We start from the raw sequence: 70037 nt of genomic DNA on the forward strand, positions 1-70037 counted from the left end.
CCCAACTTCAAGCTCCGGTTTCAGGTCCCCACCTGGGCATCCCGAGGGCCCAGCGCGTGGTGAGCCCCCCGGGGGAATGTTTGCCAAATTGTTAGGAAGCCAGGTCCTGAGGGAAAAGCAGAAGTCAGCCTTGTGAAGGGGGAAGGAGCAGCCTTCATGGAGGCCTGGAGGTGAGACGGAGTGGTGTGCCATCTTTCGGGGTCTGGAGGGCAGAGGGGAGGGACTCGAGCTTGACTGAGAGGGCACTGGGGAGCCACGGAGGGCTTGAAGCAGGGCCTCAGTCAGGGCCCAGGACCCGGGCAGCTGCGGCTCCTACAAACCCACACCCCCATCCCCCATTGCCCCACCATCATCTCCCCACCCCCACCCCAGGCAAGGACGTGGCTTTGCCTTGTGGTCCAGGGCTCTTGCTCTTCAGACAGCCGACGTCCAGACGGACTGACAGGCAGCCTCAGGGCCGGCTGGACCCCCACGCCCGCCCACTCCCAGGACAGGGCAGGACCAGCCACACTCACACCACCTGCTTTCCCAGGCCCCGGACACACACTCGGCAGCTCCGAGGCTGAAGGCCGCCCAGCGTGGGCCGTGAAGGGCGTGCTGGTTCTGCCCCAGCCAAGTCATGCTGCTAGATTCCAACAGGGAGGAGGAATAATAATAAGGACAACGAAGATAATAATCCCCAAGGCCTGGCTGCCGCCCCTGCTCTCAGTCCCTCAGAGGCCCCGGAGCCCCCGCGGCTGGGGAGCGGGCAGTGGAGGGCGGCCTGGAGCTGACGGGAGCTGGGATTCTGGCCGTGACGTGTGGTTCTCTCTCCACACAGGGCTCCTTCCTGCCCTCAACGACGGGGACGGGCCCCTCCTTGCTGTGCGCTGGGCACGGCCCCTCATCTGTAAAGGGAGCACCCCACTAGCGCCCAGGCGGGGTTGTCACCAAGACTAAACGGGGTGCCCGTGTTGGAAGGCCAAGGCAGGTCCAGACCCACACCGTCCACCACGGCCCCACTCCCACACTGGCCGCGGAGCACCTGCGACCTCGCAGGCCGAACCCAGACCCCGCGAGTGTGAAACACGCTCCTGATCACGAAGACTGAGCGGGAGAGAAATAAATGCATGAATCACTGTTTATAGTCATTGTGTGTTGAGATGATCGTATATGAGGTACGTAGGTTACAGAAAAAATATTATTGAAACTAATCTCAGTTTCTTTTCACTTTTTTTTTTATGTGGCTACTAGGAAATTTAAAACTGCGTTTGCGGCCCACACACATTCTGGGTCTCGAGGTGCCTCCGCTGCAGGGGACGGGGAGCTCAGAGGCGCAGGGCAGCTCAGGGCCTGAGCAGGTTTGTGCCGGCAGAGGACCAGGCCGGGAAGGAGAGGACCTGCGCATGCGACACCCTCGAAGGGCCTCAGGCGCGGGGTCACCTTCACAGCAAAGGGGCTTGACTGTGTGAAGCAGCCTCCTGGGCCCTGGGCCCTGACCCCCACTGTCCGCAGGGGGCCATGTCCCTGGACCGGACCCTGGCTTCCAGCCTCCCTGCTTTGGGCTCTGGCCCTCCTGGCCTCCGATTGTCGGGCCGAGCTTGGCAAGGCCTTCAGGTCCTGCGTCCCCCAGGGGCCCAGCCTGGGGAGCTGGCTCCCTCGGGCCTCGCTGTGCAGCGGGTGGAAGGAGGGTGCGCAGAGGGGAGCCCGGCGCCAGGGTCAGGCCACCCCTCCAGCTGCTGCTACAAGCCCGGCAGTGCCCACCCTCCGCTCTGGCGCTTGCACAGACTGCCGGAAAATAAACGACCAATTAGTACTTCCCTCCCCGGGACCCTGTGACCCCATCGCCCACCTCCATCTCTCTGGTGCTCTCCTCTCCCCTGGCCTCTGTCTGCCTGTGAGTCTGTCTGTCTTTCTGCCTCCCTCCCTCCTTCCCTCCCTCCTTTCCTCCTGCCCTCTCGTGTCTCCCCCGCCCCCTCCCCCCAACAGCACTAGAGGAGAGGGAAGCGAGCAGCAGCGTACACAGTAACAAATCTTCCACATTATTCCCGCTCCTTTATTTACACCGGGCGCACAGTAGCAATTCAATCTGAAAAAGTGCCGTGTTTTCAGAGGCGTGCAGCCCGAGAAATTGATGTTTGTGTTAATCAATCTTGTAGGAGCCCGCGGGGCTTGGAGAGGTGTGACACGAGAGATTCTTCTATTGATTAATTGGATTCCAGTGGGAGGGACGGGGAGAGAACCAAACACTCCACGTGCCTGAGGCTTTGGAGACAAGCGGGGGTTCTGTCTGCCCGAGGGGTGTTTGGGGGCCCCCTGGGCTCTGGACCCTCACAATGCTGTCCTGGCTCAGCGTCAAGCAACCCCCGCCTGGGGGTCAGGACTCCTGGCTCCAGGGCCAGCTCTGCCTGACTCCCTGTGGGACTTCGGGGTCACCTCTCTCCTGTTGGGGAAGGCTGGACCAGGGGACACCACTGCCTCCCACTACCCCCCTCCCACAGCCCACTCGGGTGGGTGTAACCCCTCCAGAAGCTCTGGACCCTCTCTCCTGAGAGGACCCCATGTGGCCCCATGGCCAGTGCAGACAGGAGAGGGCTCTGGACGGGTGTGGCAGCGTGTGCCAGTGAGGGGAGCAGAGCCCCACGCTGGGCTTCCTGTGGCCTCCACCCAGCACCCTCCGATGGAAAGTCTCTGGGCGCTGGCCCGGAGCTGCCCGTCTGCTGGCCGGGCTGGTGGAAGTGAGGCAGGCCCTGGGCGTTGGAGCCAGCCCGCAGTACCCGGGACGGGCTGGCAGTAAGCGCAGCGGGTGTGCCTTGTCATCTCCGCGACCCGGGGCTGGGACTCGGAAGATGATTTCAGGAGCACCAGTTGACCTCTGACCCAGGGCCCCAGAGAACCAGGAAGCGGCAGGGGAGAAGTACGGAAAAAGTATCGAAATACTCCGCATTTGTGTAACGCTTCCAGGGAAACAGACCTGCCCCACGGTTCTCACTAACGGATGGGACGGGCAGACCCATTGCACAGACGAGAGCACCAAGGCTCCAGCTGGAGAAAGACAGAGCCAGGGTTTGAAACCAGGCCTTAGGACCCCAGGGCAACGCTCTGTGCCAAGGTGCCTGGTCCCCAGGTGTCCACGGACCTGGTGACTGGATGTCGTCCTTGTCTCCCAGCGGGGTGGTGGGGACGAGCAAGGTGGGCCCATTCCAGGGCACCCCTAGGAGGTCGGACATCCAACCACTTCCCGGTTGGCTAAAGTCTTACACATTTGGGGGGGCAGGTACTTGCCCCCACAGGCTCGTCATGAGAGCCATTAAATTATTCCTTCCTCCCCAGGCCAAGAGTCTCAGGGATTGTTAAAGTAAAAACAATCACACTGTGATGTGAATCGACGCTTCTCTGTTCCATCATCAGCATTGACTGAGCCCCTACTGTGTGCCGGCGACTGCCGGCGACTGTATTCTCATTATTTAGTGTGATCCTTGCAGTCCTGACCCTATGCTGGAGGCCTCTTCCCCATCCCATGGAAGCGGACGTAACTAGAGATGAGACAGTGACCACAGCTGAGCAGCGAGAGGCGTCTCTGTTTCCCCGGCAGTCCGGGGGGCGGGGGCAGGGACCACCCCAGGGAGGAGCAGAAGGATTCCAGTCCCGCCGAGGCCTCTCACTCGCTCTGTGGCTCCGGGCACCTGGGCCGCATCACCGGGCCTCAGCTGCGCCTCTGTAAACAGGCCTGAGGACGGGCAGCAGCAGTGGTCGCCACCCAGGGCACACTGCCGGAAAGCGTGTCAGCCACAGAGGGCTTGTCCGGAGCAAACGTGGCCTCCATCCAACTTGACGGAATGCGCTAGAAATGGGCCAAGGACCCCCATCCTCGCCTGCCTTTGGGAACCCCCCGGTGCAGGGTGGGCCTGGGCGCCCTAGGGACCCGTCTGCCTTGGACACTCATGTGCCGCCCTCCGCCAACACTCCTCAAGCCTGTGGCGTCCCCTCTGGAAGGACTTTCTCTCCCATGACACCCGGAGAGCTGAGCACTCAGGAACCCAGGCCCCGCGCTGCTCTGGAAAGGAAGTGGATTTTTAAGGAGAATCAAAAGGCTTTTTTTAAAACTGCTAATTGGATGAGTCCTGCCCCCTTTCCCTACACACACTCGCTCGCGTATCTTTCGTTCCCAGCAAACAAACAAATGTAATCTCTGTTACTGCTCAGAATGTCCTGTTTAGGTTGACAAGAGGCACCAGGGCTGACCCCAAACCATCCCCCCACGAAATGCACTTCCAGGAAGGGGTCAACAGCACGGCGCATCACCCGGCAGGAAAGCCCCCCGGAGCTCGGAGTCCAATCTCAGCGAGCAGCCCCCTACCCGGCCTCACCAACCAATGCCCCCACCTGGCCCACACCGGGACCCCCACCATTGAGGACAGAGCAAGGGGACTGCATGGAGAAAATAATGTTGAAATGCGAAAAACAGTTACAGACAAAGCTGAGGGACAAAAGGCAAACTTGGAAAAATATTTGCAACATATACTGCTGAAAAATATCTTATATTATTCGTATATAAAGGATTCTTGCAAATGCGTAAAGAAGATGGTTATCCCATTAGGGGAAAAATGGGCAAAGACAGGCACACCAATCTGCAATATAATCAATAAGCATTTCAAAATGTTTACCTTCACAAAATTCAAAATTAATAGTCAAAAGAACAAAGACATCTCTTTACCCCTACCAAATTGGCAGTGGTTTTTTTGTCAATACCTAAAATTAATGAGACGGAGGGAAAAGACACTCAGTTTCCCTATTGTTCTAGAAGGAAACGTGGCTTCTGCACACCTGCAGAGTCACACTTGGGCACATCAGGGACTTCCCTCCTGGCTCTCTCCATCAGAGACGTGGGCGAGGGTGTCCGATTGTTGGTTTGTTCCTTACGACAAAAACAGTCAAAACAGTTCATGGGGGTGGTGAATAAATTACGGAATTCGATACAATGTGATACCTCCTGGTTGTTTCAAGTTGTATATGACTCTCATGATCAATTATGTGAAAAAGTGAGGTAGAGGCGGGGGTAAGGTACAGTCCTAGTGACGTGTAAATACAGATTTACGCTGTACACATGTGCGCACACACACGGAAAATGGCACTAAGATATACGTCAGAATGTCGACAGGGTGGTCTCTGGGTGGTTAAACTGATTTTCTCTATTTCACTTTTCTGTCCTCTCTATCTCTTGTATACTGAATCTGTTTGGGTTTTTTTTTCACAATAACTAAACACTAACACTTACTGCTTTTCCAAAGCTCTCCACGGAGCCCGGAGAGGTGATAGAATGGCGCCGGCCGTGTCTGTAACCAGCTGCGGGATCCTGGGCAGGTCCCTCCACCTCGGGCCCCTCACCTGTGAACACATGTCACCTGTGAAGGGCAGTGATACCTGACCCGCCCGCCCCGGGGTCTCTGAGGGTGAAACTGGAGCCCAGCTGCAACCTGGCCCTCCAGGGCTGGTGCCGCGACACCGGCTCAGTTACGGGCAGTGGCCTCTGAGCCGCCAGGTGACGGCCCTCTCAGCGGATGAACTGATACTCAGCTCGGCCACCACCCTGACACACGAGCTGGACCCCGGCGGAGCTGCTCCACATGGCAGCGGGGAAGGGAAGCCAGACCCTGCCCTGGCCCGCCCCTCTTGGGGAGACCCCTGAGCGTGAGAGGAGGTCAACCCCCAGCGCTGACCACCAGGCCGTGAGACCCTCCAGTGACCCCAAAGCGATGTGAGTCCTGGGGGGACGTCACAGAGAAGAGGTGCTCGCTGGGGTCTAACCAAGCCCCCCTGGCTGCTGGGGACACTTGCTGTCCCTCACGTCCTCAGTCCAGAGCGGGTGTGGAGACCAGCTGTCTCTCCCTCTCTGTTCCCTCACATCCATCTGAGACGGGGAAGAGGGGAGCTGGCCGGGGGGCGGCAGGCCAGGGGGCATCAAGACTTCCATGCTGGCCACGCCGAGCTGGAGGCGCCCGCAGACGCTCAGGCGCAGTGTGGAGGAGGCCGGGGCTGGAGAGAGAGGTGTGGGGTCGTCGGCTCCTGGAAGGAACTAGAAGTGTGGCCTGAAGGAAGCCTCTGAGAGTGAGGACAGCTGGAGAAGAGCCCAGTCCGTGGGCACTCAGAGGCCAAGGAGAAAATGGGCAGCCCAGAGGAGGGGCAGGGGCCCTGGCAGGGAGGGGTCCCGGAGGCCCCTCAGAGGAAGGGGAGAGGAGGGGGGTGACTATGCAGCACTTCGAGGTTCCGTCAGAGGACCGGGGCCTGCACCACCAGCCGTGGCCACACAGAGGTCACAGGTGACCTTTGGAGAAGGGGCAGCCGAGCTCTAGTGGAGGGGTTCCTGGGCAAACGGGGACAGGAGAGAGGGTGGGCTACGAGGGGAACACGCCTCTCAAGGGGTCTCTCTGTAAAGGGAGCAGAGAAGTGGGGTGATGACCAGAGGGGCACACAACCCAGGGGTTCCAGGTGTGGATGGGAGCTACAACAGCAGAAGGACACCATGAGAGGGAGGCGCAGCATGGTGGGGGGACAGCACAGAGGTGACAGGGCAGAGTCCAGGGCCCCAGGGGGGGATCGCAGTGTCACAAGAGGGAACCAGGCCTGTGGGTGCATCTCTCCTTCACCCTGGGCGTTGATTGAAGCTGGGCGGGGGGACAGAAGGCGTGAGGTGCAGGGAAAGACGAGCAGTCAGGGGCTGATAGATTTGGGGCCACATTGCAGACATCAGGAGCCTGGGGGCCAGGAAGGTCCGCGGTGGCCTGCTTGGTGTCAGGATGAGAGAGGGTCTGTGACCCGAAGACGCCTGCGGCAGGAGGGCCAATGCCCTCCCTGACCCTCACCTCTCTGGCTTCGTCCTGTTCCTGGATTCACTACCAAGCTCATTCCACCGCAGGGCCTTTGCTCATGCTGGCCCCGGGGTCTGGAATTCCCTTTCTCCAGATCATTGCGTGGCCGCCTCCTTCTGGGCCTTCAGACGGAAGCCGAATGGTCACCTCTTGGGAGAAGGCTTCCCTGACCGCCCAACCGAAATCAGCCCCAGCCTCTCAGTCCAAGTATTTTCCTCATCTGTCCACGTGTTATCGCCAGTCTCCTCCTTCTAGAAGGTGACACCCATCAATGCCAGACATGCACTCACCTCTCCTGCCGTGAGTGCCCCCACCTGAGGGCTCGCTCGCGTACCTGGAACCCCGAGATGCGCCCTTCACTCAGACAAAACCCCTTCAGCCCAGGCAGGGGCACGTCTCCCGTCTCCTCGAGTGCCTACTGTGCGCCGGGCACCAGTCTGACTGTGCGCATCTTGTCTCATTGACGCCTGCTGGGCCCCTCGAGGCCGGCGCGGTCACCCCCGTCTTAAAGAGGAGGAGACGGCAGGGAGGGGGGTCTGGCCCCAGTCGGCAGCACCGGCCGCGCTCAGTCCACTCTTGCAGCCTGATGCGGTCAGCACAGGGCCGCGTGGACAGGTCCCTCGGGCCCACCCTGGACACCAGCCTGGAAGGGAAGAGGAGCTCGCGAACCAGAACCCAAGGTCGCAGGGCCAAGTGCGGAGGACGTTGGCTCCCAGCTGAGCCGAGGCAAGACCAGGGGTTACTCCAGGCTAAATAAATAAGAGAGAGAACCGGGCAGGAAGAGACGAGAGGACGCAGCTGTCCGTGAGCGAGCCCGTGAGCCAGCCCTGCAGGGAGCCTGGGGCAGCACCACGGGGCTGGCTGCTGGCCACGGGCGGGGGCGCTGCTGGCCGGGAGCAGGGAGATGAGGGGGCTGGCCGGCGGGGGCTGCTGGCCAGAGGGAGCTGCCGGCCTATTTGGCAGAGAGAAGAACCACAGCAACACCTTGGGCCCAGGCGCCCTGGGGGGAGCTATAGCCTGGCCCCCAGCCCCTCCCTTTCTCCCTCAGACTCGAGGATGTACGCCTGGGCAGTGTCTGTCCCCATCTCAAGGTGCGACCCTCGGCTGGGTCTGGCGGGCCGTTTCTGCCTCCCAGCAGGCCCGGCACACAGTGGGCCTGGGGGTCCCTGGTGCAGGAAGGTTGCTTGTCCCGCTTGTGCGGCGTTGGGGGGTCCTCTGCACTCTCAGCCAGGGCCCAGGTGGGCGCAGAGCCCATGTAAGCAACACCCGTGGCGCGCGGATGCCCCTCCACCAGCCCGCCACATCAGGGTCCGGCCTCCCTCTTCTGACTCTGCCCTCGCCACCCGGAGACCCCCTCCTCCTCCCTGCCTGCAGTCCCAGCCGGGAGACTGTGACTGTGCACTTGGCACGAGGCCCCTGGTTGTGCCCCCGGGGCTAGGAGCAGGGGCTCAACAGGGAGCACTGCCTCAGGGCGCAGGGAGGGGAGACTGCAAACTCGAAGGCACAGTGTGGCCGCCTGGAAGGGAATGGAGCAGGGGTGAGGGCGTCCTGGAAGGAGAGAAGGCACCGGCAGGGTGGGGGGCGCGTGCAGGCAGGGGGAGCAGCGTGCGCAGGTGGACGCAGTCCCTGAGGGGAAGGGTCGGGGTGTTGGAGGGACAGAGCTGCTTGGATGTAGTCAGGAGAGTCGGCCGCCTGCAGAGCCTTGCTGGCCTCAGCATTTCGTTCTGGGCCCGATGGAGAGGTTGATGGTGCATTTTAAGCCTGAAATGAACCCAGATTCTTGGGTCTGTGAATTGCCCCTTGAATCGCGCGAGTATGTGCACACAGTTGCATTTTCCTAGAGAGGGAACAGGCCTCTATCAGAGTCTGAAAGGCCCATGGCCCCTCCCCAGCAAGATCCTTCCCATTTCACAGATGCAGGAGCAACTTCTCCAAGGTCACAAAATGACTGGTGACAGAGCAGGGGCCCAAAGCCAGTCCTGATCCCCAGGGAGGAGCATCATCACCTGGGAGGGACCGAGCCCCCTGTGGGTCGAGGAGGAGGAGGTCCGGGCCTGGGCACAGGAAAAAGCAACCGCTTGCTTGCTCCGCCCAGCCCATCCAGTCTTCGCGACATCCGCATTTCACGGATGCGGAAACCGAGGTTTGGAGAGGGCAGCGGGGTGAGTGGTGGCCCCCAAAAGACATGTCCCCTGGACCCCAAGAATGTGATCTTATTGGGATAAAAGGTCTTTGCAGATGTAATTAAGTTAAGAATCTCACGATGAGATCATCCTGGATTAGGGTGGGCCTTAAATCCATTGACAAGTGTCCTTGTAAGAGACACGGGGAGAAGAAGAGAGGCCGTGTGGAGACAGACACAGAGACTGGAGGGACGCAGCCACAAGCCCAGGACACCTGGGGCCACCAGGAGCTGGGAGAGGCAGAAGGACCCTCCCTTGGAGCCTCCAGAAGGAGCTGGGCCTGACGCCTTGGTCTTGGACTTCTGGCCTCCAGCACCGGGAGAGGAGAGATTCCTGTGGTTTTCAGCCACCCAGTCTGTGGCCCTTCGTTACAGCGGCTGCGGGTTCCTCGCGCAGAGGTTCACCTGCCCCCAGGTTCAAAGCAGAGACTCAGCCGGATGGAGGGACCCTGGAGTCTGAGCTGCAGGGGCCTCTGCACCGCCCTGGACGGAGGGCTCCACGAGAGCAGAGCCGGCCCCTTCCCACCTTCGAGTTCCAGCCGCACCCCACCCCGAGTCTGGCCTGCGGCGGGCTAGCAGGAGGTGCCCAGGGGTCCAGCGTGGCTCTCCCCTCTGCGGGCAGTGGGCTGAGCGTAGAGCTGCGGGGAGCTGGGACACCGTCAGGCCCAGGCTCAGCAGGGCCGGAAATAGCAGAGGCTGCCGGGGCCCCCGGCAACACCAGGGCCAGGGGTCAGGGGCAGGACGCTGGGCGGGGGGGGGGGGGCCAAGAATGGGCTGGCAGCAGCATCCAGGCCTCCTCCTGCATCCACACCCCCCCCCTGCCCCCGGGGGACTTTCTCAGTCACGCCTGCCTCTGGGGCAGTGCCCTCACTGTCCACAGAGAGTCCAGGTTGGGGCCCGGGCTGGTAACCTAAAAGATGACACCCACCCCCCTGCTGTGATCCCACCCTGTGCTTACTTCCTCATCCAAAACAGGAGAACACCCCCTGCCTTGTGGCTCTGGGGAGGCCCGAGCTGGCACAGAGCTGGCCTTGGGGTGGACACTGCTGCCCCTCACCACCATCAAGGTTGGAGGGAGACAACTGAAGCGAGGCCGAAGGACACAGCAGTGACCCCCAGCCTCCTTCACCTAGGGTGGCCCTGGGGGGTGCCTCCTGCTCGGTCGCCCCCAGGCTCCCCCAGGGCCCCCTCCAGGCCTGGCACAGGATGGTCCATGTCTGGGCAACAGGCGTCCAGCATGTGTGTCCACAGCCGCATCCCCAAATCTCCTACACACCCAGCCCATCCCGCCTCTCTCCAGAGCATTGCCCGCGTCCAGGGGTCGAGAGGGTCGGCTGGGGAGGAGCAGGCTGCCTGGAGAGGGCTCTGGGCTGGGTGCCTCCCTGAGGAGACACATGGCAGAGGACGCTCCAGCCTCCTTAACTGCAGCACCTGGGGCCCTGGACAGGATGGACAGGCAGGGCAGGAGCTGCTGGACACCTGGAAGGGCGCCAGGGTGGTGAGTCCACGGCTCCCAGCACAGGCCAGCCCCACATCCCACCTGGACAACCACAGCAACTCCCTGGGCCACCGCCTCCATGCTGCCCACCTTTGCCCCGTGGAATCTGATCCCATTGCCTGCCCCCTCCTCCTGCCCCCCACCCCACACTGCTCGCCTCTGCAGCCTCTCAGACCCCCACCAGTATCCCAGCCTCCAGCCCTTCCTGTGCTTCTCTCCTTCCTTGCAGTCCTGGGAGGGTGCTGCTCTTTCCTGCCCCAGGGCCTTTGCACAGTCTGTGTCTTCTTTCCAGAGCCCTCTCCTTCCCCTCTTTCCCTGGCAAACTCAGCCTCCAGGCTTTCTCCTTTTCTGCCCACCCAAGGCAAGATCCCTCAGGCCCCGGAACTCCCAGAATCTAAGCCAGGAATCATGCGTTCACTGCCAGCTTTCTTCCGGGCTGAAGCTCCAAGAGGGCCATGTGCCATTTGGGGATGCCCAGATGCCAGGAGCAGAAACACTATGTGTAAGCACCTGGTTCCAGCCTGTGCATAGTAGGCACTCAGAGGTGGGGGCGGCTTTGATTGGTCCACCTGGAGAAGAGCAGAGCGCTGGTCCCTCCACCTCCTCCTGGTCAGCCACGCTCTGGCTGGCAGCATTTTTTAAACTAAATTCTCTCCAGTCTCATTTGTAAGGGTGAGTTTTGGCGCCCCATGCAAAGGATTTGTCAACGCTTCATCATTTTGAGTTCTCTGCCAGCCCTGCCTAACTGGGCCCAAAGGGCTAAGGGGGCTGTATTGCCTCCCAGGCCCCAGGCTCCGCGGCCCCAACACCCCCTCTGGGGGGCCGAGTGGGCGTCATGCTGGGAGATGGAGGGCAATCACCACTGTGACGATGATTCACAGCAGGCTATTCGGGTCCTTTTAACAGGGCTGCGAACACCCGGTTCTTCCTCCAGCAGGAGGCCCCCCCAGTCCAGACGGAAGGACCAGAGCCCACGGCCCTGGGTCCCAGCACTGCAGCCTTCTGGGAATGGCCCGAATGCCCAGCCAGGGACCGTGGGGGGGATTTATCCCAGCGCCACTCCTCGCTGGCTGTGTGGCCCGTCGTGGGCTGTGTGTGCCCCTGTGTCCCTCTGTGGGTCGTGGGCCGCAGGGCCACGTGTGGACAAACGAGGCAGAGCACCCAGCGCGGGACCCGGACACAGCACAGGAGGTGCCCGGGCGTCCTCCTGTTGGCCGGTCTGTCCCTGCGATGACTTGTTCAATCATCTGTCTCCCCCACCCCGGTACCCCAAGGACCTAGGCCAAGAGGACCGCACACCGATGAGGGTAACACTAGACTACAAACGCTGGTCATCGCCCTTGTCACGTCCCCGCTGTCTCTCCAGCCACGGGCACGGCTCCTGGAAGGTGGAGAGACATTGTCCCCTCTTCTGTCCCAGCCCACATCACAAATATCTGAATGAGAAGAGAAGGACCCCTCTGCCAGGCTGCCTCTGGGGTCTATAAACACAGCCAGACATCAGGGCAGCCGGAAGGTTCTGGAACAGCCATGGATGACCTGTGTCTGAGTCCTGCCCAGTCCCTCAGGCCCGGGCCTCTCGCCCTCCCTCGGGCCCTCGGGACTCTTGCAGGGAGCCCATCCTGGGATATTTATATCCTGGAGGAAGGGTAGCCCCCACGATGGATCCACGCAGAGTTTCCGGTCCAGCGGGGCCACGGGGGCCAGGGCAGGACCAGAGTGCTCTGGAAGCCGGCCTGCTCACGCAAGAAAGGCTCCGGTCAAACGCCAACCCTGGGAACACTCCGTCCCCCCCCTCCCGCCGCACGTCCGGGGGTCAACGGTCACTTTATAAATAGCGGCCCCTGAGGAGAGGCCTCGCCCCCTGCAGTCTTGGCTGAGTGACCTGGGGCCATCCCTCGGAGGGGTGCACGGAGCCCCCAGGAGTGACAGCCAGCGACATCACCACCATGCCAGAGGCTCCACGGACGCTGTGGAGGAAAAGAAGGCAGATTTCAAAGATCTCATCTCCCTCCCACCATCGACTGCAAGCAGCATCAACCTCATAATAGCTCTTCAGGGCAAAAAGAAAGCGCACTAACTTTGTACTCGGACCGAGCACCGTGTCCCGTCCTCAGACATCTGAAAGGAGACGGAAAGGTGTCTGCATCACAAGGAATCACCTGTCTTAAACCATCAGGGCCCATTAATACACAGAGAAAAATCTAGAAAGCTACTCATCAAAAGGCCTTCTCTGGACCCGCCCTCCCTCCCCTGTACCCCAAACCTCTTGACGGAGTCGTCTGCTGCCAGGAAACATTGTGAGGGACTTTGAAACAGGCAAAAAAGATCGCTGGGCGTCCTGTCTAGGCCCCTCCAGGCCGCCTCAGAGCCATCTCGCAACTGCGTAAATTACAGGAAGCAGGAAACTGATGACAGCGCAGACGACTCTGGTCTGTAGAAACGCAAAAACTGTGCCCATCGAAAGTGCTGGCTGCTGAGATTAGGGGGACATTGCTCCTGTGTGGTTTTAAATGCATGTGCAGTGAGCAGGTATCCTGCGTACAAGAGACGCAAAATTGACTTTTGAAAGAACTAACGCCAGGAGAAGCGTGCAGCCTCCACGGGATGGCGATTTTGCACGTCGGGCACACAGCAGGAACCCCACACCACACACTAGGAGCCCCACACATCTGACGCCTCCCTGCACGGCCAGCAGCCCGTGGCACCGCCCAGCATCTCCCGCTGCCTCTGGGGGCCCAAGAGCCGGGGTTCCAAACCCCACTGCCTGCCGCACCTGGGATGTCACCTTCAGGTATCTTGTGATGCCCTGAGGCTCAGTTTCTCCAACTGGAAAATGGGACGGTAATAGCCGACCTCGGGCCGGCTCCGTGGCTTAGCGGTTGAGTGCGCGCGCTCTGATGCTGGCGGCCCGGGTTCGGATCCCGGGAGCGCCCCGAGGCACCACTTCTCCGTCCAACGTGAGGCCGAGTCCCACGTACAGCAACTAGAAGGATGTGAACCTATGACATGCAACTATCTACTGGGGCTTTGGGGGGAAAAAACTGAATAAATAAAATCTTTAAAAAAAAAAAAAAATAGCCGACCTCTACTGAGCCCTCCCTGTGAGCCAAGCCCTGAGCTTCAGTCCCATTGGGGAAGGAAACTGAGGCACAGGGAGGTTAAGCGACTTGCCCAGGGCCACAGAGAAGCCAGACACTGAGCGTGCTCCAGGGTCTGAGGCTTAGACAAGGTGAGAGGCGTAGCGCCCCTCGCTCAGGGCCTGGTGCCGGGCTGGTTCCTCCAGGGCCACCGCTTGGACCCTGAGAAGTGCAACCCCGCCCCCTGGTGGGGCCTCCTGGAATTGCCCAGCACGGCTCCCCAGGAGAAGGCCTCAGTTTCCCACCTACGGAGCATTGCACCCCCAGAGGAGTGACTGGCTGGGGTGGATGCCCAAGCCTTAGGGCGCCCCTTCCCACAGACAGCAAAGTGCAGGTGAGGGGCAGGAAACCCGGGGGCACTCGCAGGCCAGCAGGACAGGGGCTGGAGGACAGGGACCCCCACAGGCCGGGGCCTGCTGATCCCAAAGGCCCCTGGTCCGCACGGTAGCCATTAGAAGTGGCCTTGAAGCTGACCTTCTGGGCCCCAGCAGTCACTCCGAAAGGCTCGTGACGGCCCCAGAAGGGTCCTGGGTCACCGAGGCCTTCCGTTCCAAAAGGCAATGAGTCCTCGGGGCCTGTCGCTTCCTGGGAATGTCACTGCTCTCCCCTCCCAGCTGAGAACCTGGAAAGGCCCTTGGGGCCAGCTGGCCAGCAGGCAGAGGTCTGTGAGCTGGAGGTGAGCTGGGCAGGGGGCCAGCCGCCGCACCCCCACACCACGCAGCCCAGTAAGACGTGTCTCCAAGACAAATTCCCCAAAGCAAGATTTAGCTCCAAGCCCACCACCAAACCCCTAATTCTGCGGAACTGTGCTAGGGCAGGAGGATGTTTTCACTTGGCTCCCATCTCTGGCCCTGCCCTCCCCGTGGGGGCAGAGAACTCTGGCTTGTGAAAGAGCCGGCAGACTGGGGCCATCAGCACGGCTGGGTTTCTGGGGAGGGAAAATGGCCCTATTTGGAGGCCCAAAGAGCCCCAGGCTTCCCTCCAGCTGCCTGAGTCCTGAATCTCACATTTCTCCAGATCTAGGGCAGAGACGTCACCAGAGGTCCGGAAAATTCAAGCTCTCCAAAGCCACTTGTGCCCAGAGATGAGCACTGGATTCAGGGCTGAAGCAGGCCTTCTGCTCTGAATAATCTGGATCTCTGCCTGAAGTCACGCATTCAATGCACGGGCACACATGTTGAGTGCATTCCGGGGCCAGACACCAACGTGGACTGAGGGGCTGGAACGGTGCCAGGTCTGCAGCGCTGGCTTCCCAAAGCTGTGCCTGCAAATCCAGTGGTTGCCACCAGGGGCGCCCCAGTGAGCGCTGGCTGGTCTGGATTAGCCCAATCCTGCCATGCCATTCTGCCTTCCTCCCCTCTGTCTCTCTCTGGCCTTCCTCCTCCTCTTCCTCTGTCTTCTTCCCTCCCTGAGCCCTCCTTTCTCTCTCCTGCACACACCTCCATCCCACCAGCCCATTAGCCAAGACAGATGACTAAAGGGCCCTCGCCCCCCAGGGTCAACTTCACAGGCTCCATGGCCCACAAATAGGCTCTTCTGTCTAAAAGGGGGTGGGGGAGGATTCTGCAATTTTGTTTAACACAGAATTTCCCAAACAAGGGTCTTCTCTTTTTTCCATAGGGCATCTCCAGGGACGACTTGAGTCGTCAAGGGGAGCACACCTTTGGGGAAACACTGCCTCGTGGGCAAATGACAAAAGTCCCCCTCCCGTTACCAAGGTTGCCAAATTTAGCAAATAAAAATTCAGGACACTCAGCTAAATTCGAATTCCACGTAAACAATGAATAAGGAGGTGAGAAGGTGCCAGAACCAGGCTGAAGGCGTGGGGCTCACAGCAATAATACCAGTACTGACCACCCATTTATTCAACAGACACTTCGGACGCCCTTCATGCAGGCACCAGGCTCGGCCCTGGGTGTGACGGTGGGCGGGGGGCGGAAGGCGTCTGTGGCACCCGCATCTGGAGGCCCCAGCAGACACCCAGACCAGCAGCCTCAGTAAATGCAGCCGCTGAGCCCAGGTCAGCGCTGCTCACCAGTTCTGCACAATCCTGGGGAGGGAGCTGCAGCCTCCCGGGTCCTTCCTGCCTGGTCCTCCTGACCCTGCAAGGCTGCCCTGGCCTTATCCTACAGACAGACCCCTCCCACACCTTGTGTCATTGTTGAGAAGTCCATTCCCCTAGAAGAGAAGGAGTCAGCCACTCTGCACCCAGAGCAAAGACAGGCTGCCAAGATGGGGGCCAAAAGGGTCCATGAATGCAGATTGCTGGGCCTGGCTAGACCCCAGATTCAGACTCTGGGGGTGGCCGAGGAATCTGCATTTTAACCCCAGGTGGTTCGCATTCACCTTGAGCTTGAGAGTCCTGGTCTGGGGTTCCTGAGGAGACAGCTGCCCTTCTTCCTAAGCCCACAGGGACCAGGAGCTTGCAGCCCCAAGGGAAAGGTGAGGCCCCACGTGGCCTGGCCATGGGCAGGAAGAGATACTACTGAGACCTGGGCCACCTTGAATGGAGCCTGCCGTGTGCCCCAGACCCGAGGGGCCCAGTAGGCCCGAGGCAGGGGGCTTGTGCACGGAAGCCCCGGCTGTGGAGTAGGAGAGTCAGGCACAAGCGGACCGCAGAGAGCGCAGACTCCCGGCCCGCAGCCTGGCTCAGATCCATCTGTGGCCCCATCGGAGGTGTGACCTTTACTCAACCTCTTTGGCCTCTGTGTCTTCAGCTATAAAATGGGGATGCTGGTGGCACCTTCCTCATGGGAACTGGGGAAATGAAAGGATGCTTGTGCAGGGCTACCAGGCCTTGGCACACAGTAGGTGCTCAGTAAGACAGCAGCCCCCGTCCAGCACGCTCTGGCTGCACAAGCGCCCTGCCTGGGTCCCGTCACAGCCTCGCCCCTGCCCTGCAACACCTCCCCTCAGGCAGGTGGCCCCCAGGCCAGGCAGGGGGCGAGGGCGGGACCAGAGAAGCTGAGAGTGCTGAAGGGATTTCTGGATGTCGGGGGCACTGCGACCCCAAAAGTGAGGGCAGGGTTTGGAGATTCCGCCCACGGCCCTTCAGGTAAAAGATGGCAGACCTGGGTCTGGAATGGGAAATGCTGAGGCCAGGGAGTCTGCCAAGCAGAGCTGAGGAAGGTCGCTGAGCACAGCCCCCCAAGCAGCCTGCCCTTAGTGAGGAAGCACAGCCCCCGGATGTCCGGGACCAAGGAGGCCCGGGCCTGCTGTGACCGCGCCGGCAGGTGGGCAGTGCAGTGACTGCCGACAGGGCCGATGCCCCTTGGAGCTCGCTCAGCAACAAAGCCTACAGTACTCCGCTGCCCAGCTCCACTGTGACACCCAGGCCTCACGCCGCGCCCGGAGTGCGGACACAGGCAGGAAAGGGACCTGCTCGGGCCAGCTGCTGCTGCCTCTCCCAGGCGCCTCGACGGAGCCCCTCCTCGATGCCTGCCCGTCCGCTGGCCACGCCTGGCCCTTCTCTCCCACACCTGCTCTGCAAAGGTCCTCATTAGCTCTCAGCGTGGAACTCAAGGGCTCATCCCCAAACTTCTCAGAGGAGGACGGGATGCCGGCCAAGCTGGCCTCCTGCGGGCAGTGTCCTCCTCTGCCCTCCCCCTCGTGGCTGGACCCACCGGCCACCTCTTCTGTGCACTGCCCTTCTGTGCTGTCTACACACATACACGTGCGCGGACACCTGTGTGGACACGCGGGCGTGTCTGCACGCGTACTCACGAGCACGTGCACATACATGCGCACACACATACACACGTGCACGCACGCACTGCACACATGCACACGTCTTCGCAGCACCGGCGCCCCAGCTGTGGCCCGTGTGGTTGAGCAGAGGGGCGCCCACCCCCCGCACACGTGGGTCTCGCCAGGGACACCTGCGCCCGCAGCCATGGGGAGGCGCCGCGTCACCGCCGGGCTGGGGCCGGGCTGGGCTCGGGGCCGCGGCGCGTGCGGGGCAGGCGGGCGGGAGCCGCCTCGACCCAGTGTCTACACTGCGGGCACGGCCAGGACCCGAAGCATCGTGTTTAAATCTTAAAGCCCTTAAGAAAGGGCAGATGGGAGAAGCGGAGCCCGGCTGCGCGCAGACTCGGGCCCACGCGGGGCTCGAACCCGAGGCAGAGGAGGCGAGGCGCGAGATCGGAGCAGACGCGAAGGCCAAGCAGAGCATGCGTAGAACACGCGGGGAGCGTGCTCGGCGCATGTGCAGGCCGCGCCCCGCGCGCCCCAGGGCCCCAGCGCCCACAGTTCCAAGCGCAGGGCCGCGTCCGGAAGTCCGTGGAGCGGGTTTTCCTGCCTCGTCCTCTGATTCGCTGCAAACCACTCCCATTTCCGCAGAAAGCTCCCAGCCACCTCCCGACCGCCCGCGAGGCGTGTGGCCGTAGGGCGTGCGCGCCGGCCCTGTTTTGTTTCCGGGGGAATCCGGTTTTCTAAGGACGCTCGGGACTTCCGGGTGTTCCTCTCGGCCTCTGATTGGCTGGTTTTATGAATATATTAAGGCATGAAAAATAGGTTTTTCCACGCGCTGAAGGTGATATCGGCGATTTTGTGCGCAGGTCGCGGCTCCCGACGAGGCGGCCGCTGTCCCGCGTGCGTCTGAGGGGCGAGCCTGGAGTCGCCCTAAGCGAAAGGCGGCTCAGCCTCGGGCCCTTAAATAGCGCGCGCGCGTGGGGTGTAGGGTGTGTTGTATGAAAGGAGAGAAGGTTAGCACTCCCCTTGACAAGGATGGAAGAGGCCCTTGGGCCTGACAACACGCATACGGTTAAGGCATTGCCACCTACTTCGTGGCATCTAACCATCGTTTTTCTGTCTAGTGGGTGACACGTGGGTGTGTGACCATACACAGGGCCGTGATGCCCGACCGCGACACACGTGGGTGCGTAGACAGGTCTGGGTGTGACGCAGGTGTGTGTACACAGCCGTGTGACGCGTGCGCGCATAGGTCCACGGGTGTGTGATGCACGCGTGTGGGGTGCACGGACACGTATGCGACTGTGCCTCCACTGCTCTTGGAGCTGCCTGGCATTTTTCATCATACAAAGTTCACCTCCGCTTTCCTGTGTGGGCATCAGCGCACCGAGGGCAGCAGTGAGTCGCGTCCTCCTGGGCGGTGGGCGAGGGGGAGAAGAGTTCTCGAAGGGACACCCAGGACAGCCCTCCGCGTACGTTTCCTGTATGTCCAAGCATGGGGCAGGCGGGCCCTGCGACCCGGGGACAGTCAGACCAGATCCTGCAGGCGGCTTCTGGACATTCCCGCGGGTCTGAACCTTTGGTGGCTTCAGGGGTTTCACTTGCTTCTCTTCAGCATCACAGGCCTTCGGGACCTCCTTGAAAACCTGACAGACTTTCCCTTCGGCTCAATTTGATCCCTGCCCCAGAGGCTCACGCTGGAGACCATTCCGGAGCCCCAGCAGACAAGTCCAATGGAGACGGCTCTGTGGGGTGGCAGAGCAGGCACCGGGCAGTGGGGGTAGGGTCACATCGAGGGGTCAGGGGAGGCGCAGAGGAAGATGCCATCTGACCCAGGCCTGGAGGTGAGGGATCGGCCACGTGGACATCTCGGAGAACATTCCAGACACAGGAAAAGGCAAGTGCAGAGGGTCTGAGGCTGATGCAGCCAGTGTGGCCTGAGAGTGGGGAGGGAGAGGTGGGGTGGGAGGACAAGAGCCATGGGTCCCAGGGCCATGGGGACGTTTGCAAGGACTTGAGCTTTGGCTGTTAGTGAGGGGAGACCGAGGATTTCCCACCAGGGAGGGACAGGGCCCGCCACGCCCAGAGCAGTCCAGCTCTCAGTGGCAGCTCAGAGGGAACAAGGAAACAGCCCCAGAGACACATCAGGAAACCCAGACCAGGGAGCTACAGCTACAACTCAGAACACACACACACACACACACACACACACACACACACACACACACACACACACACACACACACACACACACACACACACACACACACACACACACACACACACACACACACACACACACACACACACACACAGCTACAACTCAGAACACACACACACACACACACACACACACACACACACACACACGGTAAGGGGAAAAGAGGAGGGACATGGAGATGACCGAGGCTCAGGATCAACCAACCAGATGCACATGGGGACCTTGCTGGGACCCCAGTTCACACCAGCCAACCGTGTGCACGTCTGCCTGTGCACGTGTGTACATGTACGTATGCGTGTATACGTACACTTTAAAGATATTAAGACAATGGGAAATCTGGACATCAGATATTTGATTCTAAGAATATTTTAGGTGTGAAAATGGTATTGTGGTAGCGCTTTTGGAGAATTATCTTTTAGAGATACTACGCATTCACTGCTTAAATAATAAAACGTCTGGGATTTATACTAAAATAACTGGGGAGGAACATATGAAATAAGATGTGTTAAAAGTTTCTGAAGTTGGATGATAGGGACATGAGGATTTTCTCCACTTTTATGTTTGAGATTTTCCATAATGAAAAGTTTTTGTTTTTAACAAATATACTAGAAGACATTCCCCAAAGCGTGAGCGGTAGTAATGTGGGTGACTTATCTTTGCCTATTTGTTTCACACTGTCGATGACCAGCAGAAATATGTAACAGAACTTCCCGCCAGAGCCCAGTCGCCCACGGGGCAGTGAGACACCCGAGCAGGACAAGGCCCCGAGAGCCGCTCCCCGCAAGGTAACAGCTATGTGTTAAGGAAGGTACAAAACTCTTACGGGACAAAATTACAAGACATGAAAATCTTTATTTTCAAAAAGAGAATGTATTTTTACATAAATCTACAACAGAGAATTCAAATGTAGAAAAAATAAACTATTCAAGGACTCGGCGCTCCGCACACACGCCCCTCCCCTCCCGGGGCGCGCTGACATCAGACCCAACACAACGGAAGACCCTCAGCATCTCTGAGCAAATGCCACAGCAGAGCCCCTAGAATACGACGCACAGCTTCAGCGTTTCCCACCACACGCTGCCGTGCGGGCTCCCAGACCGTGAGTGTTACGCCCACGTCACTGTAGCATTTCTAGAAGAGATAACCCATTTGTACATCTACTTCCAAAGGAGACGAGGGGGGAGCTGCAGGAAGCTTCCTTCCAGATGCCTTTAAACGTGTTGTCCTCACCCTACAAGCCTGTCGAGGGCAGCCCCCTGTTCCTCCCGGGGGCCTGTCCACCCGAAGGCCCCACAGGCTTTACCCACTGGCTCGGCACTGTCCAGATCCCCCAGACCCAGGGAGCCCAGGCCTCAGGAAAGGCAGCGTGGCTGAGCGCCAGGCTGCACCTCAGACTAGAGACGCGTGCCACCTGCAAACCCAAAGCCCGAGGAGCGGCCCACAGTGGCCACGGCCACCCAGCCCCAAGCACGGGACACGCCTCCACAGCAGAGGTCTTGGAGCCGCTGAGGGGTCCCCCAGGCCTGGGAGCAGCTACAAAACAAGGGTACTTGCCAGTTCTAGCCCCCCCACACCCACAAGAAGCCATGACGCTGCAGAGGCTCCCGTGCCAGCAGGCAGAGGCTGCCGGGCAGGCAAGGCTGGGGGATGACACCCGCCTCCCTGAGGGGCCGACTCCCAGGCCCACCAAAGACTCCAAGAAGCCTGCCAGTCCTGAGGTCGGCAACGGGGGACGGGCACCAGCCTGTGCCCCTCAGACCAGAGCCCAGGCCTGAACCGAGGCACCAGGTCTCCTTCACCCCTGCCTTCACAGGGACGGGAGACAGCCATCTGCAACGTCCCGAAGGACATTTTAGGGTTGCCAGCTCCTTTTCAATAAGAACTTCCAGCTCCTCCCAGGAGGTCACTCCCCGCCCCCGCCATGACACACTATTAACCGACGAGGGTCTAGGCCTCGGGGTTCCCAGCCTCTAGGGGATGAGGAGGGAAATGGGTCATCATTCCCAGCATCCGTCTTTTGAGAAAGATCCTTTCAACCTTCTGCCAATTGTGCGACTTTTCACAAAGAAGCCGAGTTGAGACAAGCTTCACACGAGCACCCAGTGGCCACAACCGTGCACCAAATCCTACCTTCAGGACAGCCCGCGGTGCTGCCATGCAGACACGTGAGGCAGACGGGGACTGCCGGGCAATCACCACGCCGCCAGCATAGGGACTGCGGACTGCCAGACACGAGAGGCTTTTTACCCAGAAATAACCTGACAGTGTCCGCATTTTCCAGATACACTCAAACACACCAGGAGTTACTACAGACGGGAATCGGAGACGGTGAGAGCCACGTCGCCAGAGCATCTATGGGGCAGACAAGGGGCCGACCCGCAGAGGCCAGTGGGAGAGGCCGTGTGGCCACTGGTTACCGCGCTTGCGCTGGGTAATAAAACAGCATAAAAGGTACAGAACGTTTACTGGAAAAAAACACAACTCATGAAAAATTGAACTTCACCCTTTGTAATAAAAAATTAAAAACTTTTGTTGACTTGGAACACAATACAGACTAGGAACTCTTCTCCAGACAGTGTGAGAGGAATCGGCAAGAAACGTCACCAGCAACTTCTAGAACTTTCTGGTGGTAGACACCCCCCCCTCAGCCAAATCGTCTTCAGAGGCGGCTCAAATCCAGGCCCCTCCCCGATCCCCAGGCCAGACTGGGGGGAAGCCCTCTGGACACCTCACTCCTGCCAATCCGCATCAACCTCCCGACAGTCCCTCCACGGCTCGCTGGCGGCCTAGCAGTCGCTCTTCCAGAGCTTAATCGTCTTGTCGTTCTCCAGCGCGGCTGAGGCGATAATGTTCTCCGTCGGGTGGCACGCCGTGGAGATCACAACATCTGCAAACACAGCCAAGAATGTTCCCTCCCTGGTCAGGGACCTGCACCGCAATCCAGGGCCCCGCTCCCAGCACAGGGCCCACGGGCCTGGAGGGAGGTCGGGGCCTCGCCCGGCTGCTGACACCCACACTCACGGCCGTTCACCACAGCACGGGTCCAGGGCTCCTAACAGCAGCAAGCCCTGCACTGCCCACCATCTGTGTGGCACACGGAGCCCCGGGGACACGGAACAGGACAGCTGGCTGACGTGATGGTGAGCATCCAGCCTGGGCTGGGAGGCTGCTCTGAGAGCATCAGGATGTCCGCACAGGGGACAGTGACACGCCCTCGCAGGGCAGCGGTGGGGGCTCCGTGGAGGCTGGCCCAGCACGGGGCCACAGTGGCTGGGGAATGGCGGTCCCCAGGGAGGATCTCAGCACTGCCTGGTGCAGAGGCCGCACCCATGGGGTCAGTGGCAGTCAGTCTCACTGCGTCAACAATCCAGAGCCTTACCTGGACCCAGAGCCGACTGCTCCCACTGCCTCCCACCGCTGCCCGGCCCGAGAACGCTCCGAGGGGCTGAGTCTGTCACCATGAGGCAAGTCCACCCCCAGGCAGGGACTCAGATCTCAGGAGCTGGCATCTGGGGTCAGCCAGATTCATGCATTTATAGCTTTTAAATAAACTGAAGCCCAGAACTTTGCCTCCTCCCTGTGTGGCTTCAGATAAGCACTGAGGGTCCCGCCCACACAGTGGAGGACCAGAAGCAAGCAAAGCCCAGGGCTGCCTTCTCGGGGCAGGAAGCCAGGTGGGGGGAAGGAGCAGAACCACGGGGGCTGAGGTCGGTGCTGACCTCCCGGTAGAGCCACGTTCCCACTGTGGCTGGAGCTGCTTTCTCACACGGCTCCACTGACTCCAGGAGAGTGCAGGGCAGTGGGGAAGAGGAGCAGCCTCTGAGGATAGCGCGGGGCAGGGGTGGGAGGCCCCCGGGTGTGGAGGGATGGGCCAGGGCACCCCTCAGAGCTGAGAGGCAGCGAGGAGCCGGGCCTGCCTGGAGACAGGAGGTCTGAGCCCGAGAGGAGCCAGAGCCTCTCGAAGGGACAGCGGGTGTCCCCCTCCCTGCACTAGAAGAGGTTAAGGCCACAACCCGGCCTGGCCAGCTGGGTGCTCAGACAACCGCTCGCCAGCCACTCGCACCCGGCAGCATCCCCCTTGGGCCGCCAGCAGGCCGAGGAAGCAGCAGCAGAAGCAGGTGCCAAACAACGACACACTGTTCGCTTGTGTTCTTCCAGAAACTCACTGTGAGCCAGCGGCACGCGACCTGTGGGACCCCCAAGCTCACCTGTGTGGCCCTGCAGCTTCTGTACGATCTCCTTCGTCTGGAGGTTCCAGATGTACACCAGGTTATCTTCCGAGCCAGACACGATCCACTAGGAACCGACGAGAAGGGGAGACGAGGGGCAGAAAAGCCAGGTCAGAGCTGGTTTGTGTGGAACGGATGGAATTACCTTACAATTCCCCCTAAACTGACACCCGCCCTCCTGGGAGCTGCTGTGTTGAAATGAACACACTAAGCTTCCACTCCTCTCCAGGATGGCCCGATTCATCTTCCCCACGGAAGGCCGGCTCTGCCCTCCCGGCTCACCACACTCAGAGAGAAACCCCAGAGGCCACGTACATCATGCAGAGGCTTCTGGGATGTAAAATGTCATCCTAAATTACCATTTTCTAAGTTTTTGTGTCACTTGCATTTCGGCTGAGTGTCATCATCTACTCGTCACACCCCACCTGGACCGAGCGGCTAAGACGCCTGAGTGAAGTTCCACGGTGGGGAGGGGTGTGGGGGTCGCGTTCCCCTCACCCTTGGGCTGGAACGGCCTCGGAGGACCACAACCCAGGAAGCACAGCTTCTGAGCGAGCCAGTCCCTCAGGGCAAGGCTGTGCCGGCCTGACTTAAAGGAAGGATCAGCTGATCCGCCATCACACCCCACCACAGACTCCTCTGCCTCCCATAAGGGATTGGGGGGGTCAGAAGCAGACGTGAATAGACATCTCAGAACAGAGTGAGAGTCACCAATACTTTGCGTGATGTGACTTCATTCTGGTTAAAAAACAGAAAACTCCTACTCATTTTGTGGGCACAGAAACGCATATCTAGGCATAAAGCCACCTGGAGCGGGTGTCCCCTCTCGGGGGAGAAGCTGGGAGGAAACTCACCTTCCCACCAGTCACAGAGAAGTTTGCAAATATGCAGTATTTCTCGTTCTTGTGGCCGGTATACGTCTTCAGGCACTGAAAAGACAAGGGAACAGCCCTGTTCACAGAGTCACGACTTCCCTGCATCCCGGATGATCCCCAAGCGCTGAGTGCAGGCGTCTGACAGCCGATTACACTCAGGTCTGTGAGCACTCAGTGCCTACAGCACAAAACCCGGGTGCTCAAGCTTTACCTTGCAGGCTGGCGATCTGCAAAAACCTGTCTTCCAGAAACTTGCACCAAACCAACTCAATGAAGATGGCTTTCTGCGTTCCCTCTTGCCTCGGCTCCTGGCTCAGCTCCGCGGCCACCAAACACCCAGGAGCTTCGCACAACCCAGCCCGAGCCAGCCCGTCTCCCCATGCTCACCTTCCCCTTGCTGTAGTCCCAGAGCTTCAGCGTGCTGGAAGGCAGAGAAAGGGCAAGTCAACTACATCTCCAGGAGGCGTGTCTGCTGTCACCGTGCACCCCACTCTGCTGCAGCCACGTCTGGAGCAAAGCCAGGGAGCCGGGACTCTCTAACGCTCTCCAAGCGCGGGTGCCCAGCACAGGGTGGGGCACAGAGTCAGTGATTTGAGGACATCCAAGGGCACAGCATGAGAACCCCAAATTTTTGGTGGTTCAAGAACAGACTCTCTTAAAGGAAGCTGCTGGGTGTTCCCTAAATCAGTAGTGGTCATCTCATTCCCACTAGAAAGGAACGTGGGAAGTCTCCGTTCCAGAAACATCTAGAACAGATCTCAGCAGCAACACTCCTTCCTCCTTCTCGGGCAGGAATTCTCTCCTCCCACGAGGGGCTGATGAGGAAAGTGCAGACCACGCAGCCCTCCGACGAGCTTGGGGCGAAAGCATGGCCCCTCCAAAGGGCTGCATGCAGTGTGCACATGAAGCAGAGCTCACCCACCTCCCGGAGGAGGGCCACAGTCTGAGTTACCGTGAACTCTGCTCCAAAGTTTGCAGGGGGAGTCAAGGTGCCCAGGGCAGAACCAGAAAGCACCTCCGAGGCCACCTGTCCCTCCCATTCCTTCAGACAGAAGGGCTGGGAGAAGGGGCTGCCTGGCCACACAGTCACCATGGAGAAAGCGAGACCCCAAATCCTTCTTTGGACCCAAGATTTGGCCCCAGCAAAGATGAGGGCCCTCCCTTCCAGAATGGCATCCATATTCCAGAAGCCTAAACCCAGCAGGATCCTGAATCACGTACTGGGCTTAAACATCTTTTAAGAAATTTCAAACAGGTAGGAAATGGGCGTCCCTGGCAGCTCAGTGAGGCGGCACGCCCCCCACGGGGACGCAGGAGGGCTTACTTGTCCAAGGTGGCGGCCAGGATGTACTTGCCATTCGGAGAGAACTTCACAAAGGACACGGGAGGGTTGTCATCATCTGCATTGAAAGCAGAGGCGGGCTGACACACAGGGTGCTGGGCCTCTGCCCAGGGAGGGAAACGGGAACGGACTGTCCGAGTGACGCCACCTCCACCCATGCCAACACGACCACCCTCAGATGGAGTCCCCAAGGAGCCAGCCACGCCTCCCTTCACCCGTCGCGAGAGCCCGTCACGAGAGCTGGTTCTCCTCGATGCTCCTCCGTCCCACGGCTCCGCGGGCCCTTGACGGGGGCCCAGCGACCCCCCTCCCATGACACAAGGGCTTCAGGAGCAAGGGGCCTGTGGCGAATCAAACTCAGGCTGCCTGGCCTCCCGCCAGCACGGTATCGTGAGAAGACTCAGGATTGACTTCCTCACATGAAACAAAGTTTGCAAATACCCAGCTATACTAAGAAACTACCACCCCTAAGGAAAAATAACTCGGGTGAATAATGTCATGTTTTCCTGTTACATAGTTAGGGCAAAAGATTTGTAACCTCTCTCTAGAAACAACCCTGATGAGATTGCACCCCCATCCTTGCTTCTGATATTCCAGGTCTAAACGTTCACCCCGGGCGGCCCTGGAGTGTGATTAAGAGCTGCTGTCACAGGGTAAAGAGTCACCCTTCTCACAGGGCTGAAAAGGAGCGGGCAAGCCCAGAGGTCAGCCTTCACGCTACGGGACAGTCCTAGAAGGCTCACATCGGGAGGAGCGCTTCCCTGGCCTGGGTGAGGAGAGGCTGGCAGGAGTGCACCCCGTGTGGGAGCCGGGCGTGGCTGGTGTGTCCCGAGCACCGGGGGAGAGCAGCACCCCGCATTACCACCTCGGGGGACCCGGGCCTGGCCACCGTGCACCGGGGGCCTCCGCTCCCTCCAACTGGTCCCAGACACTGCAAAGGCACATGAGAAGGCGTGAGGCCGCACAGGGCCCCCTCAGGTCACAGGGGCCACACCAGGAAGGCAAGCCATGGAACACGAACGAGGTGAGGTAGTGCTGACAGTTCTAACCCAGCCCCGTCAGCAACGCATCCCTGGGACCCGTCTCCTGGTCCAGAAAGTTCTAACTCCCTAGAACTGAAACTAGAAAGGGACGGGAACACCGCTAGCCACCGCCCCTTTCTTCCCGATGCTGCTCAATCCTGGCCCCAGTGCATGCTTGCTGCCGGCCTTGGGCCCGCTAATCAACCTCTCGGGGCCTCAGTTTCCCGCCCAGCTGCCGGGTGGCAGTGTTGGCACAAGTGACACTTTCCCACTGGCAGAGGCAGCTGCACCAGGCCTCTGGGGAGAGACGCTGCTGCGACAGACACACTGCAGTGTCACGGTCGCAGGTAAGGATGCGCCTCAAAGGGCGGCCTCGTAAAGCAAGAAAACCACAAAGGCCACTGTGAAGGGCTGACCTGCGTGCCCCTCAAATCCTCACATTGAAGTCCTAACCCCAGCAGCTCGGACCGAGGCTCTGTCTGGAGATGGGGCCTTTAGAGGGGGATTAAGTTAAAATGAGGCCGTTACGGGGCCCCAATCCACGTGGCCGGTGTGGTCTAAGAGGAGATGCAGATGCCGGGGTGCACGCAGAGGAACGGCCACGTGGGGACACAGTGAGAGGGCCAAGGAGACGCCTCGGAGAAACCAGCCTGCCGGCACCCTGAGCTCAGACACCCGGCCTCCAGACCCTGAGAGAATGCGTTTCTGCAGAGGAAGCCCCCAGCCTGTGGTGTTCTGTTAATCGTGCAGCCACATTTGCTCTCGTGACAGCTGGGGAAGGAGGCGACACCTCCCCGGGTGGGCCACCTCCTGCCCACAGCGCCCCCTCACTCCCTCTTCACGGCACAGACCCGGACATAACCCAGGAGGCGACAGCCTACCCCACCCTACATTCAACCTAAAGCTACGAAGACCTTCCAGGCTGACTGGAGGTGAGCAGCCCTCTCAAGTAGTCACACTCCCAGATTAAAACCCTCCAGGGCTCCCTCCCTCCCCATCGCCTGCCCAGGTCCAAGGCCCTGCAGGGGCCCATCACCCACCCTCCGGCCACACATTCACCAAGCCCACAGCACCGCCTGCCTGCCCAGGCCGTGCTAAGACCTTCCCACTCCATTACACCCTTGCCCAGAACCGCCCTCCCCGACGGAAACGGTCAGGAGAGGAGGGTTCCTCCCACAGGGAGCAGATCTAGGACAGTGGGGAAAGGGAGGCGTCCAGGAAACCACAGAAGATGGAGGGCAGGAAAGAGCACAGGAAAAGCCTCCACAGCTGATGAGCGACTGTCACTCGGAGGAAACATCCACCCCGGAAGCGAGAGCCGGCACTCACCGATGAGCGTCTTCAAGCACTGGCCCGAGGCCGTGTCCCAGATCCGACTGCAAGGCAGACACGAGAGAAGGGTGAACAGCAAGTCACTGCCGGGGCCTCGGCGTGTCCTACGGTTCTGAGGGTAAGTTCCCGGACTGATGCGCCTTTCCCCATTTCTTTTAACTGTTACGCTTCACTCGTTCATTCAACAGCTATTCTCTTACCTTCCGGGGACCAGCATGGGCACCGTGCACACGCACACACGCTGCACACACACACACGGGGCACACTTCAGCTCCTCTCCCACAAGGAACACGTCCCCCACACAGGTGAGGTGGAACAGGACCGGAGACACGACTCGCCCCTCTGCCCTCTCGGCCACGGGGGAGGGCGCCAACTGCCTCACCTATCCCCCTGCAGGTCCCTCCACGTGCACACAAGCATTCTAAGCGTGCGGTCACTCGGGAGAGGGTGTGTTCTTCATAAAAATACAGTATCATATGCAGTTTTCTGGACACCCCTCTCGTTCAGTAGCAAGAGAACTTTGGAACATGCACCGTGGACTAGTGCCCACCCTCCCACAGCCAAGACCCCAGCAGTGGGGGCGCTGGGGCAAAGGCTGTGCAAATCGTGAGGATGACAGACATTGACAGATGATTCTCCAAACGCCCTCGCCCACAGTCCACATCTGTTCCTGTGCGTCCCTCCTCGGGACAGGATCCCTTACTACTGGCCAATGCAAGGAATTCTGAACTCCCTGACTACCGAGCCGGGTCTTTTGCTGTCTGCTCTGGGAACAGCTTCTCCGGCCCCTGACAGCTCCCCGCTCTGGGAGGACTGCAGGCCCTGGGGCTCGGCACCTCGTCCCGTCCCACCTACACGTCAGCTCTTCCCGAGACAATTCCACTCTGGGTGCTGCAGAATGACTTTACCTCAGGTGTTAATACCCAGAAATAGCAACTCTCCTCCATACTACTCCTTTTCTTAGTTCTCTGGCATACAGCTCAATTATGATCCTCTATGAATTTGAGTTGCACTTTATCTGGTGCAGAAACGCCCCAGAGGGGTTCTAAATGGAACTGCCCACAGTGTATCAGCCTCGATGACTGACCCCCACCACCAGCACGTGACGTGCGCCTCGTGCCGCCCCTTCACTCTCTGCTGTGTCCCTGCGCTTACATTTTACCACTTTCTCTATGGGGTGCTGCTCTCTTGTTAAACATGTCCTAAGTACCCTAACATTCTGTCACTGTTACATAGGGGACTTTCTTCTCATCCTTAACCGCAACTCTGGTATAGAGAAAAACTCTCCATTTTCAAACATTGACATCACCATACACTGAGTCACATTTTGTGGCCAGCAGGCCCGGGGTTCAGAGCCCAGACTCCAGGGCCTGATGTCACTTCTGGCTGAGGGACAAGGGCAAGTGCTTATCCCTCCCTCGGTGTCCCAACTGAAAATGTGTTGGCGACAGTGGAGCACCCACGGCACAGGGCTGTTATGACAGCTAAATGACTGGATATTTGCAAACTACATATCAGTGGTTTTTAAATTTCAAAAACATACAAATGTATCATCTACAAAGAGATAAATCTCTAACCAGTCTTCATATAATTACTTTTGTTTTCTTACCACGTGAACTGCAAACTCCAAACAACACTGAATAACGGGGGCAACAGGTTGCTTTGCCCCCGATTTTAGTAGAAGCGGTTTTAGCGTGTCACCACTTATTACAGAAGTTATGAAGTTTCTGGTAAACAGTGTACAGTGTTGGCCCATTTTGCTAGAGTTATTAGGAATGGCTGCTGATTTTATCAGGTGCCTATCTGACCTCTACTGGTAACAAATTATACAGATGTCTGCCTTTAACTTGTCGATATAAGTAATTAGATTATGGGTTTCCTGATGTTTTCCATGTTATTACAATCCTATCATTACTCAGTAAACCACTTGGTCATGGAACACTATTTGCTGACGCACGGCTGGACTCATTTGCTGACGTTTTCTCTGGAACTGTGATCTCACTATTCACGAGTGAAGTCTCCTCTGTGGTCTTCTACCTGGACTAGCCATCAAGCTTGGGGGGAAGGTCACACCAGACCCATAAAATGAATCAGGGGCTCCTTCCCATCTTGTTCTGTGGTCGAACAGTTTCAACAGCCTTAGGGGTTTGTTATTTAACTGCACTCCAGTAGAAAATCATACGGCCTGGTATCATTTTTAGACCTTCAGTCACCTTTTCCAGTCCCTCCCCTGGTGACCGGTCCCTCGAGCCCCGTCCTCAGTCCACTCCGGAACTGGGAACCCCTCCCGCCTGCGAGTGGAGACGCGCTGCTCCTCCTCTTCACCCGCCCCGGAAGCTGCGGTGCCCACCCTCTCCATCCTCATCTTGGTGCTCTTGCTCTTCCTCCTCATTTGGGCTTATAAAGCCTAACCCCTTTACTGGCCTCAGTAAAAATACACCTCATTTTCTCTACTATTTTCTCCTTTCTCCATCTTTTAACTTCATAAATTTCCTCCTCCTGCTTTATTTGGTGTGCTTTTTCTCTAATTTCTTTAGGAAGCTTTCAGAGCCAGCCCACAAGCAACTCTGAGACTGTCCTGTGCTCCCAGGAGAACACCCAGTCTCTGCACACACAACACTCTCTCCGTATGCAGCAAACACATAGCCTGGGGTGCCACCCAGACCCGCTGAGTCCCAAGTCCTCTTCTGTCACTTCTCTAAAAGCAATACATTGACTCACTCACAGGAAATGTTAGTTCTCCTTCTACTTCCAGTTTTACTTGGTATCTTTGGGCTGCTATGTTGCTTGGTGCATAGAGGTTTCTAATCCTCAGTCTTTTTCATCAAATCTGCCCGGTTCATTAAGTGTCACTCTCTCCCTGGTTACTGCTCTGTCTTCAAATCCCACTTATTCACATGGCTCTTTGCTTTGTTATGGCCCAACATCGTCTGCCCATCCTTCTGTGTCAAACCTTTCCTAACCACTTTGTTTAAAGTGTGTTTCTTGAAAACAACAAGAGCCAGAAGGGTTTTTAAACCAAACCTGACAGCCTTCAATAAGGGTATCAGCCAATTCAGCCAGTACTATAAAACCTAGGACAGTATGTTTCATCTCTTCCATAGCATTTTTACACGTAGTACCTATGTTATTCTATTTCCCCTTTTTTGTTATTTTTGCCAAATACGGACCAATTTCTAGTCATGCTTGCTTTCTCCCTTGTAATTGGGGAGTTCTCGGGTCATCAATTCAGCCAGTGGCCACCGTACCCTCCGCTCCCCAGTAACCGAATGGGTCATGGTGCCAACCTCCAAACCCAAACACAACCCAACACGTGCCCCATCGTGGGCTCTGCTGAGTTCAACTTAAGACGTTTACTTCCATATTTTCCCTTACGTCTCATAACAAATCCTGAACACTTACGGTACAAACTCAGGCTCTATGAGTGTCATCCACTTAGACTAAACTGGATGTCCTGCACGAGACCACATCCCCTCTTCCTCCTCACCGTCCCCAGGACAGGATTTGTCCCCATTCACCTGCTCAGGACTCTGACATTTCCTCTACGGGACACGAGGCTGATACACTGAGAATCCCCATGTGTCGGCACCACCAACGCCCACGAGCTTGTGAAGAGAGCTTGTGGACTTCCATGTCTGCAAGGAGCTAAGTCCAGCACAGAAGCGCCTTGCTGGGCCCTGCCTGGGGGGCCCTCCCTGTGCCAGGAGCCCAGCCTCCCAGCCACACTAACTCCTAGCCTGCTCTGTCCTCCTTCCTAACATTTTCACCACCTGACGTTGAACTGTGTGTCCGTCCATCTGCCTGCAGCCCCTGCTACAGTGTAAGTTCTTGAGGGTAGAGACTTCTGTCCCTTCTTCCCACTGCTATAACCCCAGAGGCCCAAACAGCGCAAGAGGAGGCCTTTAGTAAATATTTCCTGACTAAATGCAGTACAAACTTTTCACTTACCAGAGACCATCGTAGCTACTGGAAACTATCAAGGATCCATCACGATTAAAATGAACCTGAAAATGAAGGAGGAGGAAAGAAACTTACTTTTACATCGTCAACACAGACTGCTTCTTACCTGAGTGGCCCGCCTATTCGCGAACGCTCGGGACAAGATGCGCAGCACATCTTGCTGCATACTGAGCACACAGCAGAGCCATCATCTGCTGATTTCCTGAAGACTCTAATAAACCTGCACAAGCTACGTGGATAAAATGATCATTTTCACCTGTTGTCTCAAGCAATAGTTCATTTTATGATGGATGACAGGACCATAAAAAGGAAACCAACCTTGAAACACGTCTTGAGTAGTTAAATCACTCACTATGAAATGCCTTCTTGAAAAGAAAACACAACCAACCAACCGAGACCCACTGGCTTCTGGGAGCCTGTCTGTGGATCTGCTGCTGCTGTGAAGGCAGCCTGCCCAGGGCAATGTGGCTAAAAATTCTTCCCCTGACATCAAATGAACAAAGAAATACAAATCAGGAGAGAGAAACCCACTTATTCAGTAACTACTGTAAGAATGAACTCCGGTGCCTCCTCACTCAGACGTCCCTGCCCACTGACGGCCCCCGAACCGCTCCGTTCGCATGGCCACTAATCACCGGGAATGCTCGCGCCCGCTCGAGCTTTCCAGATGGGACAGAAATGAGGTCCAGGCTGCTCCAAACCTGGTGCCTCGGAATAGGTGCGATCCCCAATTTGCTGCTGGTCCCAGAAGCCGACCTGTGATACTTCCCCACTGTTCATTGCATCCGAATGCCAAACTCCGCCCTCTGCGGGGGAAGGCGAGATACACCTTCTGGAAAAGAAGTTACAACCTGACAAGCCCCTTCTTGTAACTGATTCGTCTTTGGGTTTTCCTTCTTGTTTTTTCCAACTAAGTCTCAGTGGGAATAAAAGGACTCACAATGGCAGGAGCTGGAGTTCATCCTAGATTCCCATCATTGTTAAATAACAATGAGTCCTGGGCAGGTTTTACCCAGGATAAGCCTGTTCATGACAGGTAACACCTTTAGAAACTGTCTTGTTTCCTGCTCCGTGTGATACATCTCCCACGTGAAACCGGGCCGCACAAAGGAGCACCTGGTTTAATGGCTCAGGGATGTGGCTGAGGCCGTCTGTGTATCTCAGCCATCCAGACCAGTGTCCACCTCAGCACTACTGACATCTGTCACGGTCTTCTTTGCCATGAGGCTGTCCTGTGTAGCAGCACCCTCGTCCTCGATTCACGAGATGCCAGTAGCATCTGTGACAACCAGACATTGCCGGACACCCCGGGGGCAAATCCACCTGTACCAGAAGCCCCTGAGGGCTTGTTAAACTGCGTGCCGGACGCCAAGAACCTGCACTTCTCACACCCCGGCGGACGCTGACGCTCTGGTCCAGGGCCCACAGCCGGAGGACCACTGCTCTAGACTCGCGAGGAGCCCTGCGAGCCACGTGTGCGATTTCAAATTTTCTAGTAGCTGCAGCAGAAAAGTAACAGGTGGAACTTACATTTTATTTAACTCAACATGTCTGAACTACTATTTCAACAGGTAATCAATATTAGAAGTTATTAACAAGACATTTTACTTTCTTTTTTGTTGAACTGAATCTCTGAAACCTGAGAGCGTATTTTACACTTCCAGCTTGTCTCAGCCCGGGCTCGCTGCACTCAAGTGCTCGACCGCCACATGTGGCTGGTGGGCTCCACGCTGGACAGCGAGGCTCGCGAGGATCTAGTCTCCAGCAGACACATGAGAGGCTGCTGTAATGGTCTTCGTTCTGTTCCTACCAGTTGTACTGACACGATGCTCTCGCAGCACCAGCTACTTATCTGTAGCCACGTATTCGTCAGCCTCTCAAAGCAATTTTCTCTATAACTCACAGCAGTCGACCTAACCACATTCATCCCTTTCTTTAAATTGGCAAAATACTATATCCCTTCATCGAGGCCACTATGCTAGAAGACCATGAGTTGACACAGGTCCCCAGCACCTGCCATGACAACCTGCAATGCACACCGCAGTGCTCTCCTTTGTTCCCAGTCACATCCCTGCATCACCCCTGCAAATGCAGCAGTCTGTCTCTCCATTCACACCTCAATGCTGAGGTGTGACAAAGGCAACACAGCCCAGACAGTACATTCTAAAGACAGCCAGAAATAAAGTGCCACGAAGAAACCAAACAGGTAACAAGACAGAACCTAACGGGGGTGCCGAGTCTCCACTCAGATGAACTCAGAGCTCGCTGCAGAGGTGACACCTGGTGGCCAGATGAGCTCAGGCAAAAGCACTGAGGCAGGAAGCAGTGGGTGAACATTAGGAAAACCACAGGCCGAGTGGCCGCGGCCAGGGAGCGAGGGGTGCGGGATGAAACGGACAGGGGAGGCTCCAGTTAAGAAGCTGATACAGGAGGAAGAGGACAGTGGCTGGACCCAAGTGGGAGGAAAGACAGGCATGGGAGGAGGCCAGCAGAACTCACAGACCCTGAAGCTTCTAGCTCCAAGACTACCTATTAAAAAGCTCAACGTGCATACTGACACAGCATTCCCCTCCAGAATGCAGCCTGCAGAAACGGTCACACAAGCACGCAAGGCTGTTCAAATGAAGATGTTCCCATTCTTTTTGATAAAAGTGAAAGTTAGAGACAAGCATCCATCAGGGTGACTGGCAAATAGCGTCAAGCACGACACGGGGCACCAGTGCCAGAGGTCCTGGGGTCACGGTGGCGCTGTGTGCACTGACACAGAAGACGCCCCACAAACAGCTGCAGAACAGTAGCTGGCGCAGCATCCCTGCGACTTAAAATAGAGGAGGCAGGCTGGAGAACATGTATTTTTTCTTTTTTAATAATGTTCTTCTCTTGCTGAATTAGTTTATTTATTTATTTATTTTTTGTGAGGAAGATCAGCCCTGAGCTAACATCCATGTCAATCCTCCCCCTTTTTCTGCTGGGGAAGATTGGCCCTGGGCTAACATCCGTGCCCATCTTTCTTCACTTTATATGGGACGCCGCCACAGCACGGCCTGACAAGCAGTGCATCGGTGCACGCCCGGGATCCGAACCCCAGGCCGCCAGCAGCAGAGCACACGCACTTAACTGCTACACCACGGGGCCGGCCCCTGGAGAACACGTATTTAAAGACCAAACACCCCAGAGGGCAGAGAGACTCCGGCTGCCGGCAGTTGACCCCGCAGGGTGGCAGCTCAGGAGACTCTGATTTTCTGCTTGCAACATGTGCTTGCCTTTTTTTCTTTTCAAATGAGCACACGTTACTTTTGTAAGACACAGACTCTAAGATCCCACCTCCAGCGATCCTGACCACTGTAACGCAGACAGAACTCTTTCGACTCACGGCCGTCCCTTCACACGTGTTCATTTGCGAGCCTGTTTGAAAGCTAGCCCTACTCTGAGCGTAACTCCACGCCAGAGGGCAGATGAGCGACAGCACGGGGTCAGGTGGGGCCTATGAGCACACCACTGCGGGGCGCTGGGAAAACCTCCCTCCTCCGAGCCCCAGGCACAGGCAGTGACTCTGGGCCACTGAGGGCCGTGCCCAAGGGCCAGGGCTCCACGAGCCTGCTTCAACCAGCACACGTTACGAGTCCTCTATGTATCAGGGCTCTGTGTACAGTCTCAGCTGGACCAAAAAGGCTTTCGAAGGCTGACAATGCTTACCATCGCTCACCTGCACGATTTCAGCCAGTGCAAGGACGGTCTGCTCAGTAACCATCAACAAACTGTACACACAATTCCCCCCAGCTTTCAAAAGGCACACTTGGCTAAGAGACCACCTCAGGCTCTTTGCTAACAAAGAAATGAATATTTTGGCCATTTTCTAAATGCAGCAATTGATGACAGTGTGCAGTTTAACTCTTGTATGCTGATTTTAACACTTGCGGCGTCTGCAAAAAAGCAGGATGTGGACCACAGGGGGAGCCCACTCCTGGGGTCCCACTTCACCCATGACTGGGCCATTCCAACCTCCTCCACCCACCACCCCACCAATCAGTGACACCACTCAGACTCACACTCTGCCATGGTCACACTTCCTTACGCACGGCTCCCTCCTCCAGGACAGACAGGGAGGCCAGCCTGAAGGTTCAGTCTGGGGACGCCTCCCCGGGCACCACACCCACCTGTCCTTCCACGGGCACAGGACTGTGCGATCTCTCTCGGGGTCCCCGTGCCCAATCTCTGAACATCTCTCTATACTGTTGCATGAATATCAAGAACTCGGCTGGACACCAGCCACCTTTACAGGTCGGGGGACTTACAGCTGAGACTGGATCCGAGTGCGCAGGCAAAGTCTTGAGGCACTTCCCCGTTTTCACGTCCCATATCCTTACACTTTCATCAAACTGAAGACAAAAGAAGAGATTAGAGCAATTCTACACAGAGAGGAGATGACAGATCCTGTGGAACCCAAAACCCACCACCACCACCCCAGGATTCTCCATGAACAGCACTGAACGACTCTAAGCTCACCAACCACGCCCCACGGTGCTGCCGAGTCAGAGGCGATGGCCACGCACCCCGCCCATGTCACTCCCACCCAGAAGAGCAGCCGGCGCACTTACAGAGCCTGAGACGATGAGGTTGGACTGGGGGTTGAAGTTACAGCAGAAGACGTAATTACTGTGTCCCTTTAGGGTTTTCAGACACTTTCCCTAAAACGAAGTACTGTTAAACCAAGTCATTCCCAGTGGTGACCTCCCCAAAGATCACATCAGGCTAAACCCATCGACACCTAACCCAGAACAGCCGCAAAGCACATCTGATGACCAGTGAGGCCATCCAGTGACTGGCTGGTCCCCAAGCTCAGCAATCTCATCCTCTGTGCCCCTTCTGCACCCACAGGAGCTTCCCTGGGAGACCCGCAGGGCGGCTTACCGAGCTCACATCCCAAATCTTTAGGGTTTTATCATCTGAGGCAGAAACAAGGAGGTTAGAATCTGATGACCAGGCCACATCTGATATTCCCTAGGGAGAAAGCACAAAGTCACCACCTTGATGGGACAAGATAACATTAACCAGCAAAGGTCAAACCCCCAACATCCTCTGAAGATAAACACACATGTCATTCCATTCTCGAAATCCTCTAGCTAACAGTGCTGACCACACAGAAGACATGCCAAATGGTCCCCACAGGAAAAGCATGTTCTCTGTGGCTCTGCCAGGCCCCGCAGTCGGGCAGACACTTGTCCCTGGAGATCAAAAGTGTTTGCTTAAAACACAAGAGGCAAATAACCACCAAAAAACTCGGGTAAGGCCAGCCCAGTGGCGCAAGCGGTTAAGTGCACGCGTTCCGCTGCGGCAGCCCACAGTTTGCCAGTTTGGATCCCAGGCATGCACCGACGCACCGCTTGTCAAGCCATGCTGTGGCGGCGTCCCATATAAAGTGGAGGAAGATGGGCATGGATGTTAGCCCAAGGCCAGTCTTCCTCAGCAAAAAGAGGAGGATTGGCAGACGTTAAGCTGAGGGCTGATCTTCCTCACAAAAAAAAAAAAAAAACTCGGGGAGGAAGGGAAACTTACACCTTAACCTGACAGCCCTGGAGATGGGCCCTGCCTCCCGGGTTACTAGAGCTGCAATGTCCAGTGTCAACTTCAGTGTGCAGGGTGGAAACCTACCAGCTTGTGACCAGATATGGTCTTCTCAAATTTTCCATCGTATGCTCCCCAAATTTTAATGAGTTTATCTGCAGCTGAAAGACAGAAGTACAAGGAACTGAGGCTGTCCAGCCATCCAGAGTCCCAGATCCAGGCCTTCCCACAACACGAGCCCTGGGGACAGTGTGAATCACTCAGGAACCCTGAACACGTGTCACACAGGGAACGGCCAGTCCCCAGCCATCGGCCAGCAGGACCCTCCCCTCTCCCCCAGGGCCCTGTCACTTCAGGGTGGCAATGGGCAGTTTCAACAGGCCATGACTTCTGTCCAGTCAGACACGTATGCTAACAGACACTCCACCTGCTGCCAGGGCCCAGGGGCAGCGTGAGAAAGCAAGCCCCCCGCACCGTCCCGGCTCCTGTCGAAGTGCAGACTGCCTCTTGTAGCAGCTGAGGTCCCAGCGATACCTACATGAACTTGCCAGCCACTCCCCGTTCGGGCTGAATTTCACGGAGGACACAGCTTTCGTGTGGCCGGCCAGGGTGAATTTTAGAGCATAGTTTGGTTTAACCGGTGTAGGCTGTTGACAAGACGGTATCAGTCAGCAAAAAGTAACCACCACTGTCCAATTCAACTGATTAGCAGTTTGGATTTAACTCAAAGCTCAGCCTGTCTTGTGGGCTCCAGATCCCTATTCCAGATGCCAACTAGAACTCGGTCTGGAGCCACCTTTCACGCTGAACTTGTCTAAATGTGAGCTCATTATTTCCTCTCAAAATGCTGCTTCTCCATAGCCACCACCTCAGTGTCAAGGCTCCACCATCCCAGCTGGAAACACCGAGCCCCTCAGGGCATCGCCCCGCCCCAACAACACTGGAAGCATCGCCTGACCTGGCCACCTCCGAGAATCCCCACCAGTGCCAGCCCTGGTTCAGCGCCCCGACCCCATGCCCCAAGGGCGGCCTCCCCAAAGCAAACCTGCGCCCTTGGTCAAGGTCTCTGTTTGCTTCCTGTTGTCTCCAGGAGGGTCTACAAACCCACCTGGGCATCAGAACTGTGGGGCGGGGCTGAGGGTGCTTAGGAAGAGAAGTTTTCCAGGCCCCACAGAGACTCTTACAATCAGGACTAAGGATCTATGGTGTTGATAAAGCCCCTTTCCCAGGGGACGGGTCTGAGAATCCCTGACACGGCACATAATAAGCATTGGCTTGGTACGTGGTCAAGGAATAAAAACTGGCAATGTTTAACTGAGGAAGGAGAATGGACTTATGGGCCTGAAACAGTATTTCCAAGAATCTTCCAGGCTATGTGCCCCTGGCAGGCCCCCAGGAGCCTCAGGACCGCACCTTGCTCTGCGTGGCCGATGACGAAGGGGTGGGCTGTGCTCTGGCAGCCTCGGTCTCTGGCTTCTTCTCCTCCGTTGCCATGGCTCTGAAGTCCACGGGCAAGGAGACGCCGACGGAGGAGTTCACAGCTCCGAGCGGAAGACTCACAGTGGGAAGAGCCGTCTGCTAATCGAACCTACAGTGGGAGACTGAGCCCAATAAACAAGCCATGTTTTAAAAACTCATTTTCAGGAAAAAGAATAAAAAGCACTTGCCCACCTTATTGAGCCCTGTAGCAGATACCCTGTTCCAAACCGAGGAACCTAGCAACCTAACTCCACGCTAAGACTGTTCAGACGCTAAGAGACCCCACTCTTCCATCATCTTGATCAAAGATCCCACCTTCCAGGGTGCTTCCTATTCTGCTACCAACACGTCGGTAGGAGTGCAGCACACTCCAAGCAAACAATATGCCATTTTCTTCAAAGAGCCCTTGATGGGCCGGCCCTGTGGCTTAGCGGTTAAGTGCGCGCCCTCCGATGCTGGCGGCCCGGCTTCGGATCCCGGGCGCGCACCGCTTCTCCGGCCATGCTGAGGCCGCATCCCACATACAGCAACTAGAAGGATGTGCAGCTATGACATACAACTATCTACTGGGGCTTTGGGGGGGAAAAAATAAATAAATAAAATCTTTAAAAAAAAAAAAAAAAAGACCCCTTGATCCATTAAAAAAACAAACCCACCAAAGGCTTCTAGTCAGGAAACTAACATGCCAAATTACAGGAGACTGAGCTTCAGAGGGCAGAAGTTTGGGAACTCATCCAAATCCTCAAATGCATCCTCAGATGCGACAGTGCTAACAGCCACCTCTGAAAACACAAGAGCTTGCCCCAGCGGTCCACACCTCCTAGGGGCTTCACTGTCACCATGTACAGGCTGCAGGCACAAGGCTGTTTCCAGAGCCCTGCCAACAGCTCGAAGGGCTCTCTCTCTGTCCCTGGTGAGGCATTTACAAGACACAGCCGAAAAGCACAAACCAGAGCCCAAACCAGAGCCAGCCCTGCCTGCTGGAGTCCCCACAGGCTCGCCTTCTGTAGAAGCAGCCTCAAGTATCCACGGATACCCTGCAAGCAAGACTCACTGCAGAGGGGACTGTGGCTCACTTGGGTTTCAGCGTGACAGTGGGAATGACCCAAAAGCTGCACAGTAAGTGACCAGTTTCCTCTGTCACAGGAACAGAGGTTGCATTCCTCGGACAGATCTCATAGAAGCACACCGGGTGATTCTGAAGCGAGGGAAAGCGTTATTCAAGAGAGCCACCAAACTGTTCTTGCAAATATCACTGGCCATCCAACTCCCGAAAGCCAACACTACCATCAATCTACCAAGTTTACACACTGTGAATCCTGGCTCAGAGCTTAACACTGAAAGCTTGCACAGGCTCCTCGTCACACCAAGGCGAAATGGGAGCCATCAAAAAAGAGCATGTCTCAAAGTCTTCATCCAAGCGGAAGGAAGAGAAATCACAATGCAACACAGCTGTGCAGAGCACACGTGCGGCCACGGCTGGTTACCTGCAGCAAGGATTCCAGGCCCAGGGACGGATCACGCTGCACCCAGAGCCCGAGTCCTGAAGTGGGGGAGCGGAGGGGCAGGTCAGGGAAACCTGCCAGGGACGAAGTGCCGGCACAAAGCTGGGGCTCAGTAACCACCAGCTACTGGTGATTATCTTTAATGCAACTGGGCTGTGCCAGTTAACCCAAGGGCTGCCTTCCCCTCCGTAGGCTGCACAAGCGGAGGGAGAGAGGAGCTAAGGCAGAAAGCTGGAAAGTCTGTTTCACAGAACCTACAGTGTGAAGAAGCCCGGCCACAGCAAGGAGGGTGGAGAAGAGTGGACCACAGGCACCAAGCAAACACCAGTGGGAACAGAAGAGGCTTCCTCTGGGGTGAAAAGGGCAGCTCAGGGGGCCCAGTGCAGCTCCTTTTAGCATAAAAATTGAGACCCACCAGGAGGTGGGGTGTGACTCCCGCAAACAACTGGCTGCCCCAAGGTGAGGACCAGAGGCTACAGCCGTGGTCCTACAGGAAAGGTGCCCAGCCCTCCCAGCTCAAGCCCAATCCCAGGCTAGCAAACATTAACTTGCAAAAAATCAGCCAGACTTTTAAGAATACAATCAATTAACTCAATGTCCCAAGTTTCTACTTAAGAAAGGGGGAGCTTGGCATTTTTCATAAACACTCATGATTCCGTAGAACAATCTTTTTTATTAATACTTTTTTTCTTGCTCTTTCTTTGAGAAAGATTGGCCCAGTGCTAACATCTGTTGCCAATCTTCCTCTTTTTTTCTTTTTTCTCCCCAAAGCTCCACTACATAGTTGTGTAACATAGTTGGAGACCAGTAGCTCTTCTACATGGGACACCACCTCAGCATGGCTTGATGAGCAGTGAGGACTGGGCCCAGGATCCGAGCCGGCGAACCCTGCGACCCCAAAGCGGAACCCGCCAACTTAACCGCTACGCCACCAGGCGGGCCCCAGAACAATCGTTTTGAGACAACTGGGAAGCTGGTTAGGGACCAGCTCCTTACGAAAGAGAACTGGAGATGATGAACGCAATCAGGCTGCAGGAAAGGCCATAGGGAGTCGGCCCCCCGAGCACATGCTACCTGCCACCTCTTCACACCCACAGGCTTTTTCCCAGGTGAGCCTGACCCTAAGGCCGAGCCTCCCAAACCTTGGCACGCTCTCCTAGACTGCCTGTAAAATGCAGATTCCTGGGCTCCCCCAGCGACTGGGCCCACAGGTGTGGGAAGATAGGACGTAACTGGTGCCTCAAAGGCGGCAGCCCCTTAGACCCACAGAGAGTGGGGGAACCCGGCTCTCCCTGCCTCGGTTCTGGCACACGCAGACACGCTTCGGTTCCAGCTTACCTATCTGCCTTGTGCGGGGCGGGCCAACCTCAGAGGCAGTGTCGACCACAGCACCTGCCAGAGCTTCGGTGAACGGACCTGGGGGGCAGAAACCGGGTGAGATGGCTAGGAGGGAGGGAGGGAAGGAGAGAGGGAGTCTTTCACCTCCCCCAAAATGGCTCTAGCAGACCAGACAGGAGATGGTCTCTCCCTTCGTGACAGCGGACCGGCACGCGGGGACCCCGTCCTGGGACCCCAGGAGCGAGGGGGCCTGGCTGCCTCGGGCAGAGGGTGGGCAGCAGGTCGGGTGGCGGCGTCTCTGCAGAGGAGGGGCAGTCAGGGCTGCAGGCACGGGGGGCCGGGGCCTGGGGTCCTTCCCCGGAGGAGCGGCGGAGGCACAGCGGAGAGGCACGCCGGCTGCAGGACAGAGCCGCCGTGCCGGCCTCGCGCTTGTCACCGACCGCGGGGAGAGGCAGCCGGGGGGCGGCCGCGCGTGCGGGCGGGCTCCGCAGGGGCGGGGCCGGGGCCGGCGGGAGGAGGGGGCGCGGCGCCCGAGGCGAGGCGGCGGCGGGGCGGCCGTCCGCCCGCACGGGGCCCAGGGCTGGAGCCAGCCCGGGGCCGAGGCCGGGCCCGCCAACACGTGCGGCGGCGGGGCGGCGTGGGGTGCGGCGGCGCCGGCCCGCCCCGCGCCCCGAGCGTGCCCACCGGCCGGGCGGCCCCTTACCTCCGGGCGCGCCGGGCGGGGCGGGCGCTCGGGCGTCGCGTCGGCCGCCGCCTGGGCGGGAGCCGGGCTTAGCTCGACGAGGCGGCGCGGGGCCGGCAGTGCGCGTGCGCGTGCGCCAGGGGCGGGGCGGCGTCGGGGCGGGCAGTGCGCGTGCGCGTGCGCCAGGAGCGGGGCGGCGCGGGGCCAGCAGTGCGCGTGCGCCAGGGGCGGGGCGGCGTCGGGGCGGGGCGAGCGCACAAAGCCAGCCTCTCGAAGGGGCGCTACGGGGAGCGGCGAAGGGCAGAATGCCTCGGGCCGGCCCAACGCCTTAAAGGGACCGCGTGCTGCGCGCGCTTCCTGCTTAAAAGCGTGAACGCCAAAGGTGGCCGGTGCGTCCCCTTCTTGTCCTGCACTTTCTAAAAACGGAAGTAGGATGATACCTACAGGAAAGGCTAGCGTGCCCCTCGCATGTTCACGTCCCGAGCTCGCCCCGCGAGGCGCCTCCGGGGAGGAGCACCGCTCCTCTGCGGGATTGGAGGGGCAACGGGGCCCTAACCTTTCTTCTGGGATGGGCACGTCCGGGATCGCGTCCCTCCTTCCTTGTGGCGCTCGCTGATGGGCGGCAGCTAACGCGTGCAGAGCGTCTAGCCGGCCCTGGCCGTGCTCGGCGCGTAGTATCTCAATTAATGCTCGGACACCTCTGCGCAGGGGTCCTTACCTTCTACTTTGAAGCCAGGAACCGGAGCTCCGAAAGGCTCAGAATCCCTGCACTGCGCCCACGACCTCTCCCGCAGGGCCGGCTGCCTGGTTGGTGCTCTTCCCGCCTCCACGCAGAGAGCCCGCGGGGCGCACCTGCTTCTCTCCTGCGCCCCCCAAGAAGGAGAGTCAATACTAACAGTCACTGCATGCAGGCTGCTCTGCTGTCTGCAAGGTGATGTCACAGACAGGTAGGCTCACCTCCAGTTACAAATGTGGAAGGGGACGCCAGAGAGGAGGGCTCAGGGCCATGAGGAGAACCTGGAGCCACCGTTCTGGCCCTAAGTCTCGCGCATTCTCACTCTGCTGCCCTACTTCTGCTGCCCACTTGGGGAAGTGGTGATGGTCTCCGCAGCTCCATGGCCTCAACCCAGGCCTGTGGGTAGAATTACGTGCAACCTATTTCCCAATTAAAAATGGGAACACCAAATACGACACAGGAACCTGTGCAAACAGAAGGACAGAGCGTTTGAAATGGAAATGCCCAGAGAATGTGCATGAGGTGTGTGGTTGTCAGATGCAGGAGCCAAAGACTGGTGGCTTATCTGGAGCCCCCCACGGAGGAAGCAGGGGCAGCAAAGGCTCCATCTGGCCCTGGCATGGTTCCGTGTGGATCTCTGTACCCAGGAGGCCTAGTCACCTTGGGCCAGGTGCCCTGGAGCATGAGGCGGTGATTATCGAAGGTAGTCGCAAAGGCAGCTCAGGGTGAAGAAGGGCATCTCCATCGGCCTGGCTGCCTGGGCCGGAAACAGAGCCCATCATGGATACCCCTCATCACCTCTCAGATGGCTCTCATAGCCATCCACTTCTCTCCATCCCCACCCTGGTCCACACTCTGCTGACGGAGTTTACCAGACCAGCCTCCCCCTCTAGCCTAGCGCCACCCCCAAACTGTGCACCCGGGTCACAGCCCCAAATCGAAAGTACTTCCAGTCCTCCAACCCTCCAGGTGGAGCAGGATAAGGGTCCTGAGCCCAGAACGCAGAACTCAAACCAGGTGCCCAGGTAAATTGGTTTCGCCTCCATCTTCACAGGAGACAGAGCCTTCCAGTGAAAATGAGAAGATCCCCTAACTGTTGAGTGTTTTTGCAACCCACCCTTGCAGTCATAGCTAAAATCCTGAAACTGAATAACACAGCAGGTAAAGCAACTTAACAAAAGCAGGTGATTTGCTTTATTGTCTAGGTTTTAAATCCTTTTATATGCCTCCCAAAGTGTAGTCAGGCTCAAAAATCACAAGTGGAAATGGAAGAGAAAATAAAATCTACAAATAAGAGGAAAACATTTTGGAGATTTGTTTTTTCAGAACATTAACTGTGCTTTGGCCAGTGGGAGCTAATTGGTAGAGGAATGTGTTTCCGTGAACCATTTTTATAAATACAACATTTCTCAAGTCTGCCCCATCAACCAGACAATACGAGCTGGTCTGGGCCCCCTCCGCACAGCCCAGGTCCCTCCACCAGGCTCTCCTTCCCCTCAGGGCACCCCTCCTCCTCCCCTGCCAACGTCCACTTGAGCTTCCTCCCCTCATTCCCAACCGGCTGAGTCTTCTCAACTACAGCCCCCTGCTCCTCCCCAGTGGAAACACATCTTTTGTTGTAACTCCTGGTTCAGCATCTCCTGGCTGAGCTGTGTTGGGCTCCTCGTCACAGCACTCTTCGCAGGTGGCACGGGATGAAGAAGAGAAAGAGAGGCACTCGTGTGCTCTATTCTCTAGTAAGTTTGTTACATATGTTATCTCCCTGCACCTTCACAACAAGCCTGTGAAGTGGGTGCCTTTATTCCTTTTCACAATGAGAAAACTGAGGCTCAGAGAGATTGAGAAGCTGCCTAAGGACCCACAGGCAATAGGCACAACCATGGAAGTCAGGACTGGCTCAAGGCAGAGCCTACACTCCAAACCACCAGACTATACAATACAGGCTCAGTGGTATTATTGGATGGATGGAGAATGGATGAATGGGTGGACGGTGGGAGGATGGATGCATGGATGGATGAGGGATGGATGGATGGGTGGTGGAGAATAGATGGATGGATGGAGGGTGTATGGATGGATGGTTAGATGATGGATGGGTAGATGGCTGGTAAGTGGATAGATGGATGGTGGGAGGATGGGTGAATGGTGGATGGATGGATGCATGGTGGGTGGATGGATGCATGGTAGACGATGGGTGAGTGAATGAGTGAAAAGCAAGTGCTGAGGGTCTTGACAGGAGAGAGCAGCCCGTGTCAACGGGAACAGTCAGTGAGGGTCTATGGCAGTGACAGAGCTGAAATTAAGAACATCACCGTCTTATAGGACTTGAAGCTCTTGCAAAACCGTATTTTGTCACCTAATGAGAAATATTTCATCAGGAACAGTGGACTACCAGACTCGAGAGGGCTTGTTGGGCTGTGGCAGAGAAACAGACTGCATGGCGGGAAGGCGGAGATGCTCCCCGCAGCAGGCGGGAGCTGGGTAGGGAGCACTGGCCCTTTAATGGCCAAGCCCAGAGCTTTGGGTTCCAACGGCAGTTGATGAGGGCACGTCATGGGAGATGAGGGACACGGGGGTGCCCAGGATCCAGGGCTTCCAGCTGCTGCTCACCAGATCTCCAGACTGGACAGCCCACCTCTGCTGGACCACCATTCCAGGGAGTTGCTGACTCTGCCCGGGGACCCCAAGTCTCTTGCCCAGGTCAGTGGGGTTTTGTGGTAAATTCCTTTTCGCCTGGTAACTGTGCCAGGGCAGCTGTTGGAGACATTTATGTCTCCATTTCCCCCTCCTTGGGCTCTGCTCTCCCTTCCCCAGCCCCTGGCTGTGGTCCATCAGGACAGGCGTTTGGCCCACCTAGGTCCCAGTGGGTTTTCACCTAACCTGAGTCAGGTGGGCCGCTCTCAACCCTGGTATCCAGAAGGGCTTTCTAGTCCTGACTGCGCCAGCATCTTCCTTTTCCTCTCCCGGCCTCAGTTTCCCAGGTACAGAAAGAGCAGGTAGGGCAGGAAGGCCTCAGCTCTTGATGTGGGCTGTGGGGTTTCTCTGAGGTGGGTGGGGTTCTCTCTTTCCATCCACACCTTTGCCCCTCCCACGTGCGCCCTCCCTTTGCTCCCCTCTCCCTCCCACCAGCTAGTAAGCTTCCCTGCACCACCTCCCCTCCTGTGCCACCCCCCCCTAAGGTGACCCCGCTGGCTGCTCCACCCTCCCCAGAGTGACCGACCGTCCAGTTTGCCTGGCACTGTCCCATTTTAGAACTGAAAGCCCCCGTCCCCAGCAGCCCCTCAGCCCCAGAGAAGCTGACCAGTCACCTGAACTGTCCTTTCCTCAAGGACCCCAGGCTCAGCCCTAGGCCACCCCCGTGCCTCTGTCCCTTCCTGTCCCTGCCGGCACCTTCGCCCTCACCAGGGTCCGTTCGCTTGTCCACCTCCCTCCCTCCTGTGGGCCCACGGGAGTGGGGACAGCCCACCAGGGACGTGGTGCCTGCGGGGAGGGGCGCGCTGGGTGCTGAGTCATGACGTCTGAATGAATGGATCCTGGAATGTTGCTTCTCTTCCTCTTAGATGTAAACCTGCCCTAACTTGCTTCCAAGTCCCCACCACTAAATCCGGCTGCCCTCAGCCTCCACCAGCTGCAGGCCTGGGTGTCTGCTGGGACGGCCCCCCCAGGTGGGGCTGGGTGCTCCAGGCACCAGGCCCACGGAGGGGGAGGGGGGCCCGGCTGGGCGGGTCGCCTAGCAGGAATCCCTGGAACGCGGCTCCCACTTCCAAAGCCAGGCCCCACCTGTTCCGGTCTGCAGATCTCCTCCCCATCTCTGCCTGGGCGGAATGCCCCTGGTTAGAGAGGGGTCCCAACAAGTGAGAAAGAAACAGCTCCTGGGACAGGCCAGATGGAAATCAGAGGTCCAAGAAGCCAGGGGATTTCTTCAAAGGCTTTAGGGTTTCTGGTGAGGGGGGCAGTGCAACAGTGGTTCACGGGGTCTTTTTTTTTTTTTTTTTTGCGAGGAAGATCAGCCCTGTGCTAACATCTGCCAATCCTCCTCTTTTTTTGCTGAGGAAGACTGGCCCTGGGCTAACATCCGTGCCCATCTTCCTCCACTTTATATGGGACGCCGCCACAGCATGGTTTGCCAATCGGCGTGTTGGTGCGCGCCCGGGATCCGAACCGGCGAACCCCGGGCCGCCGCAGCGGAGCGCGTGGACTTAACTGCTTGTGCCACTGGGCTGGCCCCACGGGGTCATTTTTAAGGAATATAAATTTGGTTGCTAATATTCCACCTGTGTCTCTCCGTCACGTCGAACTATTTCCATTTGTCCGTGTTATTAAAAACCACCACAGCTGTTCCTCCTGAGCGCCTACTGTGTGCCTTTCACTCGCCTAAGGACTTGAAATACAGTCTCGTTAAATCCCAAGCATGGTGTCAACTATTCTGATTTTTACAGATGAGGAAAGTGGAGGTTCAGAGAGCCTTAGTGACTTGCCCAAGGCCACACAGCAAGTAAATGACGGAACGGGGGCTTGACCCTGCTCTTTAGGCCCCCAGCGTCTCCCTCATTTCCCTCGAACCACGTGGGCCCTTGGCGGATGCCATTTCCACAAACTAATCACAGCGGCTCTGCAGGCTGCCTTTCCCGTTAACAGCTGATGGCGAACGTGTTCCCATGTCGCCCCTGCACACCACTCTCCACCCACTCCCCCCTCGCCGCTTGTGAGCCCTCCGTTGCACGTGAGTCGTTTCCAGAGTTTCGTGACTATGAATTGTTTCTGTGGGATAAGATCCAGGAGCCCCGAATGGGTCACGAGGCGGGAACATTCTCAACGGGGACACGCAACCCAGGAAAAAGGTGACCTTCCTGTGAGTGTGTGCCAGGCTGGGGTGCACCCCTCACCGGGCACTGGAGGGGGAGCCTGCAGGGCCAGGCAGACTCAGCGCTCGCAGCCTGTCTGGGTTTCCCACGGCTTGCTGAGAATTCCCTGCCGAGGAGCAGCCGCCTAAAATAGAAAAGCTGACACAGGGGAAACACAAGGGCCGAAGTCCAGGCCTGTGCCCAGGCACTCTCGCTGCCAGCTGCAGGCGAGCTCCCTCCGTCCCTGGCTCCCCCAAGGAGCCTCAGCAGCCCTTCAGTCGGCCTCCTTCCTTCCCTCCATCCTCTGGGTCTTTAAATTCCCCCTCCCCCCCAAAGCAGCTAAGGGCCAGTGTTTGCAGGGAATGTGGACATGGACAAGGATTCTCCAAGGCTGGCCAGCGGCCTGGGCTCTCTTGCAGCTGTCTTCCTGTGTGAGCCCAACCTTGGGGGACGGAATTGCAGGCAGGGAGCAGCAGCCCCACGACGCCCAGCCCCATGGCCAGAGCCTTAAGCCGGAAGGCAGATGGGGCAGGCGCTCCCCACAGCAGGCCTGCTTTGGGAAGTGGGGGCAGGCTCGAAATTGGAGCCGTTTGGGGTTTTTGTTTTTTGTTTTTTTTTTTTTTAATATATTATCTCTACAGTTTACCTTTCTTATCTTTTTCTTCTTTTTTTTTTGAGGAAGACTGACCCTGAGATAACATCTGTTGCCTAACATCTGTTGCCAATCTTCCTCTTTTTCTTTTTACTCCTCAAAGCCCCAGTACATAGTTGTATATCCTAGTTGTATGTCCTTCTAGCTCTTCTAGGTGGGCCGCCACCTCAGCATGGCTTGATGAACGGTGCGTAGGTCCGCACCCAGGATCTGAACCGGTGAACCCCAGGCCACCAAAGCAGAACGCACAAACTTAAACGCTATGCCACCGGGCTGGCCCCAGGAGCCGTTTGGTTTTATCTGGGGCCGAGGAGGTGGGCTGTGGATGGTTCTGGATAGTTCTAACCCCAAACATTGATTCCCAATCAATCCCAGGGTCTTATGTTAAAGCTGTGGGGGAACAAAGAGGAGGGACTGCGAGGGCGGGAGACTATGTTAATAATAAAAACAGTGGTCCCTAAAACTGAGATGAAAGATGGACCTTGTGCCCATTTAGAACACGCAGACCCTGCAGTATTTCCCTTCCAGGAATCTTTCCTTCAGAAACAGCTGCAGAAGGCTCAAGGCTGCCCGAGGATGTTCACAGCAACATTATTTATAATGATGAAATAATTGGAGACAACTTAAATGTCCATCCCTAGGGGAAGAGGCAAATCAGTCATGGTCCATCAGAGGCTGGAACAATTTGCAGCCACCAAATGAGTGAGGTAGCCGGGGAAGCCGTGCCGTGGAGGGACGGCCAGGCATACTGAGAGAGGAAGAGCCAGTATATGGAAGAACATGCACAGAATGATACAATTTCTATAGAGCAGAGCTGGATGTGGGGAGGAGTGAGACTCGGCAGCAGCCAAGGCTCTGGAGGGTACCTAAACTGTCCCAGGGCGCCCAGGGGGAGGGAAGGAGGGAGGATTGGAGGGATGGCTGTCAATTTTCCTTTTATACCACTGATGTTCTTCCAATCAGAGGTCCTGCTTTTGTGATTAAAGAAAATAATAATGGGTCTCGTTCATTTCCACAATCGGAGAATGACAACGCGATTTGCAAATATGTCTTTCTCCCATCAAGCCCGTTCCGGCCCTCACTCATCCACCAGCATCCCCATAACGGTCCTAGGTACCCCGTGCTGCCAGGAGCCGTGGCCGTGAAGCTGGCCCCACGTGGCCCCTGCCCCGCGGAGCTCTCATCTAAGGGGAGTCAGACCCACAGGCCATGGTCATAGAACTTGGTGCCAGGTCCTGGGATAGGCTGTAGCACAGGCTGCCATGCTGGTGGGTTGGTGTAAAGTCAAGGGGGCTTTCCCAGATGGTGTTTGACCAGAGGCACCAGAAGAGCAGGGGCTGCCCCCAAGCAGGACACAGGCATTTGGAAGGAAGAAGGGGCCACGTATACAAAGGCCAGTGGCGTGGGGGAAGCGGAGGGGCTGAGGCTGGAGGACCGAGGAAGATGGGGCGGAGAGGTGCGTAGGGCCCAACCAGCAAGCCGTGGGAGAGAGTGGGCTTAAGATGCAGATAAGGGAGAAGGAAATGCTCAGAGCCTTCTGCAGCTGGAGGCCCCGAGACGGCTCCAGCCAGCAGGGAGGCGAGCCCGCAGCGCCTCACGCCCAGGGACCCCACCAGGCTTGCGGAAGTTCAAGCAGGCCCAAGGATGAAAGAAACCAACGCTTCTGGGGCGGCAGCAGAAATGGGCTTGAGAGCAAGGCTCAGGGCTCCGATCGTGGCACCCAGCGACTGGCTGGGTCTCTTGGAGGGGCACGGACACTCTGCAGGCTCTGCCTCCTCTCCTGAAAAGTGTGGGTGGCATGGGGCAGACCTGCCGTGTAGGGCTGTTTGTGAGAGCAAAGATGTCATGACTTGGAAGCATTTAGCCTGGCTCTCAATAGGAAATGCTGGCAGAAGGAGGTGGGCCTTGTCCCGGGGGATCGGGTGGCCTTTCAGGTCAAGAGGGCAAGAGGTCAGTATTGCTGTCTGTGTCTCTCAGGGCCGCTGAGTGCAAGGAGTCCCCCACAGCCCCCAGGGTCACTCTGGCGGGTACAGGAGCAGCAGGAAGCGGGGAAGTGCTGCAGCAGAGGGCCCCCAGTGAGAGCGGCCACAGCTGGACAAGGCCACCGGGGACCTTGGCTTCTCAGCTCCTCCCTGGGCCAAGAGCCTCTCAGACTTCGGGGCGCAGCAGAATCACATGGGCCCCCAGGGTGTCTGAGCGGGAGCCCAGGAATCTGCAACTCTAACCGGCCACTTGTAGGGTGTTGGCCACACTTGGAGAAACACTGCTCTGTGTCCAGTCCGTCCCTGCTGTCTCTCCCGCTGGCTGAGACCTTGGCCAGGCCTGGTGTCTCCCCTGCTTTCCCAGCTTCTGCTCCCTCTGACGCTGGCCGGCCCCGGCCTGTGAGGCCATGCTGCCCGCACGGCCTCCCCCTGCGACCCTGCTCAGCCGCAGGCTGTCCTTCCAAGCGCCTCCGTCTCTCCAGAGTTTCCAGATCTCCTTCCTGATGGCAGCTTGGGGGAGGCCACCTTTGGCCAGTACCACCCTCACCTATGCAGCAGAAGGTGGGCAGTGTCCCGGCCAGGGCTGCCCTTTGGCAGGGCCCGTCATGGCCAAGCAGAACACTGAAGCAGCTGTGATGTGACCAGTGCCTTGGCCTGCCTGACACAGCAGCGGTCAGCAGTGGATGGTCTGTCTGGTCTCAGAGTCCAGATTTGTCCCTGATGGTGCCGTGGGCGTCTTCCCAGTCTCCGTGAAGCCTCCATCAAGCGAACCTGCTGCCCTGTTCATCTCCTAACATTAGGAATCAGGATCTGAACGTGGAACTTGATTTTCACAAGGCTCTGAACTGCGCAGTGGTTAAAAGCGTGAGTTTGGGAATCAGACACACCCAGGCACGGCCCCGCACCTCAGTTTCCTCATCTGTAAAATGGGAATGGTCACACCAACTCGCCCGGTGTTTTAAGGATTCTTACGCAATAACATGGAACACTTGGTGCAGGGGCTAGAACCCGGTAAGCACTCAAAAGGTACAGTTGTTCACAAATCTGTTTATCTTTTTTAACTAATATAGCATAAAATTGAACTGGGGGGGGTGATACAGTTCTGAGTTTTACAGGTGTATGGATTTGTGTAGCAGGCACTGTAACCAGGACTGCAGAATTCCAAATCCCCCGAATTCCTTCCTGCTGCCCCTTTGCAGTCCAGTCCTCCTCAGTCCCTCACCCCTGGTGATCACTGATCCCTTCTGCATCCCTACAGCTTTGTCTTTGCCAGAACGACGGATAAATGGAATTATATAGCATGTAACCTTTGAGACTGGCTTCTGTCCCTCTGCATAATGCCTCTGAGGTCCATCCCTGTTGCTGCTGTGTCCAGTCTGTTCTCTTCATGGCTGAGTGGTACCCACTGAACAGACAGACGTCATCTGTTTGACCATTGACTCACTGAAGGACATTTGGGTGGTTCTAGTTTTCGGTGATCACAAATAGAGCTGCCGTGAACATGTGCGTTGCGATTTCCGTGTGAACATAAATTTTCATTTCTCCTGAGTCAGTACAGAGGAGTGGGGTTGCTGAATCTCTTGGTAAGTATGTGTTTAACTTTTTAAGAAACTGCAGAACTGTTTTCCAGAGTGGCTGTCCATTTTGCATTCCCACCACCGATGTATAGGAGTTCTAGATGTGCTGAATCCTCACCAGGACTCAGTATGGTCAAACTTTTGGCATTTTTCCCCCATTCTAATAGATGTGTAGTGGATTCTCATTGTGAATTTTTTACAAACAGTTTTTTATTGTGGTATAATACACATAACAAAATTTTACCATTTTAGCCATTTTTAGTTGTATAATTCAGTGGCACTAAGTACGTTCACATTGTTGTGCGACTGTCACTACTATCCATTTCCAGAACTTTTTAATCATACTAAAGAGAAACTCTGTACCCATTATACAAAAACTTCCTATTACCACCTCCCACACCCCAGCCCCTGATTATCTCTATTCTACTTTCCATCTCTATGAATTTGCCTATTCCAGGTACTTCATATAAGTAGAATCACATAATCCTTCTCCTTTTGTGTCTGGTTTATTTCACAGAGTGTAACATTCTCAAGGTTCACCCATGTTTTAGCATGGGTTGTTCCTTTTGATGGATGAATAGTATTCCAGTGTATGTATATACCACACTTTTTTTTTTTTAATCCATTCATCTGTTGACAGACAATTGGGTTGTTTCCATCTTTTGGCTGTTGTGAATAATGCTGCTATGAACATGGGTGTGCAAGTATCTGAGTCCCTGCTTCCAATTCTTTTGGGTGTCTTGTGGTTTTAATTTGCGTTTCTCCACGGCTAGTGATGTTGTGCTTCTTTTTCATCTCTATATCTTCTGTGGTGAAGTGTCTAACTATTTTCCTTATTTTTTTATTTGGGTTATTTGTTTTCTTATTTTTGAGTAATGAGAGTTATTTCTATATTATGGATATAGTCCTTCGAGGATATGTAATTTACAAATATTTTCTCCCAGTCTGTAGCTTGTCTTCATTCTCTTAGTGGTGTCTTTCACAAAGCAAAGGTTTTTTTATTTTCATAAAGTTCAATTTACCATTTTTTTCTTTTATGAATTGTGTTTCTGGCATCATATCTGACACTCTGCCTAATCCATAGTCACAAAGATTTTTTTCCCAAAAAAGTTATAATTTTACATCTTACCTTAAGATCTATGATCCCAATTGAGTTAATTTTTGTTTTAGGGGTGAGATATGGGTTAAGGTTCATTTTTTATGCAACGACTGTGCAATTATTCCAGCGTCATTTGTTGAAAAGACCACCCTTTCTCTATTGAATTGCCTCTGCACTTTTGTCAAAAATCAGTTGAAAGAGACTCACTCTACATCTAAGGACACACACAGGTTGAAAGTGAAAGGATGGAAAAAGATAGTCCATGCAAATGGCAACCAAAAGAGAGCAGAGATGGCTGCACTAATATCAGACAAAACAGACTTTAAGTCAAAAACTGTTAAAAGAGACAAAGAAGGATATTATATAATGATAAAAAGGTCAATTCGCTAAGGAGATGTAACAGTTATAAATATATATGCACCTAACATCACAGCTCCAAAGTATACCAAGCAAACTAAATACCAGTTGGACCTAACAGACATATACAGAACACTCTACTCAGCAGTTGCAGAATACACATTTTTCTCAAGTGCTCATGGGACATTCTGCAAGATAGACCATGTATTAGGCTACAAAACAAGCTTTAAATATTTTTTAAATATTGAAATCATGCAAAGTACCTTTTCTGATCACAATAGAATAAAATTAGAAATCAATAGCAGAAGGAAAATGGGAAAATTTTTTAAATTTGTGGAACTTAAATAGCACACTATTAAAAAACCAATGGGTCAAAGAAGAAATCACAAGGAAAATTAGAAAATATCTTGAGATAAATGGAAACAAAAACACAACATGCCAAATTTATGGATGCAGCTAAAGCAGTGCTAAGAGAAAAATTTATAGCTGTAAAGATTTACATTTAGGGCCGGCCCCGTGGCTTAGCGGTTGAGTGCGCACACTCCGCTACTTGTGGGCCAGGTTCGGATCCCGGGTGCGCACTGACGCACCGCTTCTCCGGCCATGCTGAGGCCGCGTCCCACATACAGCAACTAGAAAGATGTGCAACTAGGACATACAACTATCTACTGGGGCTTTGGGGAAAAAAAAAAAAGGAGGAGGATTGGCAATAGATGTTAGCTCAGAGCCAGTCTTCCTCAGCAAAAAGAGGAGGATTAGCATGGATGTTAGCTCAGGGCTGATCTTCCTCACCAAAAAAAAAAAAAAATCATTGAAACCAGAAGTCGGTTCTTTGAAAGGGCGCCCTTTCTTTTTCTTGCCTTCTTGCAAGAAACCTCCTGCACTGTGTTGAAAAGTGAGAGTGGACTACCTTGCCTTTTTGCTGATATTAGGGGGAAAGCACCCAGTCTTTGACCATTCAGTATGAAATTGGCTATAGGTTTTTTGAGGATGCCCTTAATTAGGTTAAGGAAGTTTCAGTCTATTCCTAGTTTTCAAGGGTTTTTGTCGTGAATCGGTGTTAAATTTTGTCAAATGCTTTTTCTGCAACAATTGATATGATCATGTGGTTTTTCTTCTTTAGTCTGCTAACATGCTGGATTACATTAATTGATTAAAAAGTGTTGAATGAGCCTTGAATAAGCTGCAATCGGTTGTGATGTGTATTTTTCTGATATATTTCTGAGATGGATTTGCTAATATTATACGGAGGATTTTTGCATGTGTGTTCATGAAGGATATAGGTCTATAATTTTCTTATCTTGAATTGTCTTTGTCATGTTTTGTATCAGGTCAATGCCGACTCATAAAATGAATTAGGATTTCCTCCTCTTCTACAAAAGAGATTATGTAGAATTGGTGTTATTTCTTCTTTATATTGGAGTAGAATTTCCAGTGAAACTATCTGGGCCTAGAGTACTTTCTGTTTTATAAAATTTTAAACAGAAAATTCAATTTCTTTAATAGATATGAGACTCTTATTGTTATCTATTTCTTCTCAGGTGAGTTTGGGTAAGTTTGTGCTTTTCAAGGAATTGGTTTATTTCACTGAAGTTGTTGAATTTATGTACATAGAGTTGCTCATGGTATTCTCTTACTATCCTCTTAATGTCTGTGAGGTCTGCAGTGATATCTTTTCTTTCATTCCTGATACTGGTAATCTGTGTTTTCTCTCTTATCCCTGGTCATTTTCCTTGCTCTAAAGTCTACTTTGTCTATATTAATTTAGCCACTTCAGCTTCCTTGGTGAGTATTTGTATAGCATGTCATTTTCTATGCCTTGGTTTTGAACCCACCTATATCGTATTTGAAGTAAGTTTGTTACAGACAGCCTATGGTTGGGTCATGGATTTTTAATCCATTTTGACAATTTATCTTTTTTCTTTTTTGGTGTGTTTAGGTCACTTTTATTTATTTTATTTTATTATGTAAAGAACACTTAACGTGATATCTACCCTCAACAAATTTTTAAGTGTACAACACATTATTGTTTACTATAGGGAAGCCATTTACATTTAATGTGATTATTGATATGTTTGGATTTGGGTCTACCATTTTCTTACTTATTTTCTTTCTTTTTTTTTTTTTTGTGAGGAAGATCAGCCCTGAGCTAACATCCATGCTAATCCTCCTCTTTTTGCTGAGGATGACTGGCCCTGGGCTAACATCCGTGCCCATCTTCCTCCACTTTATGTGGGATGCCGCCACAGCATGGCTTGACAAGCTGTGCGTTGGTGCACACCCAGGATCCGAACCTGGGCCGCCAGCAGCGGAGCCCGCACACTTAACCACTACGCCACGGGGCTGGCCCCTTATTACTTATTTTCTATTTGTCTTCTTTTTCCTACCTGCATTTCTCTTTTCATGCCTCTTAAAAAGTTATTTGAATACTTTTTTTTTGGGGGGGGGGGAAGATTGGCCCTGTGCTAACATCTGTTACCAATCTTCCTCTTTTTTTCTTTTTTCTCCCCAAAACCCCAGTACATAGTTGTGTATCATAGTTGTAGGGTTGTAACTCTTCTATATGGGACACCACCTCAGCACATCTTGATGAGTGGTGAGTAGGTCCACGCCCAGGGTCCAAACCGGGAAACCCCAGGCCACTGAAGCGGAATGCACAAACTTAACCACTATACCACCAGGCCAGCCCCTATTTGAATACTTTTTAGTGTTCCATTTTAATTTACCAGTTGGGTTTTTTGCCTATGTGTTTTGTATGTATAGTTTTTTAGTGGATTATCTAGGGATTAAAATAAATATACTTCTAAGTTTATTTCACAGTCTACATCAGATTAATATTTCCCACTTGGAGTGGAATATAGAAACCTCACCAGCATGTTGATCCCTTTACCCTCTTGCCTTTATGTTGTAATTGTCATATGTATTTAGATCTAAATACATTGAAAATCCCACTAGACAATGTAATATTTTTCTTTCAACCATCATGCATATTTTTAAAAACTTAAAAGGAGAAAAATAGTCTATTTACCCAGACATTTACAATTTCTGTTGCTGTTCACTCCTGACATTCCAAATTTCCCTCTTGCTTCATTTCCTCCTGCCTAAGAACTTCTTCAGAGCAGGTCTGCTGACCATGAATTCTTTCAGTTTTCCCCCATCTGAGAATGTCTCTATCCTTGGAGGATATTTTTGCTGGATTGACAGTTCTGTTCTTTAAGCACTTTTAAAATGTTGTTCTGCTCCCTTCTGGCCTCCATAGCGTCTCCTGAGAAATCTGCTGTCATTCCAGTTTTCCCCGGTATTTTTTGATAAAGCCTGTTTCTCACTGCTCTCAAGATTTTTCTTTGTCTTTAATGTCTGTCAGTTTGACTATGATGTGTCTTGGTGTGGGCTCCTTGAAGTTGAATCTATTTGAGGTTCACTCAGCTTCTTGAAACTGTAGGTAGGTTTGTGTCTTTTGCCAGTTTGGGGGCAGTTTTCAGCCATTTTTTTCTTGGAGTATTTTTGGAGCTCTGCCCCCTCTCTCCTGTCCTCCAGGACTCCAGTGTCGTGAACGTTTGATCTCTCGCTAGAGTCTCACAGGTTCCTGAGGCTCTGCTCCTTCTGTGTCAGGGTATGTTCTCTCTGTTGTTCAGAATGGGTAATTTCCACTGTTCTGTCTTCCAGTTCATTATTGTTTCTTCTCTCCTCTCCCTTCTGATGAGTCATTGAGTCTGAGCCCATCCATTGAGTTTTTTTTCATTTCAGTTATTGTATTTTTCAGTTTAGAAATTTCCATTTAGTTCTTTTTTATATATTCTCTTTCTTTGCTGGGACTTTCTATTTTTTAGCTTCCTTTGAGTGCATTTGCAATTGCTCATTAAAGACTTTTTATGCCGTCTGCTTTAAAGTCTTTGTCAAAGAATTCTGCGATCAGGGGACGGCCTGGCGGTGCAGCGGTTGAGTTCACGCGTTCCACTTCTGGTTCTGATCCTGGGTGTGGACCTGCTCACCGCTCCTCAAGCCACGCCAAGGCAATGTCCCACGTGGAAGAGGCACAACTCTACAACTATGATACACAACTATGTACTGGGGTTTTGGGGAGAAAAAGAGAAAAAGAAGATTGGCAACAGATGTTAGTGCAGTGCCAATCCTCCTCAAAAAAAAGAACTCTGAGATCTCTGTCGTTTCAGTGTTGGCATCTACTGATTGTCTTTTTTCATTCAGTCTGAGATCTTCCCTGCTCTAGGTATGACCGGTGATTTTTTATTGAAATCTGGACATTTTGGGTATTATGTCATGAGGCTCTGGATCTTATTTGCACTTGTTTTAGCTGGCTTCCTCTGACACCACTCCCGCAACGGAACGGGGTGAAGGGCGCCACCTCATTGTTGCTGCCAAGTCAGGGGTAGAAGTACAGCCCCCACCTGAGGGGGGTGCTCCTGTTAGTGCCGGGGGTAGGAGTTCTAGCCCCCCAGTGGGCCTCCACTGATACCTCCCTGGCTGGAAGGGGTAGGAGTACCTCATTACTGCCCCCCACGTGGCCTCCAGAGACACTGTGGCATCAGGGAGAAGTGTTCCCACCCACCCACCTGGCTCCCTAATTGTCCTTTTCTGACACCACCCCAGCAGAGAGAGTGTGTGTGTGTGTGTGTGTGTGTGTGTGTGTGTTGGCGGGTAAGGTGGCCCAGTACAGCCCAGTGAGGGTGGAAGTCAGCTCCCCGGCTAGACCTTGCTGGCCCGGGTGGTGGTGCCACAGTGTTTTCTGTGGTGTTGGGCTGCAGAGGAGCAGGTATTGTCTACAAGTTTTCTATCCCACTAGGCTGCTCTTTTTCTGGTCCTTTGGCTCAAGAAAGCAGGCTTCTGTTGGGCTTTTGTGTCTGTGCCCAATGTTCATTTCCAGGTTGCTGGCTTTCCAACTACAATAGAGGAGGAAAAACGAAAACCCAGGGAGCTCACCACCATGGCATGCCTGGGGCCTCGGATCCCCAGCTGCCTCCTCTCCACTTCTCAGAGTCTTCTTATATGTGTTTTCCATAGAGGTTCAGTGTTCTTAGCTGTACTTAACAGGAGGAATAGGGAAGAGGATGTCTCTACTCCATCTTCCCAGAAGCAGAAGTCATTTAAATTCGATAAATACCACCCAGTAGCCCTCCAAACCTGTTGCTGGCTCTTCTTGAACTAAGGAATGGGATACCTCGAGCTTGCTTTAGAAAGATAAATGTAGAAATGGGCTTAGAACTTACCCACATCCCAGTGCCTGCATGTTGTAGTCAATCAATGTTGGATGGATGGATGGATGGATGGACAGATTCAAGGAAAGGCCATCAGGAGGCCAGTGCATAGTCCAGGTGAGACGCCACAGTGTCAGTGATGGCCGTGATACAAATAGCGATTACCGAGTTCTTCCAATTTGCTAGGCACCATGGTAAACCGCGTGATCTCATTTAATCCACATACAAGGTATCATCTCCATTTGAGAGAGGAGGAAACCCCGGGCGGAGACATACGGTGCTGAGCTGGGATCCAAGCCCGGAGACCCCTGGCTTGTGGACCCGAGATGTCCCCACTCTTCTTTCCCGCCCTGCTGCCCAGCAGGGCTGGCTGAAGCTGTAAGAGGGAATTCCCGAGGAGAAGGAGATACCAGAGTCAGAACATCCTGCTGATGATCAGAGGTTGGAGCCCTCTGTGGAATGAGAGAGGGTTCTGGAAAGGTGCTTTGTACACTGTCATGTGCCACATGGTTGCCAAGAGGATCGTGATGGTGGCTTGCTCCAAAGAGTCAGTGTAGACCTGAGATTTACCATCGCCATCTACCTCAAGGGGCTCCAAACTTTTCCTCCTTCCTCCTTCCACACCTCATCACTGTCCTAGTTACATAGTTATTGCTATAATTATAGTTTTAGGCCTCTTTGCCCCACTCAAGAGCGTGTTCTGTGAGGGCAGGAGCCTGTCGTGTTCTCCACAATCCCCTGAGCCAGGTGCAACCCTGGAGACAGAGCAGCAGCTTGACGAACTGCTTTATGAACACCGATTTTATTCTTGGTACCGTTACAGCAGCGGGCAGGTGCTTAACAAAGACTTACCAAAAGTTTAAGTTAATGAGCCGGAGAGTTGGTGTGACAGCTTTTGATAAAAGCCTGGAGCATCTTGTAATGCCAGAAAGTAAGGAAGTTGCTCAAAAAGCAAAAGGATGGGGGCATGTCACAGGGACACAGGAGCCCACTGGAAGAGTGGCCAATGGCCAAAGCTGCAGCGATTTGAGCGAAAAAACAAATAACATAGTATTGGATTATGACCCAAAGTACAAAATAGTCATACATGAGTCCATGCTGATAAAAAGAAGTGATCGAATAAATAGGAGAGGAGAGACAACTCTTCCTCACAGAAGAATCCCAAATCATGTATGTATTTACTGCCCCCTCCAGGGAGCCCACCTCCAGGAGGTGGACTTAACCCTCTCCCTGTTCCGGGTGGAACATGCTGAGTGACTCACAACATGGCCTCAGGTGGCCATGAAGGTGACATGACCAGTGATGCCTCTGGACAGCAGGGGCCCCAATGGGAAGAGATGGGACCAGAAGGGCTCTCTGCTTCTATGGTCTTCCTTCCAAAACCCAGAAGCCCAGACTCATCATAAGAAAACATGAGACGACCCCAAATTGGGGGACATTCTTCAAAACACCTCGCCAGTGCTTTTCCAAACGGTCCCGGTCATGAGAAACAAGGGAAGGTTGAAAAGCCGTCGCAGATGGGAGGAGACGAGCAGCCAAGTGCCAAGTGGCATCTGGCTTGGATTCTGAACAGGAGGAGGCGGCGGACAGACATGCTGGCGAAACCCAGCTACGGTCTGAGCCAAGGCACCTCTCTTAGTGGTGCGGGATGCACTGTGCTGATGTGGTAACGGGGGAGACCGGGAGAAGGGTCTGCAGGAACTCTCTGCGCCATCTGCAGCTTTTCTATAAATCTAAAATCATTCCAAAATTAAAGGTTTATTTAAAAAAAGAATGGGGCACGCCCCTTGTCTGGCAGGGAGCATGAGGGCGGCCTTGGCTCTTGCAGGGTGGAGGCGCTCTAGAGGAGAGGCGGTGTCCGCCCTTCTCTATTTGTCTGCTACAGGTGGCACCGCTGCCCTGGACGGACTTGGGCACCCTCTGTGGTATCACCACAGCCCTGGAAAGCTCTGGGGGTCACCGCGATTGTGCACTGTGTCCACCCCCTGCTCTGCTCTCCGTCCCGTTTCCTGACCTGGGGTCCCTGCACCCCCGTGGCCTCTGTGGACCCCCTGGTGTTGTGTGCAGAACTTTGCATATATGGACACGAGGCAGGGGAGCCTAGTGGTTAAGCCCATGGGTGTCGGCCAATCCTGGCTCTGGCACCTACTGACGGAGATGTCCTCTTAGCCTCGGTTTCCTCATCTATAAGGCGGGTCAGTAACAGCTCCCACCACAGGGGTCTCGAATGCAGTAGTCCAGGGACAGTGCAGGGCTGGAGCAGGGAAGTGCCGTCTGGGGGGCCGCTCTGGTCCTGCGTATAATGTGCTTCAGGGAGGGCATCTGGGTGCGAATAGGAACGGGGCCCCAGGAAGGATGGGTGGGCAAGAGGCCCCGCCTCCCCTTTCACCGTCCTTCCCCCACACCTACTTTCTACTCTGCCCCAAGGCTTTTAGGAGGCAACTTGTCCAGTGCACCACACGATCTCCTCCCCCTGCTCACTGCAGAGCAGGTTCTGCTGGGCAGCACTCCCCTTCCCCCAGCACGGGGGAGTACAGATGGCCCTGGACGGTGATCTCTTCTACTTAGGGAAAGGTATGGATCTACTCTTTGGTCCAGATTTAAAGCATCGATTCAAAGAGTTTTAAAAATCTTCTTTCTAAAATGAGCAGCTATCACAATTAAAGCAGCCACACACGGAGTGCCACCTCGGTGGCTTCATTTGCCCCTGGTGCCTCCCCTTTGCTGCTTGGCAGGGGCTGTGTGTGAAGCCCTGCCCAACGCTCACACCCGTCAAGCTGAGAGCCAACCCATGAGTCCAAACATCCTTTGTGGAGCCCGTCGGTGCCAAGCACGGGGAGGTCAGGTGGACTAACAGCCACAGAGCCACAGCCCTTGGGAGCGACATACAGCCAAACAGTTGCATCCCACAGTGGGGGCAAGTCCTGTGACGATGGGGTGCAGCGTGCATGTGAGAGCTTCGAAGAGCGGAGCATGGTCAGGGCAGGCTTCCTGAGGGGACACTGGGCAGGCAGGCAGCAGGAGCCGGGGAAAGCAAGGAAGAGAGGAGGAGGAGTGCTCCCAGCACAGAGAACAGCTTATGCAAACGCCTCGTGGCAGGAAGGGGCTTGGTGAATGTGAGGGCCTGGGAGGCAGCCAGCGTGGCCAGGATGTGGTGGGCAAACAGGTGGGTGGGCTGGAGCTTGTGGGAGCTGCAGGCCAGGCTGGGGACATTGCTGGGGACACTGCACAGCCTTGACAGGCTGTCAATAACAATGACGTGTTCCTTCCAGGTGCCTAGGGAAGCCAGATGCTGCTGTGGTTGTACAGGGAAAAAAAAGGGAGTGGACATGCTGCGGTGATATTTAGGGGTAGAATCCACAAGACTTGGTAGCCGACTGGATGTGGGGAGGGGGGTCGCAGGAGTCAAGGGTGACAGCAGTTCCTAATGGGGCCTTAGGAGTTCCCCTAATGGGGAGCCCGTGCCTGAGGCCATGGGTCTGCCCTTCGTCTGCCACCTCCAGGACTCCCTCAGCTCTCAGGCCTAATGCCCATTGCTTCATCCTCCCAGGACTGTGGCTGGGGCCCTCCTTGCCTGGTGTCCCCATCTTGCTCATTGATCCATCTCATTCATCACAGGCACCGTCTCATTTATCCCCCAGAACCCCTGTGACGTAGCTTCTATCATCTCCACTTCACAGGTAAGGAAACTGAGGCTCAGAGAGGTTTAGCAATTGGCCGAAGGTCACACAACAAAAGGGCAGTTAGGATTCGAACCCAGATCTATGCGACACCAAAACTCACACCCTCCTCGGTCGCATGAACTGCCTCTCAACAGCCAATGTCCAGGGAATGCTGTTCAGAACCCCGGCTGACCTCCTCCCCAAGCAGCGTGGGGTGTGCGTGTGCGTGACAGAGAATGACTTGTTTTCTTGTGTCCTTTTAATGGCTTGGAAGTTACCCGTTCTATTGCTATTATCTTAGCGATTACCCCTTAACATTTCAAAGGCATGCCTCCTTGAAGATGAAAGGGACTCTCCCTCCAGCCTCGTGAGTGTGGAGAGAACTCAGAATGGTCCACCCTCATCCTCACCCCCACTTCTTGTGAGATCAGTTGGGGTTCATGTCAGCTTGGAGGGATAGAAGCCCAAAGAAACACACCATAAACAGAGCCGAACTTATTTCCCGCCCGTGGAAACAATGTCCAGGGGAGGTGCCAGGGCTGGTTGGGTGGGGGCTCCTCCTCTCCTGCAGGGGGCAGAGCAAGGGCAACACGTGGCTTCTAGTCACGACCAAGATGGTGGCCATCTGGGCCATTCCAGCAGCTTGAGGAGGAGGAGGCGGAGGAGGAGGAGGAGGAGAAGAGAGTGGAGGGTCCGTCCCAGGAGGGGCGCTCTCCAGGTTTATTCCTGTCCTGCTGGCCACGCCCAGCACCAGGGAGGCTGAGAAATGTAGTCTTCGTGTGGGGAGACCTCGGGCCCGGTACAGATGGGAGGTTCGATGCGTGAGGAAGGGGGAGCATGGGCATTGGGGGTCAACCTGCAGTCTCTCCCTACTGCCTACCGTTACGTTTAGTCCATGCTCGGCTGCGGTGACCCACAAGTTCTCCGATGTCCTTGCTTGTCACTCCTTCTCACAGCCTTCAGTCCTTCTGGGTTCAATGTCCTTCCATGGCAGTGTAAATTTTACTGGTCCTGAGCGAGGCTGCTGGTGCTGAGGGCTCTCAGGTTAGTCTGAACAAGCCCTTCTTTTGCCCTTGCCCACGAGAGCGATAGGGAATTCTAGATTGACAGCTATTCTCTCAGCCCTCCGTTATCCAGCGACTTCCATCACTGCTGCTGAGAGCCCTGCTGCTGTTCTGTTGTCATTCCTTTCCAGTGACGCGTGCCCTTCCGCTGGTTGTTGTCTCTTTTATTTAACTTCCTCCAGCCCCCGCCCCGCCCTGCCCTCCTCCTCACCAAAACTAACTTGTCCAGGGCCCCATTGCTCCCGAAGGGCCCTGCTCCCCACCTGAGGCATCTCCCAAGGGTGAAGCCATCCCCTCCCTTTCTGCATTCTCCCTGTCAACCAGCCACCAAAATAAGGGTTAGCCAGTAGCTTTTAAATATTCTTATTGTTGGGCCGGCCCTGTGGCTTGGTGGTTAAGTGCGCGCGCTGCAATGCTGGTGGCCCGGGTTCGGATCCCGGGTGCGCATCGAGGCACCACTTCTCCCTCCATCCTGAGGCCGAGTCCCACATACAGCAACTAGAAGGATGTGCAGCTATGACATACAGCTATCTACTGGGGCTTTGGGGGGAAAAAATAAAATAAATAAAATCTTTAAATATTCTTATTGTTGAGGTAAAATTCATATAACATAAAATTCACCATTTTAACCATTTTAAAGTGTACAATTCAGTGACTTCCAGTACATTCACAGTGTTGTGCAACCATCATCACTACCTAATTCCAGCACATTTTTATCACCCCCAAAAGAAACTTCATACCCATTAAGCAGTCATTCCCCATGCCTCCTCCCACCAGCTCATGACAACCACTAATCTGCTTTCTGGCTCTATGGATTTGCTACTATCGATATTTCATATAAATGGAATCATGCGACATGCGACCCTTTGTTTCTGGCCTCTTTCACTCAGCACAATATCTTCAAACTTCATCCATGTTGTAGCATGTATCAGTACTTCATTCCTTTTTATGGCTGAATAATATTCCATTGTGTGGACATACTGTATTTTATTTATTGTTCATCACTTGATGGACATTTGGGTTGTTTCCACTTTTTGGATATCATGAATAATACTTCTATAAACATCTGTGTACACTTTTCTGAGCACCTGTTTTCAGTTCTGTTGGGTGCATATCTAGGAGTGGAATTGCTGGGTCATATGGTAATTCTGTGTTCAACTTTTTCAGGAACCACCAAACTATTTTCCAAAGGGACTGCTCCATTTTACATTCCCACTAGCAATGTATTGGAACCCACCAGGGTTCCAATTTTTCCATGTCCTTGCCAACACTGGTTATTTTCCTTTTTTTAAAAAATTATAGCCATCCTCCCGTGTGTGAAGTGATATCTCATTGTGGCTTTGATTTTTATATCCTGATGACTAGTGGTGTTGAGCATCTTTTCATGTGCTTATTAGCTATTTCTATATCTTCTTTGGAGATACCAAAGGTCTATTAAGACTTATTAAGGTCTAAAGACTTAAGATCTATGGAAGTCCTGTGCCCATTTTTAAATTGGGTTGCTTATCTTTTGGCTGTTAAGTTGTAAGAGTTCTTTATATATTTTGGATACTGGACCTTTATCAAATATACGATTTGCAAATATTTTCTCCCATTCTGTGAATTATCTTTTCACTTTTTTTTTAAATCATATTTTATTTAATTGGCCTTTGTTCATATTAAGTTTGAAGATTTATGAAGAAAGCAACGTTTTTTTGTGTGTGTGTGAGGAAGATCAGCCCTGCACTAACATCCATGCCAATCCTCCTCTTTTTGCTGAGGAAGACTGGCCCTGAGCTAACATCTGTTGCCAATTCTCCTCCTTATTTTTGTTTCCCTTTTTCTCCCCAAGGCCCCAGTAGATAGTTGTATGTCATAGTTGCACATCCTTCTAGTTGCTGTATGTGGGACGCGGCCTCAGCATGACCGGACAAGCGGTGCGTCAGTTTGCGCGCGGGATCCGAACCCGGGCCGCCAGTAGTGGAGCTCGTGCACTTAACCGCTAAGCCACGGGGCCGGCCCCCTCTTTTCACTTTCTTGATAGTGTCCTTTGATGCACACAAGTTTTTAATTTTGATGAAGTCCAATTTACCGATTTTGTATTTTATTGTTTGTGCTTTTGCCTTAAGATGTAAGAATTCATTGCCAAATCCAAGGTCATGTAGATTTACCCCAAGCTTTCTTCTAAGAGTTTCAGCTCTTACCTTTAGGTCTTTGATGCATTTTGAGTTAGTTTTTGTATATAGTGTATTTTGTACATGTCAGTGTCCACATTTTTTCTTCTTATAAGGACATCTGTCATATTGGATAACGGCCTACCCTAATGACCTCATTTTAACTTAATTACCTCTTAAATACGGTCACATTCTGAGGTACTGGCAGTTATAACTTCAACATATGAATTTTGGGAGGATACAACTTAGCCCATAACACGATCATGTGATTTTTTTTCCCTTCATTTTTCTTATATGGTGTATTACGTTAATTGATTTTCATATGTTGAACCACCCTTTCATTCCTGGAATAAATCCCACTTGTTCATGCTATATAATCCACTTAATATGTTTGATAGTATTTTGTTGAAAGTTTTTGCATCTATATCCATAAGGGATATCGGTCTGTAGTTCTCTTTTCTTGTGATATCTTTGTCTGGCTTTGGTATGAAGGCAATAATGGCCTCATAAATGATAAGGAAGTGTTCCCCTCTCCTCTATTTTTTGGAAGAGATTGAGAAGGATTGGTGTTAATTCTTCTTTAAACGTTTGGTAGAATTCACCAGTGAAGCATTTGGTCCTGGCTTTGCTTTGTTGGAAGTTTTTGATTACCGAGTCAATCTCTGTAGTCATTATAGGTTTATTCAGACTTTGTATTTCTTCTCAAGTCAGTTTTGGTAGTTTGTATGTTCCGAGGAATTTGCCCATTTCATCTAGGTTATCTAATTTGTTGGTATACAGTTGTGCGTAGTGTTCTCTTATCATCCTTTTTATTTCTGTAAGGTCACAGTAACACCCCACTTTTGTTCCTGATTCTAGTGATATGAATCTTCGCTCTTTTTTGGTAGGTCAATCTAGCTAAAGACTTGTCAGTTTTGTTGATTTTTTTTCAAAAACACAACTTTTAGTTTAGTTGATTCTATTTTTTTTTTGTATTTTTATTTTATTTACCTCCACTCTAATCTTTTATTTTTTGTGTGTGTGTGTGTGAGGAAGATCAGCCCTGAGCTAACATCGATGCCAATTCTCCTCTTTTTGCTGAGGAAGACTGGCCCTGAGCTAACATCTATTGCCAATCCTCCTCCATTTTTTCCCTTTTTCTCCCCAAAGCCCCAGTAGATAGTTGTATGTCATAGTTGCACATCCTTCTAGTTGCTGTATGTGGAACGCCGCCTCAGCATGGCCGGATGAGCGGTGTGTTGGTGCACGCCTGGGATCCAAACCCCGGCCGCCAGTAGCGGAGTACACGCACTTAACCGCTAAGCCACGGGGCTGGCTCCAACCCACTCTAATCTTTATTACTTCCTTCCCTTTGCTTGCTTTGAGTTTAGTTTATTCCTTTAGGTGGAAGTTTAGGTTATTAATTTGAGATATATCCTCCTTTTAATATAGGCATTTAGGCTATAAACTTTCTGCTGAGCACTGCTTTTGCTGCACCCCCCAAAATTTGGTATCTTTGGATTTTTTTTTTCATTTGTCTGGTATTTTCTAATCTCTCTTGTGATTTCTTCTTTAATCCATTGATTGTTTAAGACTATGTTGTCTAATTTCCACAGACTTGTGAATTTTAAAATTTTCTATCTGTTATGGATTTCTCCTTTCGTTCCACTGTGGTCAAAGAAGATACTGTGTATGATTTTTATCCTTTAAAGTTATTGAGACTTATTTTGTGGTCTAACATATAGTCTGTCCTGGAGAGTGTTCCATGTGCCCTTGAGAAGAATATATATTCTGTCATTGTTGCATAGAGTGACCTTTATATGTCTTTCAGATCTAGTTGGTTTATAGTGTTATTCAAGTCATCTATTGCTTTGCTGATCTTCTGTCTGGTTGTTCAATCCATTATTGAAAGTGAGGTGTTGAAGTTTCCAACTATTAGTGTTGAACTGTTATTTCTCCCTTCAATTCTGCTAGTTTTTGCTTCATATGTTTTGGGGATGTGTAGTTATGTGCATACATGTTTATTATTGTTATAAGTTCTTGATGCATTGAGCCCTTTATCATTGTATAATGTGTTTCTTTGTCTCTTGTAACAATTTTTGTCTTAAAGTCTATTTTGTCTGATATTAGTATTGCCACTCCAGCTCTCTTTTGGTTACTGTTTAAATGGAATATCTTTTTGTATTCTTTTATTTATTTATTTATTTGTGTGTGTGTGTGTGAGGACGATCACCCCTGAGCTAACATCCATGCCAATCCTCTTTTTTTTTTGCTGAGGAAGACCAGCCCTAAGCTAACATCTATTGCCAATCCTCCTCCTTTTTTTCCCCTTTTTCTCCCCAAAGCCCCAGTAGATAGTTGTATGTCATAGTTACACATCCTTCTAGTTGCTGTATGTGGGATGCTGCCTCAGCACGGCTGGACAAGTGGTGCGTCGGTGCACGCCCGGGATCTGAACCTGAGCCACCAGTAGCAGAGCGTGTGCACTTAACCGCTAAGCCACAGGGCCGGCCCTCATCTATTCTTTTATTTTTAACTTATTTGTTTCTTTGGTTCTAAAGTGAGTCACTTGTAGACAGCATATAGTTGGATTTTTTTTTTCTTTTATCTGTTTTGTCAAGCACTGCCTTTTAATTGGGTAATTTAATCCATTTACATTTAATGTAGTTGCTTATACAGAAGCACTTACTTCTGCCATTTTACCATTTGTTTTCTACATGTCTTATACCTCTTCTGTACCCCAGTTCTCCCAGTACTGTCTTTTTTTTCTGTTCGATAGATATTTGCTACTATACCATTTTCTTCTCTTTTACTATATATTTTTTAGTTATTTTCTTATTGGTTGCCCTGGGGATTACAATTAACAACTTAATTTATAATAAACTACTTTGGACTAGTTTCAACAGTATACAAAAATTTTGCTCCTATATCAGGCCATTCCTACCTCATGTTGTTATTATTACAAACTACATTTTATACATTGTATGCCCATTGACATAGATTTATAATTATCATTTTATGTGTAGTTGTCTTTTAAATCATAAGGGGGGAAAAAGATGTTACTAACCAAAAATATATTAATGCTGACTTTTATATTTACCTATGTAGTTACCATTACGGTTGTTTTTTATTTCTTCATGCGGATTTGAGTTATTGTCTAACATACATTCATTTCAGCCTGAAGGATTCCATTTAGCATTTCTGAAAGGGCAGGTCCACTAGCAACAAACTCAGTTTTTGTTTATCTGGGAATGTCTTGATTTCTCCTTCTTTTTTATTTTATTTTATTTTTTTTGGTGAGGAAGATCAGCCCTGAGCTAACATCTGATGCCAATCCTCCTCTTCTTTTTGCTGAGAAAGATTGGCCGTGGGCTGACATCCATGCCCATCTTCCTCTACTTTATATGGGACACCACCACAGCATGGCTTGACAAGCGGTACATCGGCACACAGCTGGGATCCGAACCTGCGAACCCCGGGCCGCCACAGCGGAGCGCGCGCACTTAACCACTACGCGACGGGGCTGGCCCCTCTCCTTCTTTTTTAAAAGATAGTTTTGCCAGATATAGAATTCTTGGTTGACAGAACTTTCTTCTTTTAGCTCTTTGAATATGTCATCATGCTGCTTTCTGGCCTCCATAGTTTCTGATGACAAATAAGCTGTTATTCTTATTGAGGATCCTCGTTCATGATGAGTCACTTCTCTCCTCTGCTTCCAGGATTCTCTTTGTCCTTGTCTGTCAACATTTTGATTATAACATGGAGATGTCTTTGAGTTTATTCCACCTTGGGTAAACTTTTTAAGCTTCTTGGA

At 54.1% G+C, this 70037-nt stretch overlaps 1 protein-coding gene and 1 non-coding gene across 5 annotated transcripts; one reads left to right on the forward strand and one right to left on the reverse strand.

Annotated features, from left to right (window-relative positions):
• The first annotated feature begins 18349 nt into the window (after nucleotides 1-18349).
• Nucleotides 18350-18475, forward strand: LOC147913170 (U6atac minor spliceosomal RNA). Its single transcript, XR_015549064.1, has one exon. It is a non-coding gene; the product is annotated as a U6atac minor spliceosomal RNA (small nuclear RNA).
• A 3551-nt stretch (nucleotides 18476-22026) lies between these two features.
• WDR5 (WD repeat domain 5) lies at nucleotides 22027-43032 on the reverse strand. Of its 4 annotated transcripts, XM_087418831.1 has the most exons (16): nucleotides 42930-43032; nucleotides 42227-42304; nucleotides 40871-40926; nucleotides 39318-39505; nucleotides 38443-38551; nucleotides 37992-38065; nucleotides 37251-37340; nucleotides 36938-37027; nucleotides 36635-36718; nucleotides 32328-32383; nucleotides 28377-28423; nucleotides 26008-26083; nucleotides 25071-25104; nucleotides 24663-24737; nucleotides 23788-23875; nucleotides 22027-22466 (listed from the first exon to the last, which is right to left on the reverse strand). In XM_087418831.1, exons 4-16 carry the CDS (start codon nucleotides 39396-39398, stop codon nucleotides 22366-22368), a joined length of 1005 nt encoding a protein of 334 aa, XP_087274957.1. In that variant the 5' UTR covers nucleotides 39399-39505; nucleotides 40871-40926; nucleotides 42227-42304; nucleotides 42930-43032; the 3' UTR covers nucleotides 22027-22365. The 4 variants fall into 4 exon arrangements, with proteins under 4 accessions (XP_087274957.1, XP_087274956.1, XP_087274958.1 ...); XM_087418830.1 differs by lacking the exon at nucleotides 40871-40926; XM_087418832.1 differs by lacking the exon at nucleotides 42930-43032 and having other exon boundaries at nucleotides 42227-42362.
• Between the last annotated feature and the right edge of the window lie 27005 nt (nucleotides 43033-70037).

This window comes from Ceratotherium simum, chromosome 29 (assembly GCF_057802395.1).
Source record: "Ceratotherium simum simum isolate JZ-2026a chromosome 29, ASM5780239v1, whole genome shotgun sequence".
Lineage (NCBI taxonomy): Eukaryota > Metazoa > Chordata > Mammalia > Perissodactyla > Rhinocerotidae > Ceratotherium > Ceratotherium simum.

Bases quoted from the DNA above. Each gene is read 5' to 3' on its own strand.
- WDR5 (XM_087418830.1), bottom strand. From the start codon at position 39,398: ATGGCAACGGAGGAGAAGAAGCCAGAGACCGAGGCTGCCAGAGCACAG. The intron at 25,105-26,007 runs GTAAGCCCTCCT...TCTGCCTTCCAG, and splicing joins CTGGCCGCCACCTTGGACAA to CACGCTGAAGCTCTGGGACT. The intron at 22,467-23,787 runs GTGAGCTTGGGG...CTGTGTTTGCAG, and splicing joins GAAGCTGCAGGGCCACACAG to ATGTTGTGATCTCCACGGCG.